General features: G+C 44.3%; 1 protein-coding gene across 1 annotated transcript; it reads right to left on the bottom strand.

Annotated features, from left to right (window-relative positions):
* Window positions 1-38,012: 38,012 nt before the first annotated feature.
* Window positions 38,013-44,419, bottom strand: LOC138514584 (olfactory receptor 5AP2-like). The gene is made up of 2 exons (XM_069630039.1): window positions 43,501-44,419; window positions 38,013-38,059 (listed from the first exon to the last, which is right to left on the bottom strand). The coding sequence occupies exons 1-2, from the start codon at window positions 44,417-44,419 to the stop codon at window positions 38,013-38,015; spliced, it is 966 nt and encodes a 321-aa protein (XP_069486140.1).
* Window positions 44,420-72,089: the final 27,670 nt, after the last annotated feature.

Here is a 72,089-nt window from a genome sequence, read left to right as displayed (position 1 = left end):
AAGAACAAAGCCAATATCTTCTTCTTGAAGGAAAAGGGTTCAGGGCCTTCAACTCTGGTCTCAAGGCTATCTCTAAAGCTGTCGAAGACATTGAGTAGTTCACCTGAACCGTCAAGGCATGTAATCAAGTTGAAGCCGTCGATGCATTCACTGACCGCATCTTTCGAAGTCGTCAAGGACCTCAATGCCACCAGGGCCTTCAGTGACTTTGAAGCCTGTAAAGACTTCTATGGATTCCTTTAGATCCATCGGGTCTATTATGAGGAGGAGGAGGAAGAGGAGTACCAAGCTCCATTTGGGTATTAATTTGGAATCCCCAATATACCAAAGGAGCATATTTCTCAAGAGCCAAGAATGCAGAATCTTGTTGAAACACGGAAAGAAACCAGCAGTTGGGAGACATCTCATAAACTGACTTTGGGAGCCCAGAGGTGGCTGGATGTTCAGATCCATCCTACAGGTCACCGATCAGTAAAGCCTCAGAATATCTTGGGTGGTCAAAATCAGCTGCAATTGTGGAAAAAGACAACCTTATTAATATACCGGACACCGGTCCATTTAATAAAGTGGTTTCACCATTTCAGACTGCTTTGAGAGTGAGGGTGATGGAGAATTGGCAAAAAGCTGCCAGATTCTGTCCCTCCAGTTAACACGGGGCTGACAAAGAAATATTGAACAGCTGATATAGATCCTCCTTTCCTCAATAGGAATACAACACCAGAAAGTTTAGTGGTTGAGGCTGCAACAGCATCTAATAAGGCATCAGCTATCCGTCTTCTCCTGCTGACAAGGACGATAGGACAGTTGATGCTATAGGGAAGAGAATGTTCAGCGCAGGCAGTATGGTGTTGAAATGTCAAATGGCAAATGCCACAAGTGCCCTAAAGAAGTACACACGCACCCTTTGAGAAGTAGCTTCCCTAGCAGCAGACCATATACGAGAAGGAGAGGAGAGAGAGGGGTTCCTAAACCTGATTCATGATGGAAAAGATGCCATAAGACAATCATTGCAATCAAGGCTGGATAAGTTTGACTCTGTGAGTGGGGCATTGGCTGCCAGTAAAGTATTAAGATTCCTGGCATGGCTCAGAAGATTAGGTTTTGCACCAGATGTCCAGGCACATTTGGTGGACATGCCCTTCGATGGTACTCATTTATTTGGTGAGAAAGCTGACAGCAGCTTAGAGAAACTGTAAGCTTTAAGAGCAACAGCTAAATCTCTAGGGGTAGCAATAAGGCAACCCGTACAACCTTCAGGACAAGGGTGGAGAGGACACCCTTTTTGTTTCTACTTGTCCATTTCAAAAGGATGAAGGTAATACTCTCAGAGGGGTCATAGAAGGGAACCTCCTGAGCCTGATGCAGAGGAGGTAGAACATTGTATGCAACACCCGCTGAATTGCCTTCAGCTGCAGACAAAGCACCAAAATCCCTTTGACTCTCTCATCCACAAGTCAGTGGTAGGACGCACACTGTCTCAACATCTCCAAAGTTGGCGAGGTATAATTTCAGATGCGTGGGTGCTACTGATGGTAGCCTACCATTATTGACTCTGTTTATAAGGAAGCCCCCGGATTGCCCCCTGAGAGCCTGATCTTATTTGGATCTGGTCTGCTTCTCCAACAGGTAATTCTAATCCTGTTGGAGAAAGGTGCAATAGAACAGGTACCTGCAGTGGAGAGAAACCAAGGTTGGTACTCTCCCTATTTCCTAATCCCCAAGAAGGAGGGAGGAGTGTATCCCATCTTGGACTTGAAATGCTTGAACAAGTTCCTCAGGAAGGACAAGTTCAAGATGGTAACTCTTTCGCAGATCCTTGAGGCCCTTCAACTGCAGGATTGGTTGGTGTTATTGGACATTCAGGATGCTTACTTTCATGTGCCCATCCATCTGAAGCACAGGAAAGTGCCTGAAGTTCGCAGTTAGAGGTTCTCATTGTCATTTTCGGGTTCAGCCATTCGGGCTTACCTCAGCCCCAAGGGTCTTCATCAAGCTTATGGCGATGGTGGGAGCGAGTCTAAGGAGGGAGGGGATTATAGTCTAGCCGTAACTAGAAAACTGGTTGATCAGTGCTTGTTTTTCCGGAACAGTCTCAGAGTCATCTCAGTGGCACCTGCCACTTCCTCCACAAGCTGGGCTTCTCCCTGAATTTCAAGAAGTCCCACTTGACATCCTCACAGGACATTCAATTTATTGGAGCAGTCCCGGATTCAGCTACAGGAAAAGCCTTGCCAATCGAGTTGAGGACACATCTTTCACAGATGGTCCAAAAATGTCAGAGTGGGCAACATCTCCCGGCATTAGACTTCGCAAGGGTGCTCAGCCTCATAGGATTCTGCATTTTACTGGTGCCAGAAGCTCATGTAACAATGAGATCCCTTCATTGGGCTCTCAGATCCCATTGGTCTCAATTCTCCAGCACAAAGGTCGCCCAGGATCTTCTGTGGAGGGCCTGCCAGGAGAATGTCATGAGAGAAGAACCTTTTTGACAACCATGGCTGGAGATGACAATCACGACAGACACCTCCCTCGCAGGATGGGGAGCACACAGGAAGGATTTTCAGTCAGCAGACACTGGTCTTAGTCAGAGTCCACACTCCATATCAACCTTTTGGTGCTGAGGGCAATCAGGCTGGTGCTGACGGACTTCTGGCACTCAATATGGGGAAAAGTGTCTTGATAGAGATGGACAACACAGTGGCTTTGCACTACCTCAACAAGAGAGAGGGCGTGGGGTCATTCCCCCTGTGCAGAGAGGCAATGCATGTTTGGTTCTGGGCACTAAGATAACAAATCTGTCTTCTGGCAGTTCATATAGCCGGAGAAGAAGACATGGCGGTGGATGGACTGAGCACGCAGTGCATGATCTCCCATGAGTAGGAGTTAGCTGAGGAAGTCCTTCTAGATATCTTCACCCTTTGGGGAAACAGTTCAGTGGATTTGTTCACTACCAGTGTTAACAGGAAGTGCGAGAAGTTCTGCTACAGGGATATCTCCCAAAACAGGAGCGCTAGAGGATGTGTCCATAGTGGACTGAGAGTTTGCACTTCTGTACGCGTTTCAACCCATCCATGTCATTCCTCATGTCATCAGCATCAGGAGGTTGAGGAAGTTTGGGAAAACCATAATCCTCATTGCTGCGGATTGGGTCAGGAGAACGTGCTACCCAGACGTTTTAGAGATGCTCAACTGCCTTCCAATTCGTCTTCCCCAAAGAAAGGACCTACTCTTCCTAGAGGGAGGTTGCATTCTTCATCCAGAGATCAAGACTCACAGTCTTCACGCCTGGTGTCTGAGAGGGTGCAAAACAAGGATAGGGACCTTCCGGTAGACGTGACAAAGTTGTTGCTTTCGGCTAGGAGACCAGCAACTAAATCCCTACACTGCTGCCATTGGAATTAATTTCACAGCTGGTGAAGGGAGGAGAAAGTTGACCCTCTCACGTGCAAACTTCCTACTGTTCTTTCTTTCTTCCTCCATTTAACCCATACAGGGTTGCATGTGGCCACATTCAAGGGCTACTTGGTGGCACTTTCAATCTTTAAGAGATCTCCTGATGAGGAATTGTACTTTAAGAAGCTGATAGTAATACAATTTCTTAAGGGACTAACAAATGTGTTCCCACCTACTCCTTTAATTGTACCAACATGGGATTTGAACTTACTATTGAAGTACCTCATGCAAACTCCTTTAAGCCTTTACGATTGGGTGCTTTGAGGATGCTTACACTCAAGACTGCCTTCCTATTAGCTATCACATCTGACCGCAGGTTAAGCGAACTGCAGGTCCTGTCTTCAAAATGACCTTTTACGTCCTTTTTAAAGGGCAAGGTACTGTTAAGAGTCTGTTCACCTTTTCTTCAAAAAGTAGTGTTGGAATTTCACCTAGCACACCAGATAGTTTTGCCGACATTTAATCCTCTGCCTCACACATCAAAAGAAGAGGAGAGGCTTCATCGTCTGGTCCCTAGAAGAGTGTTAAGATACTACATTTCACGGACAGCCAATGTTCATCAGGATGACCAGCTTTTCATAGTATATACCAGACAGATATTAGGTTAAACGGTCACAAAGCAAACCATTTCTTCGATGGATAGTTATGTGAATAACCAAATGCTACTCACTAACAGGGAAAGACTAGCCCAAAGACTAGATCGGCTACTGCTTCTTCAGCTTTGGAAAATGGAGTGCCAGTGCAGGACATCTGCAGAGCGGCAACATGCTAATTCCTTCATACTCTCAGTAGGTTTTACTGCATAGACTCAATGGGCCTCATCACGAGCCTGGCGGTAACCCTTAAATGCGGCGGAAGCGCTATTACCGCCACATTTAAGGGTCCGCCAGATCATGGCCTTGGCGGATTTCCCCCCAGCTAACAGCTGGGGGGAAATCCGCGGCAAAATTGCCAATTTTTGGCGCTATTACCGCCGGCAGTAATAGCGCAAATTTTCCCCATTGGGCCCAATGGGGAATGAGGAATTCCCGAATGAGCCCAATGGGGAATGGGCAATAACCCTTCCGCCCAACTCGTGATGAGGCCCTATGTCAGGAGAGGAGGCCAAATTTGGCAAAGCTGTCTTCCATAATATCAACAAATAGACATTCTTAGCAGCCACTTCCTGAAAAAGACTGCTTTGGGATTGTATCAAAGATGAGGAATACATGGGAGGACACAATCCATTCGAAAAACAAGCTACTTACCCATGGTAACGTTCTTTCAGATGGATTTTCCTCCCATGTAGTCCTCATTGCCCTCCCACCTGTCCCCATTTGCTTGCCAAGAACGTATGTGTTTTACACCTTCCTTTCTCGTAATTTCAAGTACGTCTCCATCTATTGCAAGGCATTCAGAATAGGGGGAAAACACTAAAACTGAAGTAACTGCCACTGCACATGCTTCACATACCAGCATTGATGTCACGGGCGAGGACACTACGCAGGCGGTCGAGGGCCATGAATCGATGCCGCATGACACGACAATTAGAAAATAAATTCTGAAGCAAGCTGCAAGCAGACTTGGATAAATCAAAGATGAGGTATGCATGGGAGGAACATTTAGTCGAAATAACATAATCCCTGGAAGTAACTTGTTCTTCTCAATTCTCAATAGCAGGATAAATTATTACTTTTGATCTATGTCTGCTGTCATGGTTTGCATTGCACAACTATTCTTCACCAGGCTGCAAGCAGATATAGGTAGATCCAGCCATATATAACACAGTTGAACAATTCTTATCTGAGATTAGGGCTTTGCAGAGCCCATATAAAGTAGCCGGAGAGGAGGAATGCTCATCCTGGCCCACAAGACATATTGGACAAGGAATCCTACACAGAGTGGCTGAATGTGTGTATCTCTATGACTGGCAATTGTAGGTCTTCCAAGAAGGTGGATTAGTCTCAGGGAGATGAGATCTCAAAAGAGCCCTCTGGCAGCAGAGTATATCGACAATCAAGAGAGTGAGGAATGATTTGTCTCATTGCTTTCTCTCCCTGAGATGGGTTAGGTATAATGTTTTGAAAGAACTTGCTCCTACAGACCTGACACAATGCAAGACAGACCTAGCATTGCTAGGACAATGTGGGATTAGAGACCCTTTTAGAGAGCTTATGTATTATACACCCTGTTAGGCAGAAACCTGTGCAGTTCCCTTGGGGAACACTGCAAAAGATTTAAGACTACAGGTATAGCAGTAAACCCACTTGGTAGCAGTCTGCACCACTCAGATTTACCTGGTAGCTGTGGCTGAGCAGTCAGACTTCCCTCAAGAAGAGTTAGGCAGTATGCAAAGTATACACAATATGTACTCAGACACAATAGCACAAGCAAACACTGACCAGAGCTTGGTTTCAAAAGTATATAGTTATTTATTTTTTTAAGAACACACAAATTGAAAACACTCTAGCAAAATATAGTAAAAAAACACTTCAAACACAGTTATAATGAAAGCAGTTTCAACCCTTACTCCTATCTAGACAACTCTAGGTTAACACCACATAATTCGAACAGAGGTGAGTGCTTAACGTTAGATGACACTCTAGTAGGTTCAAGAAAGGGATAAAAGAAACAGAAATAGGTTAAACACACCACTCTCAGGTCCAGAACACTTGCAATAGGCTCAAAGAAGTACAAAGTCACAGGTGAGCAAAAGTCACTAGGCAGGGCCCACTCTTAGAGTAGCCGGAGCGAAAATGTGCCCAAGATCACACTGTTATTAGGGATTCAAAGTCTTGCAAAGAGTTAGAAAGAGTTTAGAGTGGTTTAGAAAGTTTCCCAAGTGTCCCAGGCAATCCCAGGATCGAAAGCCGAGGGCTAAAACTACCCCGTACAGTCGGTGGCAAGGGAAGCCAGGCGGAACACGGTACCTTAAGCGGAAAGGATCCTCCAGCGGTGGCAGTAGTTCCAGGCAGTGGCAGCAAGGCTCGACGTCGGTCAGGGGAGAAGAAGTTCTCGCTGAAGAGCAGAAGAAGAAGGTCGTTGCACTGCCCGGGAAGAAACCAGCCGCGGAGTCCTCCGGTTAAAGGGTTGTACCGACTTTCGCGGTTAGGGGTAAAAGTGGTGGGGTTCCGGTTGCCGGGGTGCTTGGCACTGGAAAGGCGGCCACGAGATACCTCGAGAAGCGAAAAGAAGGCGAAAACTGGTTGTCCCCACCAGTCAAGGGAAGGAGCCACTCCGTTAAGAGTTCTCCTCGGTCGTCGGGAAAAGTGGTGAGACGGTTCAGCAGGGCTCCACCGGGTGGTGTCGTCGAAGCAGGTCGGCTCAGCTCTTCCCTCGTCGGATTCTTGGTCCTGTGGCGACTTCTGAAGTTCCAGTCCCCAAAGCCCTGCTTTTATGCAGCAAACCCCCATTCACCCAGCCTAGCTGTCACTCAAACATGCTAAGTGGTGAGCCGGCCGGCTCACCACTTGGGCCAATCAGGACGGAGTGCGACTTGAGTTACCAAGGTAACTCAGTCCAGGGTGCCTAAATCCCCCTCCACCCCTCCTAAGTACCCCAGACAGAGTGGCACCACTTTGGAGGGCTTCTGTGGAGAAGCCCGCCAAAAGTGGAACAAAGGGCTCCACTTTGGGTCAGAGTTACAGAGGCGAACGCCAACGCCATTTTAGAATCAAGTTTTGGCAAAAAGTCCCAACCGGAGTTATAATAATAAATATATAAACCGGCGGTATGTTTAAGGCTACCGTAAATAAATAATTAAATGTGTTAGCCTAAAACAATGGGAAATCCCATAGGGAAATATTCGCGGTCGAATATAAAAAGTAGTTTCCACTGCCACCAGCCAAAACTCGATCAGGGGGGACGGAGACGTGCCCCCTCGACTAACAGACCCTGGGGCAATCGAATTGCCCCAGCCAGTACGTCCACAATATGATGGTTTGTACTGGTTCTGTTCAGGATTCAAGACTAGCAAAGTCTTTGGTGACTTTACATGCCCTGGGAGACAGTAGTCAGTCCCAGGGTATGGAGTCTATGTTGGGGAGTCCCTAGGACACCCCTGGGTCACGGCACAGAGGGTGCTGTGTGACCCACATCACAAAAATACATGAGGCCCTATGGAGTAAAAGACCCCATAGCCCATTCAACACAAGGTTTAACCAAGAAAACACACTTCAACATGTCCAAGAGTGAGGGTAAAAGAGTCTCACTCTTGGCAGGAGAAAAAAAGAAACCCCAGAAATCCAGCAAAGCTGCTGGGGGACTCACTAGGTAGGGAAATTCAGCCTAAACAGAGAATTCTCCCTAACACTCGCCCCCCCCAGACTAAGGGACAGGAGGATTTAATCCACTCCTGGATGAACCTCATACCTCTAGTCGATGATATACATCCTAGAGAGTCCATCAGCATTTTGATGGTGACACCCTGACCTGTGCTCAATGGTGAAATCAAACCCTTGCAGGCAGATTGACCATCTCAATAGTTTTGGATTTTCCCCTTTCATTTGCATTAACCATCTCAAGGGTTGGTGGTCAGTCTGAATAACAAAAGTAGAACCATACAAGTATGGCCTAAACTTCTTCAGTGCCCACACAATAGCAAAGCATTCTCTTTCGATAGTTGCCCACCTTGTCTCAGGATCCTTCAGTTTCCTACTGATGAAGCAAATGGGGTGCTCCCTACCCTTCTCATCCAGTTGGCTTAAAACTGCACCTATACCTACATTGGAAGCATCAGTTTGTACAATGAAAGGTTGGTGGTAGTCAGGAGCTCTCAATACTGGAGCTTGGCAAAGAGCTCTCTTCAGTTTTTCAAAGGCCTGATTGCACTCCTCATTCCATTTGACCTTTTTAGGGAATTTGGGAGAGGAGATTACATTCAGTGGAGAAGCTATGGTCCCATAGTTCTCAATGAAATTCCTGTAATATCCAGTGAGGCCTAGAAAAGCTCTCACTTGGGTTTGAGTAGTTGGTGTTGTCCAATTTTGCACAGCTTCAATCTTGCTGGGCAAAGGCCTTATTTCTCCACCTCCTACCTCATGTCCAAGGTAGACCACTTTACTTTGACCAATCTGGCACTTACTGGCTTTGATTGTCAAATGGGCCTGTTCCAGAGCCTGCAACACATGTCCTAGGTGGTTCACATGTTCTTCCCAGGAGTGGCTGAAGACTGCAATGTCATCCAAGTATGCCATGCAGAAATCTTCCATCCCAGCCAGAACCTGGTTCACCATCCTTTGGAATGTGGCAGGTGCATTTTTTAGTCCAAAAGGCATGACCTTAAACTGGTACAAGCCAACTGGGGTTGAAAATGCAGTTTTCTCATTGGCATGGTCTGTCAGGGCTATTTGCCAATAGCCTGACGTCAGGTCAAATGTGCTGAGGTACTTGGCTGCACCAAGTTTATCCACCAACTCATCTGTCCTGGGCAAAGGGTGGGCATCAGTCTTGGTGACTGCATTTAGAGCTCTATAGTCCACACAGAATCTCAAATCTTTGGATCCTGCCTTTGGTACTAACACAACTGGGCTAGACCATGGACTAGTAGAGGGCTCTATTACCCCGAGATCAAGCATCTTCTTGACCTCTCCTTTGATGTGGGCTCTGATATGTTCTGACATTCTGTATCCTCTGCTTTTGACTGGCAGACAGTCACCAGTGAGTATCTCATGCTGGCCCCAAGGGGTCAAGCCTGGTGACAGTGAGAACAGGGAGGCAAACTGATTTAACATAGATTTGCACTCCTCTTGTTGCTCAGGTGTCAGGTCTGAAGAGAGGTTGACTCCTTCAAACCCCCTGTCAGAGATTACCTCCTTAGGAAACCCAACCCTGGTAAAAATACCAAGGAGGGCCTTAGCCACAGCCGGAGCTGTAACAGTCCTCATAGGAATTGCCTCAGGGTACCTAGTAGCATGGTCTACTACAACAAGTATAAACCTGTTGCCTGAGGAGGTTGGAGGATCAAGGGGACCAACAATGTCAATCCCTACCCTCTCAAATGGGACTCCCACAACTGGGAGAGGCACTAAAGGTGCCACATTCTTGGAACCAACCTTACCAGAAGTCTGGCAGGTATGGCAGCTCTTACAATATCTATCTACTTCAGCCCCCATCTTTGGCCAATAAAAGTAGAGTGAGAGCCTTTCCTTGGTCTTCTTGAAACTCAAGTGACCAGCCAAAGGTATCTCATGGGCTAGTTGTAAGAACTGTTGTCTGTTCTCTTGTGGGACTACAAGGCGTTTGTAGTCCCCAGGTTCAGACTCAGTGGGTTCACTGTAGAAGAGGCCATCTTCCCAGTGCAACCTATACTTCCCAGGCTCTTGCCCATCAGCTTGAGAAGCTGCCTGGTGGCGGAGACCTTCCAGAGTTGGACATTCTCTTTGCCCCTTACGAAAAGCCGCCCTGCTAGGCCCACCTTCTGCCAGTAAAGACTGCAGCTCAGGATGGTCCTCAGGGTCCAAATCTCCAATAAGGTTGGGGCCTCCTTCCAGCTCTTCCTCAGAGTCTAGCTCAACCACACAGGGTTGTACCTCCCTCTCAGCCTCAGCTGGAGGTGGAGTTACAGGTGTAACTTTGGACAACCTAGGGGAAGTCCTGGTTGGAAGCACTGGAATGCTTGCTGCTGGCTTTTTCCTAGGAGTCTTGGGTTGCCCCTTTGCTCCGGATCTGGTAGTTACTGCAGTAAGTTGCTCCAGTGGGAGAGGAGTGATTTCTGTCATCATCTCCTGAGATAACCCTCTCAGGGTTTTCTCTCTTGCAGGTTTTGTGAGTTCCTGTAACCTTTTGCTAGGGGGTCTGGGGGTATGAGATACAACTCCAAGAGCTTTGAGGTCATTACCCAACAGAACCCTACCTGGCACTTCACATTGTACACTGACAGGTATTTTTACAGCCATATCATTACATTGGATGAGAACTGGTAACTGGGGACACATCTGCACAGGCCCACCAGCTAACTTGGTGAGGCATTTGGGTGCCTTAGCAACATCCTCTGCCTTGAAAAATGATTCATCCACCACAGTTATGCTGGCTCCAGTGTCCCTAATGGCAGGAGTCTCCTGACCATTCACCTGGACACTGTCCTTATAATACCCTTTAGTATTATCTGGGATAGAGTTATAGACATCTAAATTCTGTTGTTCCCACAACCCCAGAGAGACTAAAGAAACACTAGCTGAGACTCCAGTGGGTTCATCAGCTAGTAATAGAAAGTTTCCACTTGCCATATGTACTTCCTCTTCTGGAGCGAAGGCTAAGGAGGCAAGCTGGACCCCTGAAGGTTTGCCCTTACATCTGGGATCTCCTTTCACATGGTCAGTAGCCTTACAAACAAAGCATGAGCCAAAGGCTCGCTGGAATGGAGGCTTGTTCTGACCTCCTTCTGGTCTGGGACCAGAAGGTACACTAGCCTGATTTGGTTTCCCTTGTGGCTTACCCTTATAGTTTTGTTTGGGGCCCTCTTTGGAATTTGTAGTATTAGAATTCTCTTTGGAGTCCTTTTTAGACTGTTTCTCCCCATCCTTCTTCTGAGTTACCCCAGAATCCTTGTGAGTGGCCCTGTTGGCAACCCACAAGTCAGCAGCCTTAGCTAGTTTCCGGGAATCCAATTCCCTGGAATCAGCCAAGTGTTGTCTGAGCTCAGGAGAGCAGGCATCATAAATAGTCTCCAACATAAACAAATTCTTCATACCTTCATAAGTGTTCACCTTGTAACCCTAAATCCATCCCTCTAAGTTTTTCAAACATTCACTCACCCAGGTAGCCCAAGGGGTACCATCATGCTTTTTGAGGTTCCTAAACCTCTTAAGATACTGGGAAGGGGTCTTCCCAAACCTAGCTATCAAAGCTAGTTTCACACATTCATAGTCCTTCCTATCCTCCTCCCCCATCTCCATTACCACATCAGTTGCAACAGGGGGAAGCCTAGAGAACAACCAGGTGAGTAAGTCATTTCCTGTGATGTTCTGGAGCCCATGGTTATATTCAAACAGAGACAACCAATCCAACACATCCAACTTTGGCTCATACATACCAATCAATTCTTTAGGCATCCGGGGTCTTTTAGGACTGGAACTTCTAGAGGAGCCAGAGAGAGAAACATTCTCAACAGATAATTTCTTCATTTCTAAGTCATACTTGAGCTCCATTTCCCTTAGCCTTAGTTCTTTGTCAGTTTGAGCATTAAGTTTCTTATACTCCAATTCTAGCTTCATTTTCTCCAGTTCAAAGTACTGAGGACTAAATGTGGGACCTGGTAAAGGTCCAGTAGGTACAGCAGGTAGAGCAGGCAGAGGCCTAGGGGGGACAGTTACAACAGCCTCACCCTCCTCTTCTGACTCTTCCTCAGAATCATCAACATTTTGCTCCATGTTAACTTCAATACTGTCATCTACAGTTGCTGGAGTGGTAGGTTCCTCTGAACCATCACCCAGACTTTGGTTAGCCAACAATCTTTCAATCAGCTCCATTTTCTTGCCCTTAGTCAGGAGATCCTTATGTTTACAGAGCACTCTTAAACAATCAGCAGTTTTGGCTGCAAGGGACTCTTGACTATAGCTTTCCATAACTGACATGTTAGAGGATTACTTTTACAGTGCTAAGCTTTGTGGTTAGTTGCACTAAGGTATCTAAAGTACAATAAAATGTATACTCAATACAAATCCCACCGCTGTACACCAGTGTTAGGCAGAAACCTGTGCAGTTCCCTTGGGGAACACTGCAAAAGATTTAAGACTACAGGTATAGCAGTAAACCCACTTGGTAGCAGTCTGCACCACTCAGATTTACCTGGTAGCTGTGGCTGAGCAGTCAGACTTCCCTCAAGAAGAGTTAGGCAGTATGCAAAGTATACACAATATGTACTCAGACACAATAGCACAAGCAAACACTGACCAGAGCTTGGTTTCAAAAGTATATAGTTATTTATTTTTTTAAGAACACACAAATTGAAAACACTCTAGCAAAATATAGTAAAAAAACACTTCAAACACAGTTATAATGAAAGCAGTTTCAACCCTTACTCCTATCTAGACAACTCTAGGTTAACACCACATAATTCGAACAGAGGTGAGTGCTTAACGTTAGATGACACTCTAGTAGGTTCAAGAAAGGGATAAAAGAAACAGAAATAAGTTAAACACACCACTCTCAGGTCCAGAACACGTGCAATAGGCTCAAAGAAGTACAAAGTCACAGGTGAGCAAAAGTCACTAGGCAGGGCCCACTCTTAGAGTAGCCGGAGCGAAAATGTGCCCAAGATCACACTGTTATTAGGGATTCAAAGTCTTGCAAAGAGTTAGAAAGAGTTTAGAGTGGTTTAGAAAGTTTCCCAAGTGTCCCAGGCAATCCCAGGATCGAAAGCCGAGGGCTAAAACTACCCCGTACAGTCGGTGGCAAGGGAAGCCAGGCGGAACACGGTACCTTAAGCGGAAAGGATCCTCCAGCGGTGGCAGTAGTTCCAGGCAGTGGCAGCAAGGCTCGACGTCGGTCAGGGGAGAAGAAGTTCTCGCTGAAGAGCAGAAGAAGAAGGTCGTTGCACTGCCCGGGAAGAAACCAGCCGCGGAGTCCTCCGGTTAAAGGGTTGTACCGACTTTCGCGGTTAGGGGTAAAAGTGGTGGGGTTCCGGTTGCCGGGGTGCTTGGCACTGGCAAGGCGGCCACGAGATACCTCGAGAAGCGAAAAGAAGGCGAAAACTGGTTGTCCCCACCAGTCAAGGGAAGGAGCCACTCCGTTAAGAGTTCTCCTCGGTCGTCGGGAAAAGTGGTGAGACGGTTCAGCAGGGCTCCACCGGGTGGTGTCGTCGAAGCAGGTCGGCTCAGCTCTTCCCTCGTCGGATTCTTGGTCCTGTGGCGACTTCTGAAGTTCCAGTCCCCAAAGCCCTGCTTTTATGCAGCAAACCCCCATTCACCCAGCCTAGCTGTCACTCAAACATGCTAAGTGGTGAGCCGGCCGGCTCACCACTTGGGCCAATCAGGACGGAGTGCAACTTGAGTTACCAAGGTAACTCAGTCCAGGGTGCCTAAATCCCCCTCCACCCCTCCTAAGTACCCCAGACAGAGTGGCACCACTTTGGAGGGCTTCTGTGGAGAAGCCCGCCAAAAGTGGAACAAAGGGCTCCACTTTGGGTCAGAGTTACAGAGGCGAACGCCAACGCCATTTTAGAATCAAGTTTTGGCAAAAAGTCCCAACCGGAGTTATAATAATAAATATATAAACCGGCGGTATGTTTAAGGCTACCGTAAATAAATAATTAAATGTGTTAGCCTAAAACAATGGGAAATCCCATAGGGAAATATTCGCGGTCGAATATAAAAAGTAGTTTCCACTGCCACCAGCCAAAACTCGATCAGGGGGGACGGAGACGTGCCCCCTCGACTAACAGACCCTGGGGCAATCGAATTGCCCCAGCCAGTACGTCCACAATATGATGGTTTGTACTGGTTCTGTTCAGGATTCAAGACTAGCAAAGTCTTTGGTGACTTTACATGCCCTGGGAGACAGTAGTCAGTCCCAGGGTATGGAGTCTATGTTGGGGAGTCCCTAGGACACCCCTGGGTCACGGCACAGAGGGTGCTGTGTGACCCACATCACAAAAATACATGAGGCCCTATGGAGTAAAAGACCCCATAGCCCATTCAACACAAGGTTTAACCAAGAAAACACACTTCAACATGTCCAAGAGTGAGGGTAAAAGAGTCTCACTCTTGGCAGGAGAAAAAAAGAAACCCCAGAAATCCAGCAAAGCTGCTGGGGGACTCACTAGGTAGGGAAATTCAGCCTAAACAGAGAATTCTCCCTAACACACCCTCCAAGCAATTAGTTAGCCCTTCTCACATTGCCTTTATGTGCTGGCAGATATTATTGTTAGGATGGATGTCAATGCCAGTAATATACCAGTACCATAAAAAACAAAAATACAAAAAGCCAAGGTTTAATTGAGATCTGACCCTTTCACATGAGCAACAGATCTTAAAAATGAAGGTATATTTCCAAATTTGGCAGATTTCCCAGGAAAGTATTGGAAAAAGCTGGGAACATATGTTAAGATTGAGAATTACTCAGAGTAGGCCCCTTAATGAAGATCCTGTTATAAGATGAGGCTGCAAGATAGGAGAGTGAGCTAATTTACCCAGATATCTTGGGCAAGTGGGTCCAGAGAGCAATGTGATTTCTACTCAATGCCAATTCAACCATTTTCTCAATGAGAAGCAAGAGAATACTGCCTAAATGTAATGCCACATTTGCTAATACAAATCCTTCCAATGCAGCAGAGTTTCAATTTTGGAGATTGAGAAGTTAAGGACATCAGAAAATGTATTCCACCCTTTAATCTCTGAATAAAGCACAAGATACTATGAAACATAGTTTTAAGAAGACGAGAAACACGATAGGCTTTTTAGCTATGAAAGCACAGAAACAATCATGTTTAGTAGGGGGTGCCCAGTGAGCCATTGAGGGTAGCCCACCTATCATTTTTTCCACACATGTGACAGTCATTCTGGGGATGCTTCCCTAAGAGAAGGAGAGGGGAATGTTTCAATAATGAGTATGGATGCACATTGTTCGTCAAAAGACTATTTGGGTGGCAAATACAATTTACTGAAACAACTGTGAACATATTTCATAGAATTGTATGGGTACTACAGACAGTACAGGGGTTTCAGATAGATTTCATTCAGGCATATGCACCAGATAGATTTTGTTCTTCAAGACAGGGCACATTTCCAAACAATTAAAAAGGAATTTGTAGCCATCTGTTTTTGATTCAAAATATAGACAAAAGCTTCTGCCCTGTGGTAAGCCTCACACGTGTGACTATGCTGGTAGTATATCATCACTTATAAAAGAAGACTATTGCACTTCAAGGATGTCCTTCCACTGGGTGGTGAGAAAAGAGCAGAAGGACTTCTGATGATTTCTTAATCAAGTTAAGATTTGGGGCATACCCTTTTTGCATGTGCATGCCTACCAGTCAGCCTTCTAGGAGCCCACTGCTACACTGAAAAGCATGGAAATAAGACTTCTGATATATCTGAACTACATTTTGAAAGTTTTTCAACCCAAGAATGAATGCCTAAAACAAATGATTGAGGTGATGAATGTCCTATAGCAGTTTGGGTTTATCATAAGCCAAAATAAGTTAGAAACAGATCCATTTGAAGATGGAATGCATGTGGTTCTATGTCGGTTCTCAACAGGGATTGCTATTCCTTCCAATGGGAAATCAAAAAGCAGAGAACTGAAGAATCTCCTACTATCTCTCTCCAAAATATGTCACACAATATTTCTCAGACCACTTTTTGCAGGGCCAAACAGATACTCAAAATAAGATATCTGACAGGGGTAACATTTTACTTCAATGTGATTCTCTTGACAGATTATACACAAAAGGAGATCAGACTGTGGCCGGGGCACATGGAGGCCTGGAAAAGAGCTATGTTTGCTTCTTCCCCATATCTACTAATAGAGACCAATGCAAGTACTGTAGGCTGGCTAGCAAGATGTGGAGGTACCTTAACTCAAGGTACATGGTCACCATGGAAGCAAAGGGGTTTGTCATCTTTTTAGAGATTTGTGTAGGCCCCCTTTGCTAGAAAGACATTTTAAAAAATGGTGACTCTGTGCCCCCCAAACTTTTACGCATGGACAATGTTTGAAAGTCCAATACATAAACCAGTTTGGGGGCACCTGTCAAAAACATTCAAGACATGACAAAAACAGTTGGTTTTGTCTCCCGAGAGTGATTTCAAAAGGATTGCTGTTTCTTCCAGGGATATTGAATATAGTGGCAGATACCTATTCCAGGGAACTCAGGGATGCTTATGACCAGCAACATGTTTAGTATGGTAACTTGGTTCCATTAGCATCCCATGTCAATGGATTTTTCTTCTCAGGACTAAACTAGGAATATTTTTCAGCTGGAAGTCAGGTTGAACTTCTGTGGTATCATTTGCCTTGTTTCATGAGTGCAGCAAAGGCTATGAGTACACTTTCAATCAGGACAACTTGCAATTAATGGACTGAAAGGTTTATGGTTATCCATGGAATGCCATGGCATTGTGAATGTGTCTGTAGACTTCTGACATTAATTCTGGGCCCCGAATATCAGGGAATCATGCAGTTCCACTTGGAAGTTCTAGACATGGTGGTTTCTTTCAAAGGATCTGGATCACCTATTGGCACATGCAGTCCTGGAGGCCAATTTCCTAACGGACAATTTCTGGGTGGTACCATATCTAGCTTTTAATGAGTATCTGAAAGTGTGTACTGTAGGAGGCCTTAAGAATTGGGAGGATTGCAATAAGCACCTAACAGGATCCCCTCTTTGCACATGTTTATTTTCTTTCAACGCTCTCGTAGGCCAGATTATTCCTCCACATTGGCTACAAGGGTTCAGTGGAAAATATCCTTGGATGTCTTGATATTCAGGGCTCATTCAGCCAGCGGGAACTATGGAATCAAAAGCATTTTAGCAAGAGCCCATCTGGGTGATATCCAGATGTGTGGAGTTTGGTCTACATCTTTGGAACAAGTGACTGTAATCCAATAACTCATGCATGAGTGGTGGTTCTGTTCCTACCTACAATGACATAACGTAAAGCCATTGTGCCCAATACAAAATAGTGATTCAGCTAGTTATACAACATAAAGTCAGGATTGTATTAAAGCAAACAGGCAAGACATCATTTTCATTGGATTTGAATTCACTCTTATGCCCTCCACAATATGATTTCAGCCTCAGGGGGTAGTGGTGCTGGGTTGAGAGGCGTGATCCTTAGCCTTGGCTTTTGGACTGTTAGATTTGATTGAGCACTAGCGGTGTACCACTGGAGCTTGGCGGATGATATGGTAGACGGAAGAGGTTTAGTGCCCCATAACTATTGCAGTGGTAGCTAAAGGATGTATGAAATATAATGGGATTCATTACGAGTGTGCTAGTCCAGCAAAAATGCCAGAAAAAATGCTGGTAATACTAGCTTTGACATTTTCACTGGACCGGCACACTGCGAGTTTGCCAGTAGGAGCTCTGATCCACTGACAAGCCTGACCTGCCGGTAGTCCAAGCCCCTAACAGCAAATTGCTGCAATTATCAGAATCACAAGTCCTATGGGATTCCATGGAATGGGAACTCACCGCCGTTGCCAGCAACCGTAATATCCAGGTAATACCAGGATATCAGTGCCGGTAAAACAGGTTTTCTTGTAACCCACCGGAATTACCGACAGGTTACCGGCAAGCCCGCTATGAGCCCCATACTCTTGTGAAGAATTGTCCAACATGTGGACACATATTCAGTCTGCTGTGTGAAAAGAAAACAAATGGACAGCATACTCCTTGCGTTTGTTGCTTAAAAAGATCCCAACTTCAAATTGTTTGACTTCAAACATCACTATTGCACATCTGATTTTACAAGGTGATTAGACGCAGACAAGTGAAAGGGGTGATCTAACCATCCCATAGCATATTTCTTTTGAAGCTAGCAACAAGAAAAGACAGATAAAAGTGGGTATGATAGTTGTATGTAACATTTAAAGAGGAGAAAGAATAATTCAATTGTTTTTGAAGGTAATGTAAATGAATAAAAGGTGTGTTTGTTTAAATGCATTAAAAAACATTTTTGTCAGATATTAGGGAATTGGTTCTAACCATCAGACACAGCTTAATACATATATAAGTGTTAATTTTACTTGAACATAGTAGACATCTTTACCAGTTAGAATTACTACGGAAATTGATTACCGTAAGCCAAGATTGAAGTCGATTGCTCCCTCAAAAACTCACCGTTTTCACTGTGTTTATGTTGCTTGAAGGGAATTGCACTCAGATGTGACATGTTCTTCATCTTTCGCCAATGACTTCTCGAATGTACACATACAGATTGTTTGGTGAAATGGGCTTTATAAACGGTGTATTTGAACTCTCGCAGGACAGAGTCCCACCTGGAAAACTGCAAGCAATTAATATAAACCCACAGAGCCTAGAGACATGGCTCCAAGTGGAATTAGTGTAGTCCTGATTGAGACCTGAACATATCCCAAAGTTGTCATTACATAAGAAATCGTACACAATAAGTTGCATATCACTTAAAGAGGAATGTCACACTTTCGGTGTCACTTAATATACTTTGATTATACTTATTACATTTCCTTTACCATTATCTTGGATGAAAGCATCGTACGCTTCATAATAAAGGTTGCCTATACAAAGAACTACATATTCTTGCCCACATACTTATGATGGCTTAATGAGGTAATGAACTCAACATGTATGCACTTTAAAGTGTTATTTTTCTCTACATAGGCACCGGGACGGTCTTTTGTCCATAACCAGTGGACCCAGAGTTTGTCGGCTGTAATAAACACTGCCTTCCCCCCAACCCCCTATGTACCAAACGAAACATTGGGTGAGTGCTGGCAATAAAAGGCTATGGGTTTTTATTGCACATCGTTACGTTAGCATGAAAAAACAATCATAATCATAATAATCATAAAACATAATGTGTACTTTTGGGCACAAGGTCCTGGGGTTGTGCCATCTGGCCCGTGCCACGTTCCTTGTCCCACGACAGTGTGGGTCCCGTACGGTGCCCTGCTTTCTTCTCCTTCTTCTCTGGCCTTTTCTTGGGTGGGAGGGTTTTGGGAAAATAAAAGTACTCTGCGTGCACAATGTACTTTTTGTTTGTGTCCCAGTGCAGGTTCCCAATCTGAAGTGTACTTTGTTGCTGCAGAGCAGCTCCACTCCTTATATCGGTCCCAGGGGCTGGCCCTGGGCTTTTTTATGCCTGAGTGGGGGCTGTGGTGTCCTGCCGCCGGCTGGCTGGCGCCGAGGGCATGCTGTACCCGGAGGTGCTTCTTTTGTTTGTAGGCAGCTTGCTACCTTCCTGCCCTGCCCTAGGTGTTTAGCACCTACTTGTTGTGAAGGGCAAGGTGTTGTTCCCGCTTTGCCCTTCCTCCTGCCTGGCTACCCGGGGCACCTTATGGAAAGAGCGTGAATGGAGTGGGAGAGGGGGGTTGCAAACAGCAGACCTGACTTGCCGCCCCTCTCCCTGTCCTGTCAAAACTGGGGCACAGGTTACTGGCCCGCGCCCTGTAGCTGCGGGTTCCCCTGCGTGGCGCTGGCTATTCTGTGTCCATTTAATGTCTGTTGCCAGCTATTTTGATTCATGTGATTTTGTCCAACTTGTGTGATTGAACTGAAGGAATTTCGATGTTTTATAGATTTGAGACCAATTGCATATTAGGATTTGACATTTTAGAGGTCGTGGAGATTTTCAGCTGATCATTTAACATGATAATTGAAATTTTATATCAGATGATGGATATATTTGTAATGTTTGCAGTATTGAGACTCCTTTTATTCTCGTATTGTATTTAGATCCACCGTAATGGGATGTGCAGGATTTTATGTATTATTGTAGATTGAAATCAGATAGTTTAAATGTGTGCAAAGTTTGTAATGAAACTATAACACAGCAAATAAAATAAATAAAATAAAAAGGCATGTTAAGTATGAACATGTGAAACTAAGGCAGATTGTTTAAAATGGTTTCGTATGATTTATTCTAACTTGCCTGTAGAATGGCATAGATTTAGGCAGCTAACTGGTACTTGGTGAGTTTTTCCGATCTAAAAACACCAATTTTCTGCTCTTAACAAGGAAATGTGAAATATTGTCCAAACAAATGATCTCTTAAACGAGCAATCGCTTATAGATCGCCCTCGCCTTAAGGCTCTGCTGTAAGAAAGATCAGTAGTAGGGATACCGCCTGGGGCATCACAGCGGGTTAGGAGCTGACAATGTGGCTTTAGTAAGGCAAACAGAAGGACGACCCTCGCACATGGAAGCAGCACAGCCCCTCATATAATGTGGTATTCTCAGCCAGAAAGCTGGTTATTGGGGGAGCGGGAGGGGCTCAGAAAGCTCACTCACTGTTCATCCCTTGGGACGATGTCACGAAACCCGGACAGCACTTGAGTACAATTTTACTATAAACACTCGCCCATATTTTTAGAGAAAAGGGCACTCAATCCCTGCTGCATCACCTTCAATGCAGCCCAACCTTGCAGTATTAATACAAATGTTCTGCAGGTGTGCGGCCAACTATGGGGCTGATTCATGGAATAAATGTGCGCCGGAATTTGTGGCGCAAGCTGGCGCAAGCGTGGAAAAGCTAGCGTATGCGATTCATGGAAGGCCTTGCGTGTGTTTTTCCCGGGATGTGCGGCAAATTCGCACGTGGCGCACACGGGCACACACATCACTGCGACATCCCGAACACTGTTCGGGACGCGCACAGCGAAAGCGCGCAACGTGTACCGCACGCACCAAAAAGGGGGCGGAACACGAGGCGGAACACGTGGAATGGGGAACGACGCGTGAAAATGAGGGCGTAACTGGGGAAGTACCGCTGGGAAACACACGCAACGCCCACACACTAGTGAACAACACGTATTCATGGAATCGAATAGGGAAAATCTGCGCAAGTCAAAACACAAGCACATGCACAAATACGTCCGCCACACGAAAGCAGGCGGAAGCGCCCCTGTGCAGCAAAAAAAGTGCATGCAAACAACAAACAAGCATATACAGCTACGATGAATGTCACATTCCTCGCAGCAGTGATCGTGGGACACCGCAGGAGGAGGAGAATAGCCAGGCCCTGCATTTATTTTACCAGAACCAGCCTTTTTGGGATGCTTGATGACCAGGTCTATAGCAGGTATAGGAATCCACCTCATATCATCCTAGACCTGGACACTGAGTGGGAGAATGAACTCACATCACCCACCCTGTGCTCCCAAGCATTGCGCCCCTTGGAGAATGTGCTCAATTTACTGCATTTTTTGGCCACTGGGTCATTACAGTGGACAACTGCCATAGTGGGGGGCGTCTGACAGCCCACGCAGTCACGTTGCCTACACCAGGTTTTGGCAATCATCACTGCGCGCCCCTCAGTCCGCAGGCACATATACATGCCCAGAACACCAGCCGAAAGGCAGGCCGTGGTCCTGGACTTCTACAGGGTGGCACATATTCCCAAAGTGCTTGGTGCCATAGATTGCACCCATGTGGCCCTACGTCCACCTAGGGCCGCTGAAAACATCTGCTGCAACCGCAAGCACTGGCATTCCATGAACGTGCAGGTTGTATGCGATGCCAAGGGAATCATCACCTCTGTCCATGCCAACTATCCAGGGTCCACCCATGACAGTTTCATATACAGAATGTCTGCCCTGATCCGGGCCCTGGAAGCTGGGAAGCATGGCGACACATGGCTCATAGGTTAGTACAATGTCTGTGCACATGCATGCATGTCACACACAGACAAATACAAAAACCCAACTGACAACCATCATCACCTCCCCAGGGGCCAGTTCCTACCCTCTGAGCACCCAAATGATGACACCAATACGGAACCACGCCACCCCCCCCCAGGTAAGAAACTACGCAGCCCATATTGCAACCAGGGCCATAGTGGAGTGCACATTCAGAGTGCTCATGTCATGCCTACGCTCCCTTGACCACTCTGATGGCCAGCTACTATATGCACCCCCAGTAGTGTGCAGGATCATTGTGGCAGCATGTGCCCTGCACAATGTCGCAACATGGCGGGGCGTACCGGTGGACATGGTGGTGTCCCCACATCCCCGACTACATGCACAGGCACTGCTCATGGGAGGGGAAAGGGTACGTGGAGAGACAGCCCAGACCCAGCATGTGGCCACATTTTACACCTGAACTCACACCCCTGCGGAGTGCACACAGGCCTGGCACATACCAGGTGACAATCGATGATGACAAAGAGACAGTCAACTGTCACAACCTTAACACCCTGAGAATGTTTGCATGGAAGCGCTACATTGTGTGCATCCGTAGCTACTTAAACATAACCAACAGGAACACATGCAAGGTGAATATCCCACCACTCCCCTGCAAAACAGGCCATGTAAATCACTGGTATGTCATCCAAACCCACCCAACACCCATGACCCTTGTCCTCCATGCCATGCCATGGCATGCAACAGCTGAACAGGAAACCAAATGCACAACACATGACACAATTGTCATTAAGTGCAAGTTGAGAAATGTAAACAGGCATGAGACATTCACACCTGACATGGGACCTGATGAACTCACTTGGCAAAAATCTACCACACACACAAAGGGGGTCATTATGAGTATGGCGGTCACTGGCACCGTCCATACCATACCACCATATTACAAGTAACTCTGGCAGGTGGAGGGCTGTGTGGTGGTCGCCACAGCTGCACCTGCAGCTACCACTATCGTTGGGCCTGTGTCAGCCCATGTTACTTACTGTCGGGTTGCAAGGGTGCCAGGGTCGGATGCAACAGCAGCATCACCTGGAGCCGCAGGGGGTGGTGGCATGGCTGCACCATCATGTAGCTGGACATCCTGCCCCTGTGGTGCACCCCTGCCTCTTCCCGCTCAACGGCCTCCCTGGCCATCCTGGACTCCACGTACTCCCTGGTCACCCCGGCCACAGGCCCGACCACTCCCAAGACTGGCAGGACACCCAGCTGAGCCCCCCATAACCTTTGGTGCCCTCCAACCATGGCACAGATGTACTAATGCCAATGGGAGGTGCACTGAACAATTGTCCTGGGCAATTGGGATGAAGGGGGTAGGGTACGTGATGGTAGAAGCACCCCTGTGCTCCTGCAAGGCTGCCTGTAGACCCTGGGGATAAATGACGTTCACGCAATGCTCAGGCACCCCAAAAATACAAGAAAAACATATACGCATCCCCTGTAGCCCATGTGCATGTAAAAAAACGTCACGCAGCATGCTGTGGCACCCAGGAACACAAAAAGCGTACACGATTAACACGCGGGCTACTATGACGTCAATAAATGGGGTATGCGACAAATAGGGGCACCCGCAGTTGTAAAAATATTGTGCAATAATGTGTGCGACTCACCGTCTGCGTGGAAAAGAAATCCACGTAGGGATTGTAATCGCTGTGACGTAATCACGTGTGAACCCCAAAGTAGGAAAAACACACACGTGGGTGTCCACTGAAAGCACGTACAGCGCACTGCAGACCCGCGTGGACCATTAACACGTGCAGAAGTAAACGCCTGCTTGCGTTACGTCACTTACACGCTTACACGCTAAGGCCCTTTCCTCGAATTACACGCTGACGTGCTGTTTTTTCACGTGCCAATTCACTCTGCATCAAGCTGGCCACGAAACAACAGACAGAAGACCACACTCCTGCCCAGAAGGCCATTTTCCTGCCCCCCACGGCCCCGGGGAGTCTCCTACAAGCCATCTGCTGCTGCCTGCCTGCCTGCTGTCAACAGTGCCCTGCCATTTGGTGCCTGCACATCAGCCATATGCAGGGGTCCAGTTGCTGTGACCAACCCTGCTGGAACAGAAGTCTCCCGACTGGTATACCATCGCTCCACAGCCCAGCCGCAGGCCCATTTGTGATGTCATCTTTGATGTCCTGGGTGTTAGTCTTAGCAGTGCACGGTGGTGGCAGAAGTTATGGCTGCTTAGTTTACCATGACTGGGAATTTCTGAGGTTTTACCTGTAACTATAACATCCCTGTTTCATTGAATTTCATAGGTTTTATTAGTGCAACTTCACCATAACATCCCCTTGATTAAGTTTTTTCATTGAATTTCATAGGCTTTTATTAGTACAACTGAACCATAGCGTTCCCTTAACAAAGTTTTTTCATTGAATTTCATAGGTTTTTATTAGTACAACTTAACCATAATGTCCTTTTAACAAAGTTTTTTCATTGAATTTCATAGGTTTTTAGTAGTGCTACTTAACCATAATGTCCGTTTAACAAAGTTTTTTCAGTGAATTTCATGGGTTTTTACCAGTGCATGCTATTTTCCTACAACTTACTAATATCATACTTAGCCAATAAGCAATATTTGTGTCCAATTTACAAAGTTTCACCTTAATACTCTGCCATTTCCCACCTTGTAGCATAATTTTGAACACGTCTATACACTTTTTGCAACTTTTTAAAATAATTTTGCTTCTGTAGACGTCCGGGAACGTCTGACTTCATCGCAGACCTTCTGGACAGTTCCACATGACGGTACGCTTGGGCGCGGCATGGTGACGTGTTCGCGAAGGCGTCTGCACTTCGTGATTGGATCCGTGCTTCGAACACACTTCAGAACTGCATTTTCTACTGATCTAGGAACTTTCAACTTCAAACTTTCCCTTGCACACCTTCTACACCTTTTCGTACTCATTTTCCATTACCAATCTAGTACACAGTACATACTTGGAATTTATCAAAACTGCTATTTATCTTAAAAATGGCATCAGTTATTGCCATCCCTGCTCCCCAAGAGCCACCACCAGCTGGAGGACCTTCACAACAAAAAAAGCACAGTACTTTTAAAGACAATGAAGGGGACCAAGAAGATGAGGTAAAGGAAGTGCCTACTTCTAGCACCAAGATCGAATCATGGATGTTCCAGTTCTTTGCTACTGTTGGGAGTGTACCAAAGGCTAAAGCAACCAAAGTGAAATGCACTGAGTGCAATTTTGTAGTCAGTCACAGACTACCTGGACAGTACTCCTACGGGACCACCTCCATGCGCCGCCACACCAAATCCAATGGCCACAATGCTCTCAGAAATGTTGTTCCTTTCTCAGCAAGTAGTAAGATATCTTCCTTCACCTCATCTTCCTAAACAAATGCTGTAACCACAGAGCCTGATGTCTGCGGGCTTTGGTGCGTTATAAATAAATAAATAAATAACTAAATATGGAGGGCTACGGACCATTATCGTCTATTGTAGCCCCTGAAATGGGGGATAAAGGCCATTAGCACCCCTGGTTCCCAAAGCGGGATCCCAGAGTGCTAAAACATAAGATTTTTCTTCCTATAGCGGGACGCCTGCCGCGCCCCGCTGTAAGCAGGAAGGAAAATCCTTTTCCAAGACAGCTAACATGGAAAAAGAAGGTGGGGTTCCATACACAGCCCCTCTTCCCTTGCCATGGCAGCCTGCAAAAACCTATGAACATATTACCACAAGCAGTTTTTTTCCCTTTCAAAACTATCCTACCTTCGAATAACTTTACCATACCACATAGCCGGTCCAAGGTAGACATAGCCACTTTAACACCATTTTCTGTCCCTAGCAGTCATACCAGTAGCCAGATTGTCCACGTCATTACCTTATGCCATGACCCAGACAATCTGGCTACTGGCCACGGCCACAGGCTATACCTCAGTCACCAAAGGGATATGACTATTTTTTGTACCTACATTATGACACTTATCAAAAAATAAAACACAGTCACATTTGCAAAACCATGCTTTAATGTCCTTGCCAATGCTCCTCGCGAGTTTGCTCGAAATCTGCCCATGTTTTTTTTTTTTAAATTGTCACAATGTATGTGCATACAATAGTCATATAACTTAGCCCCCACTTGACAAATTCCATTCAGTCTTTACACAAACATTGAAGGTTGGGTCTATAATCTTTCTCAAAACTTTTGTCTACATTCGTCAAATAGCAACAAAGTTATAAACCATCTAAAAATGTTGAGACCCCCCCATCTAATTACGCTCCCTCTTGAGAAAATCCCACCAAACTTTAGCAATATGCCTTTACAATATTTTGGGACCCCCCCCTCAAATTTTGCTCCTTCTTGACAGAATCCCACAAGACCCTTCAGGATTAGTTCTAGGTCTAGAATAAAATTGCAAAATTACATGCTGTTTCATTGAGTGGCACAAAAATGATAAGTCATCCAAAAACTGCTTTTCCCCAACCCTGTAATGTAGAAATAGGTACAGATGTCCTAGGACATCTGAAGTGTCTGTGAACACCACAGGACTGCCCCAGGACATCTGGAGTGTTCATGGACTGTTGGGGGTGAAACAACCCGTTTTTTGGCTTCTTATGGCCATATCCCATCCACATACCCCCCACATCCCCAGAGATTGTTTGTTGAGTTTGTCAAGTGCAATGTTGCTTTTTTTTAATGTTTTCACTGCGCTGTCTGCGGACCCCAAAAATGTCTGTGAATCCAAGATGGCGGACGGTTCGTGAAAACCAATGCATTTCACGTTTTCTCAACACCCAATCAGCGGTGTTGGCCAATCAGATGCCAGTCCGCGGGCTGAACAGGGAAGTGAGTAGATATCGCACATTTTTTGCCTTATGTTTTGGTCGTTTAGAAATAAAACTACTGGATGGAGGAACTTTTTTTTTTATTTGTTTTGGCTACACAGTGACCTTTACAAAATATGGAAATCAGATAAAAACAGATCATAAAATTACATATTGCATAAAATGTCATTACATACAATCGAATACATACAATATAACATAATTTTAACAAAAAAGAAAAAGATAACTTATACCAAAACTAAGCCACAAGCGACAAAGCAATGCTGAATATAAACTAAAGTTAGAAAACCATTATTTCTATCCAGGCTACCTCCCTATAGTTCGCATTTGACTTTTAAATAGCGAAGTACCGCCAATTGTAGTTTAATCCTCGAACCGTGCAACATATCTTTCCAGAGAGCTTCCAAGTCCACACACTCTGGGTTGGGCACGTACTTAATAAAATATTCAATCCGTGCAGGTGTTAATCCTAAACTTTGTGTCAGCAAATGTTGGAGAGTTACTTCCCTGATGTCTAATTCGCAAAATAAACATTTCATAGTGGTATTGGACAAACATTGCCTTATGCTCATAATTTGGCCCGTTGCAAGGACATTAAAGCGAAAACGCATGAATTCCTCTCTTTGCCCTTTGCTGGTAAATTTTATGAGGTAGGGTTCTGTTGTAGCAATTTTTTTAATATTACCAACCAGATGTGCATATAGTTTTTTGCTTTGTATTAAGTTAACAGTCAGATTCCAGTCTGCATATTGCAGAAGTATCTTCATCTTGGTTGGATTGCTAATGAACAGTTCTTTGGAGACCCCTACTAATGCCAAAACTTCAAGAACCTCCTTTTCCAGATCCTGTAGTACAACAGAGGATTCCTTACCAGCGACCAGGCACCGTCCCAGGATTCCATACAAGGTGGATTTCTTACCTACAAGCAGTTTCCTAAACAGCGATACTCTACACCAAAGGATTACACTGGAGAGAGAGTATAGCCCAAGTTAGAAGCGTATTGCAGCAAGTGGAACACACTTTGGGAGATACCAGATCAGGGACCTTAGCAAACGTGCCTCATATTTATGAAATTCATTCCTGGACCAAGACGGGACCAATTCCATCCCGTAGCAAAACTGGGCAATGGTTTTGCTACGGTACATTTTTAAACATGGTAACATAGAGAATTACCCATATTTGTTATCAATGTTTAATAGTTGCGAAATCAGTGGAGTTATTTTTTTATCAAGATAGTTGCATAGATTGGCCCTGGTTACAATCTCAAAAATAGGATAGCCTAAGTACCTGAAAGCATGACTTATAGTAAGTTTATCATGATACAGGAACCATGTGAATTTGGGTAGCCTCTTCCTATAGCTCAATTGCATAATAAAAGTTTTTGTTTGATTTATGACCAGAGCATTTTCCACCGTGTATTTCTTGAAGGAAGACAAAACTCGTTGCAGGCCCAAACTTGTTAGGTCAAATAATAGTACGTCATCTGCATATGCAGTCCACACAATCCTTGTACCCTCGACCTTTGGAGCAGCAAAGGATGCCTCTTCCAGGTACGGAACAACATCTGCCAAGTACAGATTAATGACAGTAGGCACTAATATGCACCCCTGTCTAAGTCCGTTTCCTGTAGCGATTTCCTCTGAAAGAGTTCCTTCAATATTAAGACGTACCTTTATCTTAGATTCTGCATGGAGATAATATAGGATAGCTAGGAGCTGTGAAGGCATATCCATGGCAAGCATTTTACTCCACAGCGTGGATCGATCAACTAAATCAAAAGCTGAACAAAGGTCAATTGACACCAAATATATAGGCTGGCTACCTCTTTGTCTGGTCTGTTGCTGCATTATAGTTAATAAAAGACCCCCTGCATCCGTTCCCAGCGCTTTCCTGAAACCGAATTGCTGGGGTGACAATACTGCCTCTTCCTCCATCCAAACATGGATATGTTCGAGGACCAAAGACACAAAGATCTTAGAGTCTGCGTCAAGAATGGCGATAGGTATATAACTAGTTGGTGAGGATCTTTCACCATTTTTATAAATTGGAACAACATAAGATATTATGCCAGGTAGTTGGGAAGACCCTAGTTAAGGCAATGTTCTTAAACAGTAGAAACACATTTTTGGCCCACAAATTCATATTACCTCTAAAGACCACATTGGCAAGCATATTTGGACCAGGTGCACGTGAAGACGAGCATCTAGAGATCAGTCTTTGGATATCCTGTAAGGAGAACGGGAAGTTCCACTGGCATGATGAAATCACGTCCTGAACCACCCAGTTAAAAACCGATGGTTTATATAGATTACCAAAATGCCCCTCCAAGACAGCCGAGGATATGCACACTCCTTGTTCTCTTACATGCGCATCGCCTCTTGTGTTTACGAGGGACCAAAAGTGTCTTGTGTTGGATTTTGACAAAGCCTCCAGTATATTTTCTGCATCCCTCTGCACAATGTTTGCTTTCAATGCATGTACCCTGGATCTCCATTTATGTTTTACTTTTCTGATCGTTTCTCCCGAAGGCGGAGTGTGCGGGAGCTTCAGTAGTCTCTGAATCTCACAGTTTCTTTCCCTTTTAAGGTGATGTAAAGCCGTATCGAAAACATGAGTGTGGATAGTACCCATTTTCTTTGGTCTCCCAATCCGTTTTGGCCCAAGGATAACATCCTTAATATAGCCATTAAATTCCCTGTGTGCATACATCAAGATCTTTTTGTTACAGCCATATTTGTTATAATCCTCAAGAAAGACCTTGTTCACTTTCTCAACATTGTCCCCGTGCCAATTAATTCTATTCCCAGCGCAATTAGTCTCCATCATCAGGTGAAATACATCAGGGGTCACAAGGGTGGACTGAACCTGTATGGTCAATTTAAGGATACTATGATCACTGACCAATGATGGAATTATTCTAAAATCAAGTAAAAACTTGCTTACAAAAATAAAATCTATGGTGGAGATTCAGTTCCATTAGTCCAAGTATAATCAGTCATGTCCTTACTCAGGAAATAATTTACGCAGATTAGGCCCCAAATCCTCAGAAAAACATTCCACTGATGGCCCTGTACTTGTTTCCTTGACGAGCCAATGTTATTAGAACATGCGCCTGCGTCTGCATCGAAATCGCCCATGACCATTATATTAAAAGTTTGACATACTAATTGACATTCCTGTATAATTTCATCCACCATCCTAATAAATTCCTTCAAGTCTAATTCGGGACTCCAATAAACATTCACAATCAACAAGTATCTGAGAGTAAAGGGCAAAATAAAGTGTAATAACATAGCAATGCAGCCTTTATGAGGAGAAAATACCCTGAGGCACTTGAAGGACAAGGTGTTGCATACCACAATAAGCAAACCCCCCGAGGGCCTTCCCCTTAACTTTTTTGTGGCTGCAATTTGGTGGAGGCTGTACCCATCCAACACCAGCGGAGAGAGTGCCCAAGTTTCCTTGAGACAGAAAATACTGGCCTCCAAAAGGAAGCATAAGCAGTCGGACTCTCCGTCCTCAGAGTTTTGTTGCCTTGCGAATTCCAAGATATCACTGAAAATGATAGCTCAGTCTATAGTTTCTCATTCAGCGCTTGAATCTTAGCTAATGAATCGCTCAGTGTTTGAGCCAACCATTTTAGGTCAGTCTCAGGGGTTTGTTTCTGTCTGATTACACTCTTCTCCCCCACAAAATGCGAGTTAGGGTTAACATCCACCTGGTGCGTTGCCTCTACCTCAACCCCTCGGTTAATAAGCTTATTATTAAATGGTTCTAAATCAAAGCCAAATGGGTGGATAGAATCTATTTCTGAGGTGACTAGATCCATGATAGCCTGGGAAAAAAATACCAGTCTAACACAGTCAAGTCTCAGGGATGGATAAAATCAACCAGTTTAATATCACCAGAGGGGATCATGGAAAGCCTTGGGATTTTGCTAAATAAAGTTAGGATTCTATGGCGATTCAGTGAGATAGGACCCTCTTGCGGGAACATGGAGTAAAGCATAATGCTAGGGCAATCAGTAAAGGCAGGAGGTCTCCAATCCATTCTATTAGGCCACCGGTCATTTACCGCTTTTTTGATGGATTTGTGGGAATTGTTTTTTTCCTCCCCTAGCAAGTATTCATAGCTGGTTTTATTCTCCACCTTTTTCAGCGGTTCATTACCGGGTACCCGTACCTCTGTCCACTGCGTCTTACTGTTTCCCCCCTCATAATAATGTGCAGCTTGTACCAAATTCATCCATGCTTTAGGTGCCTGATCATACATATTTCTTTCAGAACTGTGTCTCAATTCCGACTGCTCACACCTCTCGCTTTGCTGCACTTTAGTGAATTCCTGGCAGGGTGGGCTTACAAATGCATGGTGAGAAGGTGGAGCCTTCCCCTCCTCGCCATGCCCTATAAAACCTCCCGAGTTCTGAGTCAGAATGTTTTTTATCACGACCCAGCCCTGTATCAGTTGGTGGATTAGATATATGTGTGTCTTTGGTATCACTATCATACGTAGGTCCACATGCAATAATGTCCCCCGTCACTCCTTCTGAGTTATCATTTTTTCCACTATTTTGGAGCCTTGCTTCCATCCAATTATGGGTACCTAAGGCTGTGGCACCTGCCCTCCTAGATTCTTCAAGCAGGTTCTGTAAGGCCTGTTTAACCAGAAGTTTAATATCCTCACTTGGAACCAGACTCGGTGTCAAAGACTGCAACGATTCCCCCACAGCAATCCTTCCCCTCGTAATTTCAGATGTATAAACTTCCCCTCCCAAAGTTTTCCCCCCAGTATTAGCGGAGTGCCCCACTCCCCTAAGCACTTCCCTGGTTACATTCTCTGCATCTTCTCTTGCACTACAGGGGGAGGATTTACTTGTTTTAAAGGAGTGGTTTTGGGAGCTGGAGAGGAGCTCTTAGTCTCCTCACTGTTAAAGGAGCCATTTTTAATTTTCGGGGTGAAAAAAAGCTTAATATCCATCTTATCATTTGCAACCATTGCTTTTTTGTTACAGTTTGTTTTCTTTGTGGGATTTTTTGTGGCGGACAACATATTATGGCCATTTGTAGTGCCTTGGACAAATTTCTCAGTTGGTTTCTTACCCAGGGCTTGTTCATTTTTATTTACTTCTTCTTCTTCCTTTCTTTTTTTTTATAGGTTGTTTACGAACCTGAGCCTTTCCCTTATAGCATCATTCAGAGTGTCAGAAGCTTCCCCATAATAGCCTTCTACATTTCTGATGACCTTGGAGGACTCTAAGTTTGAGGGTCAGGCTCTCCCTTATTGGCTTTTTTGGGGTCCCCAGTTCTTTCAATTCCAGGGCTTTTTTGCTTTCATCATCAAGTTGAGACAGGTCAATACAGCCTTCAACAGCCAAACCGCATATGTCTTTCAAGTTGGCGTTGGTGTGGTGTATTTTTAGTGCCGGTAGATTCTTATTTTTATTTTGCAATTTTTTACACCGCAGTTTGTCCTAGCTGCCCTACGCCTGATGGCCCTGGCCCTCATTCTTTTCTCTCTTCGAGATAGATGTGGGTTACTGGCAGCTGGACATTCTAAGGAGGAATCCCTATCTCTGGCACACTCCTCCTCACCGCCAGACTCTCCACCATCCTTTAGAGCCTTTAATAATGCAGATGGACTATCCATTTCGGGAACATTCAACTTAACCTCTGAGTTGCTTACACTAGTTGTTAGCTTCTCATCCAATCTTGTGAGGTTTGAGTGAACCAGTTCAATCTTCTCCCTAAGATTCATAATCTGAGTACCATTAGTGGACAGCATAACTTTAAGTTCTGCCAGACCACTCAACAGGGCAGCCACAGAGTCCTTGTTTCCTTGGGTGAGGGCTTCTGCATAGGATTTAGGACATATCTCCATCTCACAATCTGTCTGCACTATCTGATCGTGGGAGACTATACTGACTTGAGGTTTAGCTTGCCTCCCTATCAGAGCGCATCTTTCCATTGCCAAGAGGAAGCCCTCTACTTTACAGATCTTTTCTGTATTAACCAGTAATATTGATCTGAGTTCCTGGATATCTAGGTGGGTTCGTTCGTGGCCCTTGTCCAGAAGATTCAGAATCCTGGTCAATACAGGAAAAGTGGCATATGCCGTGGCAGTGTCCTCTTGATTGATGCCATCAAATAGCGGTCCCATAAGGGGATCATTGGTTCCAAAAGACTGATTCAATATGGGGGTCGTATGGGAAGTTGGACTGGACGATTTTATCTGGTTGGCCGCAGGACCAACCTGTATCCCATAATCCTCCATTTGTAGCTCTTTCTCCCTAACCCCCAGACCACTGTCAACATTTTTTTTACCCAACGTTCAGAGAGACGGGGGGGGGAGAATAGAGCCTCCTCAGTGGGTTCTTGTAGATGGACATTATCAAAACCCCCCGCGCTGGGTCTAATAGGTGTAGATGGCTCTTTTGACAGCCTAACCCGCCTGTCAAGTTCTGCCTGAACCACCGGCGCCAGAAGGGATGTGTCAGCCCCTCTTTTAGGTTTTGTTCCTTCTTCTATTTGCCCCAGAGAGTATCTATGGGGACTCTCATGTGTATTTGATAAGCTTTTCTGTGGGGGAGCAGCTATGGGGCCTGTATTAGAGTACTTGTCTCCCAAAATCCCTTCCACCCGAGATGAAAAAGCGCTACCCGTACAGTTAGTCATATTTTCTTCCTCCTGAGATGAGGCCATAGCACCCATACATGTCACCATGCCCTTTAGAGGGGGCAGTTCTACATTTGGTGCACTATCACCATTAGAGCAATTTTTAAAGGAATGATCAGACAATGGACCTTCCGCCAGAAGGCTATCCATTTTAAACTCAAAAACCGCTTTTGCCAGGCTATATGTTTTTTTAGTTACTTGAATAGGTCTTACCAGTTTTCCGTTGCGGAGTGTACCAACCATAATCCAGCATAAAAGCAGTGGAGCTGGTCTTACTCAATTAAAGACAATGGCGGGACAATCCCCAGGGAGCCGAAAACCTATCTACATGCATCAACTTTAATTGACCCCCACAGAATCAAAAAATCTTCTTTTACTCCGTCCATTTCACGGAAGAGAGAGTATATCCAGCACTTTCCAGTATCTATTATGTGCACAGATTACCCACCTCAATTGAAATACACATTCAGAGTATAGAGCAGACAGAGAAGCAAAAAGGCAGGAAGTGAATCAAATATGCCCCATTATGCACACAAAATGACACTGTGCACTCACCAAACAAAAGCTTTTCTCTTCTAGGTTGGGACGAACTCCAAAAAAAACTATCCCCAAAGCCTCTCACTAAGGGCTTGCCCTATACAAGTATTACCCTGGAAATTTCCACCGTGAAGGGGGCCCCAGCGACCCGTGCCATGCACTGTGAACAGTAAACGGTACTTTTTAGTACTTCTGGGTGCGCGCGCCGGTGCGCTGGCTTCCGGGTATTTGAGTCGCCCAGTGGTGGGGTGGGCACCCAAGGGGGCGGAGACAACAGTCCGAGTCCTTTGGGAGAAAAAAAACAAAAATTATTTTATTTTTCTTTTCCTTTCTTTTTTTCTTTTTTCTTTCAATGGGCGTTCACAAAGGGATGTGTTGACTGGGGGAACACAACGTACACAGTGAGCACAACGTGCGCAACAGTCACCTTTTTCGGTTTCAGAAGATCAGGCAGGCAGGTGTTGCATGTTAAGACGTCCTCCTGATGGGCGTTCGTTCAGGCAGCAATGAGGCTCGCAGCTCCAGGCTCACAGCAGCATGGAAGGAAAATCCACTGAAGTTCCCACAACGCGACGCCACAGTAAACAGTACTGGACGGATTAACACCAAATTAACAAAAGCCCGCTTTCGGGACCAAGCCGCAAATTTGGTGAAAATCCATCCAGCGGTTTGGGCTGTAGGCGTGATGGAATTTTTTTCTCCATTCAGTCTATGGGAAAAAAAGAAATTTTGGGACCCGCCCCTATAACTTTGCCCCCCCCCAGACCAAACCTCACTAAACTTTGCAAAAAGATTCAGAATGGGCCATATACTATATTTGCAAAGTTTTGTGAGGATTCGTCCAGGGAGAGCGAAGTTATAAGATACCCAAAAAGTGCTCTTCCTATGGGTTCAGCCACTTAACCATAACTACATGGCCGCTCGCTACCGCAGGCCATGTAATATATATATGTATAGACATTTACTTTATCTTGAAATGTTATGCTATACTGTTTGGGTCATTGCTGAATCACACTCATACCCCTCTTTAGTGTATATAGCCTTTCATAAGCCCACATTACAACAAAAGGTGAAGGAGGTGTATCTCTTAACTATGCCTCTTTTAACTTTATGATTGGGATCACACTTGGTTTGTAGCGGCTTGAGTGATGAGTAGGCACTTTAGCCACTACTCACCTTGTAGTGCTGCAGAGCAGAAGACATTTTGTCCCTGTGTGTGTGCGTGTGTGAGTATGTACCAAATTCCAGTGACATGCAACTGCAACTATTCTTAAATAGGCCTTACTTGGCCCACAGGCTTTGCAATCCCAGAATTAATATTCTGCATTTTTCCATCGGGTAACATTTACATTCATTTCAGGGCAAATAAGCCGCCAAACCTCAAAGGATTCCCCGAGCATATTGCAAGAACCTCATGCATCCAAAGATTACATTGTTAATGATTTCCTATTCTCCAAATCAGCCGCAAAAAACACAGGAGGGAACTTCCCACAATCTGTGACAGAACATCCTCAGTGGCTTGCCTGAATTTGACTAGTTTCCGTATGGACCATACCCTAATTCAAAGAAACACAGGACTAGATGTACATATTAACTTGTCATATTCATCTCTAAAAAGACTGGCATACTTGGGGGAAAAATATGGTATTCCCAGAATGCTCTTAAACTTATTTTCTAGGACTGTGAGTTTACTGCAGTTGTTATCACCCCAAAGCTCAGCCCCATATGTGGCAACCTGTCTGGCCTGGAGTTTGTAAGCTTCCATTATGACCCTACACACCCGCACCCCTGAGTTCCTAGAAAACCTCTGCAGGGCACCGCTGTATTGTGTCAAAATGATGCCTGCCTTTTCAATCTGGACATTCCACTTGCAATCAACCGTGATCCTTAGACAAAGGTAGTCATAGCTGTTGACTTGCTCTATGGCCTTGCTATCCAATAGTACTCCAGCCCCATGCTGTTTTTTGCGATTGAGCCCCTGAACACCATTATCTAGGTTTTTTTGGATATTGATTGATAGGCCATTAGCCCCACAAAACTGTTCAAATTTGTTAAACTGCTTCTTTTGTCCAATCGGCATAAGGGCTAGAAAAATTCCATCATCTGCTAAAAGAGTAATTGGGTAACTGGCTCTTGCTAGCTTTGGGGCATCTCTGGGAGTATTACTCAAATCATGCATGACCCCAGAACTATTTTGTCTTGGGGCCAGTATGCACCCTTGCCGAACACCCAGCTGGATGTCTATATGCCTATTGATAGAGCTGTCTGTGTCCCATCAGATCATTGACTTAGTCATATCATAAAGCATTTTAAAGCCCCCTAATAGTGCCACTGGGATTTTAAGATTCTTTAGCACCCTCCACAGTCTAGTCCTAAGGACACTATCGAAAGCTGTGTGCATGCCGATAAATGCAGCAATAAACATACTTTTTTCTGGAAGCCTGTCTGAAGATGATGGATGATATTATTTAATTCTATCCAGGCTTCCAGATGACCCAGTACACATCTAGCAAAGATTTTCCAGCCTGCATCGAGCAGTGAGATAGGGCGGATATTGCCCGGGACATCTCTTGAGCCCTTTTTGTGCATAGGCGCAATCTCTGCACTGGTCCATAATGAAGGGACCTTATTCAATCTCAACAATACTTTGAACACTTTCCCCAAAAACGGGAGGCATATCACAGGTTTTGCCAAGAAGTAGTCCACCGGTACTCTGTCAGGACAAAAGGCTTTACCTGCTCTATGGCCTAGCAATGCACACTTTATTTCTGTTTCGGTGAACAACAGAGGAGGTGCACCCTCAACACAGCTGGCCCGACCACTCTCAGTCACCTCAGTCATAAATCCCCAGTTTCCTGATATAAATTATTAAAATTGTCATGTCATACAGTCTCCGGAATGCATCCCTCTAGTGGGCCTTGCTCTGCTGGTCTACCCCTAGCAAATCCCCAAAACTCATTGAATCTTTCTGCCTGATGGCTGAAAGCATTTTCCCCCACAATTCTTGTACATAAGCCTCATTTATTCCCTTGAACATATTTTTATATTCAATCCCGAAATCTGATATAGGTACAGTAACTCTGGTTTGAACATTCCCCTTGGCCCTTCAACACTCCCCATTATACCAAGAAGGGGCTCTATAGAGCTGTTTCTTGACCGTTGGGCTCGGTACAGAGAAGTACTCTGCATTGCTCTTAATGATATCCTCAAAAACCTGCATCATTTCATAGGATTCACATACCGGTAAGATCGGGAGAGCCTTCAGTGTTGGAGTTATTTGACTCAAAATGAAGAAGGAGTCAACATCCAACATCCAACTTTGATCATTTAATAACCCTCCTTGCATAACCAGCTGCATGTATAGGTAGCTAGCCTGCCTAAGCAACATCTGATTTGCTCCACAAAAAGCCCCATCAATGCTTAGACAAAGTGGGCAATGATCACTCTCCATGCTTGTCATGACTAGGAACTCCCTAACCACACTCAAGGCTTCCACATTGACATCACATAATTAATGAAACTAGAGCGGTGTCCAGACTGGAACACATCCTTTGCATGTCCTCATGCTTATGGACAGGAGCATGTTGACAACTTCATCTGCTAATCTGTTTTTCCTCTTAGGTTTTAGTATGTTTAGTTCCCCCATAACCCATACAATATTGTCTTCCTCGCTCAACCTTGCCATTGTTTCCAGTGGCTCTATCTTCAAGTTAAAATCCCCCACCACCAGTGTCTTTGGGTTCCACTGGTATCTTTCACTCTAGAAGTAAACCCTTACCTTAAGCAAGTTAAAAAAAAAGCCTTACAAACCAGTTTGGGAGAGGGGGGGCTATTGTATTCTAAGCCCTGCAACATTCCATCATTTTTTAAAACATTATTTTATTTTTTTATTTTTATTTAAAATGATATGTTTGGTAAAACAACATTTTCATCATAACATTTCGTTAGTAAAAAGAAAAAAACAAATGGAATAATGTAATACTTGTGTTTACAACTCATGCAAATGAATGTCCTTGTGAATTGCAGTCCACAATTTAATTACTGTTAGGATCAAATGTTTATCATGACTATTTACAAGGTGGTCCCATCGCTCTTGAGTGGTCATTTGTTTCATAGAGACTCTGAAAAAATCTTTATACAGGTTTCTTTTTTCCATCAGGGTATTCCATAATAAGACATTGTGAGAAACCAGAGGGTGTCTCACCCGCTGGTCCCTGGGGATCTCTCTCTCAGTTGGCCAGGGCACGGCCATCGCCTTTGGATCCAGACCCTGGGCGTGGACCAGTGTGGGAGGATCACCTGGGTGAGATAGCTGATGGTGAGACACAGTATTCCCCACTTTTTTGTTCACCTAACCTTAACCCATCCTATTTTTTAGGATTCTCTGAGATCCCAACCCCCCACCCTTTACACAAACACTGAGCCGAGGAAGAGGGTGACTGAGAGTGACAAGACTAACTTTCATAAATCGTACTGGACATGTCCTGTTAATCGGGTGAGGCAAAATCAGGAACTTTACTTTAAGTGCATACACCTGATACCAATTTGCTCTCTTCACATGGATAAAAGGCAGAACCTAGAGACACACTCTGAGCAAGACAGAACACAAGTACGAGCAGCACTTCCAGGATGAAGGCAAACCTACTGGAGCAGAGCGACGGACCAAGGGACGAGAGCAGTGGCTTGAAACCCCCAAGAGTTCCCTACCGGAGGTTGTTGTCTCCAATAGGCTGCAAAAGACACACGGAGAAGGCCAGATGCTACATCAGAAGGTTGCATTGTGTTTCAAGGATACCAGGGACTCTACTGGATGAACGGCCGAGTTTGGGCGGCAAGGTCAAGCCTGTAGTACTAACTTTGAATCGTGAATAGGACATCGGAAAAGCAAGAAAGAAACACAAACACCCAGTGAGTTGACAAGTGACCTGAGAGACCAGTGTGTGTTAAAGAAATTTGAAGTGCCAATGCCAATGCTTCATGTCTGATCATGAATAGCATTTGGCAAGTCTGTGTCAAACAATGACTATAAGCAGGTGAACATTGTGCATGTTTTATGAAGTTGAACTTACTTAAATCTTCAAAATACAATATTAAAACCAGGATGAAGTTTATATGGTGACATCAATGAGAACTCTGGTAATGGAAGACTTTAATTTATTAAATGAATACAATAAAGCTACAATCATGCTCTTGTTGCATAACATGTTTCCGTAAGGATTTGTTTGAAACAAGTATGGTTATGTTGCTTTACCATGAGATCTAAGTACTTTCCAAACCTGGCCTACAAAATAAGGTATTATTTTAATTCTTAATAGTTAAACATTCACAAGTAGTTTCACATTTCTCTATAACAGGAACTAGCAAACAGTGTCTTTAAGTGATGGAATTGTACAATGGACTTACAACCAAACTTCACCACTTAACCAACGTGCGTGATCTTGGCAAACTCATTCAGATCAATATTACATGCATATTTAATTTGTGCAAGTACAATTAGCACATGGACAAAAATGCCCAAGTGCAATAAAAGTATATTTTTGTTGGATTTTTACACCCAGTCAAATGACAAGAACTATGGCACACCGTGCCCTTGTGTAAACATGCACTGAAATATGATGTTGTTTGCCATAGTGATAACTGCACATGTGAAAAGTTTCTGCAATAAAGCTAAGCGCCTAACGTGGCAGCATTTCAAGTGTCAAAAGGTTTTCCGAATTCTCGAACCCTAATAGAGATTCTGTTCCCTTGGCATGTTCTGCCAAACTCCCCCTCCGCCCCCCAGTGTGCACTATCCTCTTGGCTACTAATGGCTCCCAATCACTGTCCTAGATCCTCTCTAGGGACATGCGTCTGCCTCGTGACATCTAAACTCATATCTCATAAGTCAAAACATATGGTCTCATATAAAGGCCTTCCTTTTCTTTTAGCTGTGTTCTACATATATGTTGGTGTACATTGTTCATAATATTAATGACTTAGCTCGCTTATGCAATTTGGGAAATTAAAATAACTTTAATCATGAAAAGAAAATAGAACTAATACCTAACAGTAGCATGTCACTGTCAAGGTGCAGAGCTGTCAATATTCGATATAGATAGATATCAGACCATTGTAAATCCTCCCCCTATTTTTTTCCACTAAAATTCATCTTTTAAGACAGCCTATCCATAAATAGGCCATACGTGGCCCTCGGGCTTTGCACTCCCAGAATTAATATTCTGTATTTTGCCCTCATGTAAAATTTAAATTCATAAAACGGCAAATAAGCAATCAAACCTCAAAGGTTTCCCCGAGCACATATCAAGAACTTCATGCATCCAAACATTACATTGCTAATAATTTCATATTTTTAAAAAAATGCTTTAGGACATACCCATCTAGGATCCACTTAACAGGACTGACACCTACCCACATGATCACAAAGCATTCCTTGCCTCAGTGCATCTCTTCCATCTTGCTGTCTCTGTCACATATTCCCTCTTTCAGATCCTTGTTTCATATCGATGCTTCTTTTCCTTTTGCAGACTTTGGTCTGAATACCTTTGGCAGGGGCACAGTGCAACCATTTAAGGATAATCCTAGGTGTTCCGTGACTACTACAGCGGTGACTTCACACAGTATAAAAGCCTCATAACACATGCTGATCTATGCCCTGCATCTTGACTACAGCTGCTATAAAGATGAATGTTAAAAAAGAAGTGCCCTTACCAAGAACTTGGAATGTTCGTCTTAAAATACCAATAGTTCATTATTCTGTTTCCAGCACAGTTGAAGGGGGCATGAGTCTTCAAGGGAGTGCTCAGGTTTACTTTGATCATGCCAATGCTACATATAACAGTCTGAGTTGTCACAGGGACAAAGGACAAATGGCAAACATAGAGTTTTGTTGAATTTGTTAATTTCTTAGTTTTGGTGAACCACATGTGTTTTTGCTCCAGGTCCTCACTCCTCAGAAAATTCCTATGCAAGGCTGAACCATACACATCTTAAGTGGAGCCTGCTAGTAGAGGGTGGGCAGCCAAAGTATTTATTGTCAGAGACACGTTTATTTCCGGAGACAGGACATGGGCGGAGCAAAGGCAGCCAGAGTGCGATGACGCAGGAAGACTCAACCTTAACACCTCGTATATGTTTCTACAAACGTTGCTTTGACCTTAAGTGATGTCCTGGAGACGCAGGCCCCTGGCACTGCATTATAAGAGTAGAAGAAGCTGTTACTACTGGATGCTAATGGTGGGACTAAGGATGCACCATTGCTCTGCTAGGAGATAGCCATTGATGACAGGCCGTCCACTACTCCAATGATTCTTTTTGACTATGTTCAGCGGACAACGTCCCCTTTCTTAAAATCAAAGGCATGCACCCAAGCAGTGAGCAACAGCCTTCCTCCAAAGGTCTCTGAGGGTCAGCGCTGTGAGCTTCAGGGTCAGCGCTTCAGAGCTGTGAATCCTGCTTGCATTTAAGGAATATTTGACCAGGATCCCCAACTACCCTGAGGAGGATAGTGTTCCTGTAGATAACTTTACATCATTATCTGGCTTGGGAAGAGCAGGAGATAGCCCAGGTCTTTTAGGGTTTTTGTAATGCACTCCTCCATCACCTTTTACAGGAAGCCCAATGGAAGTACTCCTGCCATTGCCATTGGTCAGAAAATTATCTATTTATATTTAAGCCACCCTTGATGATGAACTATCATGCACTGAATTTCAAAAGCTGATGCCTTAAGCATCTGCCTGCCTCCTGCGCACTGAGCTGAGGGTCCAGATTATCAAGCTGCCTAGACTTCCATGGATGGGCAGGTTTGGTCCATCTCTATCCCTCCCTTGGTATTCAAGCCCCGGCCATTGACTTGTCAGATCATGTAGGACTCTGCACTTCCCCTATATTTGAATGCAAACATTAATTCTCTGGATAGGCTCAGTATTTATCAGTTAGTGGTGGAATTGACTACCAGTTTAATGAGTGTACAAGTGCAACGGCAGTGTGGATGGTGGTTAACTGGCACAAGTTAAATTAAGAAAAGTGTGAAGTCTTCCTTACTTTGCCACTGCCATTAACATGAAATATTGGGTTCTGTCTTGACAGGAACCTCCCCCTAGCTCCCCAAATTGAAAAAGTTTGTGTTTCCAAAATAATCAGTGTCAGAATCTTCCTTTAGAGGCAGAGAAACTTGGAGCCTCTGCCATTTCAGTGACACTCATATCTTATATGAGCTAAGGCAAGTCATTGAATCTTGGTCTTCTGTTAAACATTGAAATGACTACAGCTATTATGGAATATGACTGCCCATACTGTACACAATGAACCATAGAGATCTCAGATCTCCCTCTACTATTCAGTCTGCACAAGTTGCCCATAGGACAGAGTTTCATATTCAAGCTACTCCGTGAAGAGCACCATGTAGTCTCTAGAATGTATCACTCTTATCTCAAGTTAACTCTTTCCGTGCTTGTCTCCGGCAGTGTATTCATTTTCCACTGGTTGTCAAGTTGAAGTCTAAACATACCATTCTGTCAGCCTGCAAATAACTCTGTCTTCCACCACTGATTAGTTAGGATCTTCAAGTCAGCGAGTGTGTTTTAGCACTAAGACCTTTGAAAGTGTCTGTGTGCTTCCAAAACTATGCCCACACCAATAATGCTGGCAGTTTAAAACCTAAGTCCAACCACTCTACCAACAGGAGAGGCAAGGGCGTCATTGAATCTTGGATCAATGGCTGAGAATATTGCTGATGACATTGGCAGTAATCCAAGAGTGAGTATAGACCCTCTGTGTTTACTTTATTGTCTTCCATGATGGGGTCGTGACTTATTCGCTCAGGTTTTAGGGGAATAATGGAATTCCCCTGAATAATACATTACATTAGGAAAGAACAATCAACATCTTTATAACTAAGTGAATACAGAAGTACGGTTTTCAAATTGTACTGAAAAGTCAATCGTTCAAAGGGATGAACATCAATAGTGCCTGTTGCAGTTGGTGAGTTAGTACAGCCGTCTCCATGTCCTGCTGGCCCTTCCAGGACCAAAGAAAATCTGCTATGGCTAGGAGCTTGTGAGTGGGCAAAGCTCATATGCCTGCAATTATGGATAAGAACTTAAGAAGGTTTGTCAACGACAAAAAAAGTTCATTATTACAGATGTAGAGAAACTGGCAAGGTACGAACCAAGGGAGGACCTTTTGAATAACATGTTAAGATGGCTACACCAGAGGACTGGGCCCAGGGTTCTAAGAGCTTCTGACCTGAAGGTTCTCCGGAGGATTGAGATAGACAAGTGGTGTGCACAGGATAACAGAGACTGTGTACTCGTGGGTTGTGGGGGCAGCGACCTTCCACTTTTTTGAGCATTTGGAAAGACTTTCCTATGCGTAGGATTTATTGAATTTTATTGAATCTTTATTTTTACTGTATTTTGTGCTTAGTTGTTTTCTGGTTGATTTGATGTGAATCTATAGTTACGTAGGTTTCATTTTATTTGAGTTCATTATTGCTGGATATTTTTCTTTTGTGTTCATGTTTGTGTGTTATTTGCGTTGTTTTGAATCATTTATTCTTGTTTGCTTTGTTTTGTTTGTTAGTGCCCTGGTGCCTACTGGCTAGTTTGGCACTATAGAATAATACAACTAAAACTAAACTATGATTCCCTTTCTTAGGTCAAGTAATATCTCAATAGCATATCCAATTCTCACAACAAAACAATGTACATTATCTATTATAATGTATCACTTTTCTCAAGGCCTCCTTCACCTCCCTATTTCTTAAGCTGTAAATGATGGGGTTAAGCATGGGTATCACAACAGTGTAAAAAACAGAAACCACTTTATTCTGTGTTTCGGAGTAACTGGAAGGAGGCCTCAGATAGATGAAAAGCACAGTAACATAGAACAACGCCACCACTGTAAGATGGGAAGCACATGTGGAGAAAGCCTTCCGCCTCCCTTGAGCAGAGCGGATCTTGAGAATCGTGCAGATGATATAAATGTACGACATCAGTGTCACAGAAAGAGAGCTTGTGCCGAGCAAGACAGCAAGAGCAAAAATAACTGCCTTGCTCTGGTATGCATTTACACAGGCAAGGCTCAGCACTGGAGGCACATCACAGTAGAAATGGTTAATCACATTTGACCCACAGAAGGTGAGTCTCAGAGTAAATACTGTATGAATCAAAGCAGTCGAATATCCACATATGTACACCAGGATCACCAGTTGCAAACAAAACCTGTTTCTCATAATGGTTGAATAAAGTAGCGGGTGGCATATTGCCACATACCGGTCATAAGCCATCACCGCCAACAGGAGATTCTCAATAGTTGCTAATGAGGCGAAGAAGTACATCTGTGCAGCACAACCCATGAGTGAAATGGATTTCTTCTCCCGAAGGAAATTGACTAGCATGTTGGGGGTGATGGCTGAAGAGTAACAAACATCGGTGAAGGACAAATAGCTGAGAAAGAAGTACATAGGTGTATGAAGCAGAGGAGAGATCCTGATCACCAGCACGATGCCCACATTGCCAAGTAGGGTGATCATATACACTATGAGGAAGAGCACAAAGAGTAGCACTTGGAGTGCAGGATCATCCGTCAGTCCTACGAGGATGAACTCAGTAACCAGGGTTTGATTCGTGATCTTCATTTTGTCTGGAGAAGAGATTCTGGGAAGAGAGAAGTGATTGTCAAGTCAGTGCTGGTGTTTAAAAGTAGATAATACATGTCATAAATCCCTGAAACATGCATTTAATTAATTTCACTTTTAAGAAAGCATTGTAAACCATAATTGAAAGCTGATTTGAACATAACTTATCACTTACAAATTCAAACATAAATCTGTCTAATAAAAAACCTGTTTCATTAGTAAAAGTTAATCTCTTGCTTGACAATGTTGTATTTATTGAAACAACTCTGTACTAAGACTAAAGAAGATTGGTAGAGGAATAAAACACACAGGCTCAGTAGAGGAGGACGTCTATGCTACCTTAGCTTTGCTTGAGCATATGAATGATGCTGCACATTCCCATCATACAATGTTCATTTTCTATATTCGTAGTTAAGATGCTTTGATGAGCCAAGAAACTTTAAAGACTTCCCCTCAGCCCTAAATTACATTGATCCTAAATCTGTGGGTGGTTGTTTGACTCAAAAGCACGGCAAGCTGCTACATCCCTTCACAGGATGCCCAAAGCAGAGGAACCGTGGTTTGAAACAGCTGAGAATGATTGTCTACAATCCAACAAAGAAGTTATCCACTGTACTTCTCGAACCTCCGGATTCCCATCAAATCACCCTCCTTTCTAGCTGCACACTTCACTGATCTTAATGTATGAAGGAGTCTATTTTTTCTTGCTATGGAGGTATTGTTTGAGTAATTGTCGTATTGTTAGGAGATAATGACATTAGCTTAAACCTGCAAATGCATAGTAATTGAATGACAAGTGGCGAAATGCTTACTGTTTTAATCATAACATTGAAAATGTGTAATCATAACATTGAAATAAAAGATTGAGATTACAATGCCCCATGGCTATACATCTCTTTCATTTGAGCATGCTGTCACTTGGCCCTTTGTAAGTAAGCTCTGTTCTAACTATTAATTATAGTGAACAGTGAGAGATGATTTTAGGGCACTTCTTCCACCCACACACCACTTTCATGTATACAGAGCGTTTAGTTACTTAGAAATACCAAACTGAAAATGGAACTAATAAGCTAGCAAATTCAATTCACTTTTTATTTGGCCTAAACGTTCCATTTTTAAATTCACAATAAATAAACCAAATATTAATATTTTCCACTCCTTCGCCCTAATTGACAAGGCATTTAACCTTGCTACTTGTGCCCCCTTCAACCACCATTGATCAATACCCACCTCTAGGCACAGCACCTCTATGTGGGGTGGCTATACACTTTAAGTAATTCTCTCTTTACATTCCTTCTCTTAGTCAACATATCCATCCATGGATTACCTCAACCCTACCTGGCTTACTCCATCACTCACTGCTTACTCCCTTGCACATTAGACTGGTAAACTCTCCCAAGCTCTCTGTTCCCCGTCCTTCCTGTGCAGGCCTGGCATTTGCACAACTGCAATTGAATAAACCTTATTGCCAGAGGAGTGCAAAGACATGTGCACAAGTGCTGATGTAATTGTTCATGTGCAAGTGTGCAGTAATATGGCATCTGGAATGAATATTTTAAATTACGTGCAATCTGTGTTTGTGTTCAGCCTAAGTGCATGCTCGTGGCCCTTACTTCATTGGACATAGGTTTTCTCCCTGAGTGCCTGCTCATAAGCCTGCATAGTCAATATATGCTGGTCACATCACAGGGCCCAAGCGAAGATGTGAGAAGAGAGATGCAAATCACAATTAACCCACAGAGGTATGTAGTGTATTGTGAATTGCAGAGAGGTGCCACCGTGAATTGAAACACTTCTGAGGTCACATGCCTTGGCCTAATCCAATATTAAAAACTAAGTACCTGCACCACATGACCCATATTTGCTATACTAATATTCCGTTTTCAGAGATATTTTTAAGGGTTTATAGATTCACATTCTTCACAGAACCATCTCGTAAAATTCCTCTGCCCCATAGCTCATGTGATTTTTTCCATTCGTAATACTGGACCACAGTGAAGCATATTGCACAGACAGTACCGCCAAGCACATCAAACACGTGCAATCCATGTTATGTACACACCAAATAACATTTGCCAAAAATTAAACAATGTATATAGAAGGACAACATTCATTCCACCTTTTATTAAAAAAATACAATTACATTATTTATTTTTAAATATCCCCAAGAAAACACATAAAAGTTGTGAAAAATGTTTCACATTCAAAACATTATCACTGCAGTAGTTCTGAAACAGAGAACACTAGCAATTATGGCTAATCGTATATATCTTCCCCCTGTCTACTGTGGTGAGGGTCCCTGTGTCTGTTATGAGTGATACATGTTGTAATATTCTGACTGTTCCTTTGAGGAGAATTTTGCATAAGAACATGTATGTCCTAATGTAGGCAGACCGAGTTTGTCTTGCGTTGTTAGTTCATGATTGTATTGTACTACCAGTGGTTGACTTTCTACTGGAGTAATGGCAACAAATCCTTCTAGTGGAGTGTGGAATAACATTTCATGGTGCAGTCGGTGTGGCAAGTGTTTTTGCTTTTAGGGTGTATGTGGTGGCTCCTGATGCTCTTGGCTTTCTAGTGTAGTGACACTTGGTAATTCGTGTTTTCCAAGGTAGGAGGGTCATGTAATGGGACAGTTTGATTCCTGACTTATAAGTTGACGGATGGATTTGAGCCATGTTTCCATGCTCATTTGGGGCATTCTCAGGGATTGTGTTCTCTGATATTCAATGTATTATTTACGTGTTTTGTGCACTGCTGTGTGTGGTTCATTGAACAATGGATATCTACACTAGAAGTGCTGCTCTGAGTTTACCAAGCAACCCAGCTTTTAGATACTTAACATAAGTGTTAATTGGTCCCAGTCAATCCGAATACAGATAAACAGTAGCAGGATGTTTAAATGAAGGGGGTGCTGAGTGTCCTGGTTAGTACCTTGTCTTCTAATGTATTCATTTTATAGTTTTAGTGGATTTGTAAAGTGTTTCATGACAGCTGATTGGTGTCCCAGCACTCTTGAGTCGGGATAACCCTATGGTTCTATAGTTAGAACATTATACTGTGGATTGTGAATTTGTTGCTTTACAGGTCAAAACTACAATCTCCTGGTGAAGACACATCTTCCAAAGTATGGGCAAAATCTAAGGTTGAAAATTAACAAGGATACTTCCTTAGCTGTTGGCTGCAGATCCAGGACTCTGATGGAGTTCGTCCTAGGTGTCTGATTAGGTATATGTAGAGGTGGGGTTGCTGAGAAGAACAATACAACTAGGGTGCGCAACTGGAGATCCCTTGACCTAGACTGAATCGTCACAGGTAATGGATAGCAAAAGATAATTTGAAAAAGTGATAAGAGTTTGCATTTTCCTTTGTACTTCATCTAAACGACTTGGTGGAGAAGTTCCAAGTGAAATAAGGCAGGTGGGGCTGTCACTGCTGGACATGTGTGTTCACTGCTGGTGCAAAGGAGAGGGAGGAGTCAAGGATGCCATAAAATATGTGATGGAAATTATTGGTAAGGTATTGTTGTGGCATGATTGGCTACATAGGTGATGATGGTAGAAATGAAGTCAGTAGAGTGCACTGGTTGTAGATATAATAGGTACTGGAATAGAGAATGTGGAGAAAGATGAAGTAGTGGGAGAAATTGCGAAGTTGATATTGGGTGCATAGTTAAATGATACAAAGCATTCTTTCACAGATGGCTACAGACAAAATATGTCCTTTATGTGTATCTTAGAGATGATAAGATCTGTGATTGGATAATACAATGTATATTACCTAATCCAAGTATGTGTGCTTTTCAATATAACCAACCAACTCTACACTTTCCTTGAACGCACATATTGCATATAAGACACAGACAGCCTGGCACCAGACCTCCCTCCTCCACAGAGCCAGGATTTTCATACTTGCCTTGGTCATGGTTGGTAGCACTGTATTCTTTGAAGGTGAAATGGATGGAACTATTTCTTGCTCAAAGCTGTCCAGCAGTGTGTGTCATCAGAGGTCAGAAGACATTTTACAACCACACGCCAGTAGTGTCACTGGTTACCCTGTAAAATTCAACATAGACTGCATCACTTACAAAACTCTGATGAATAAGACATTGTCACAACAAATCTCCCTCTCGTAGGAGGACAATGCAACACCAGGAGCCAAAACCAATCCCTACTGGAATTCAAAAAAAGCAAGAAGGTGGAGAAAAGAAAGTAAGCATTTTCCTTCTATGCTGCCACTCTCTGGAACAGAATACCCACAGACATCAAGTTTGCTCCCTGCTTTTTGGAATTCAGGAAGGGTCTGAAGATACTGCTATTCAAGGAGCACTGCAACAATGATAACACTACACTGAGGAAAACGCTGCCTACCTCGTACATACCCCTAACTGCGATCTAAGAAGTGTTGATAAACTTGCTCCCTCCTGATGTAAAAACAAAAAATGGACAGTTCATATATAATTCCTATACATTTGACAATATCTGATGGTGGCCTGCGATCATGCTCCCTTCTAGATGCATGTTCTGCTGTCTCGCATTCTATCAGTATTGATATTTGATTTTTAAGGAAAAAATGGCTAACTCATGTCTGTGGTCCTGCAATGCAATCTCATCCCTCACGCCTCCTGGTAAGTTTTTAATCCATTTAGATCAATCTGCATTTGGAGAAGTCACTTTTATTGATAAACACCACTTTCCAATTTGGGGGTCCACCTGTGCTTAATTATCCACAGATCTCCTGTTTCTTAAATGTTTCATAACACTCAATGTCTCATATTTTTTGTCTTACTTTAATACCTCCTGATTCAAGTAAGGGAGATTTTATTGCCCAGTCGAATCGAGCTCTGATCTCATTTTCCATACCTAGCTGTATGGTTCCAGCAATTTTAACAACAAGGTGTTCATATTACTGGAGTGATGCATCGGTTTGATTCAACTGGCCTTACATATCTCAAAACCAGTTAACACATGAAAATGGGCAAGTTGCTGATTGTGTGCTTACCAAAAATCTTAGGATTCAATAATACTCTACTATCAAATCAGATGGAACTGACAATCTAGCTATTACTTTCTAGATTAACCTTCTGTTTTCCTCTAGAATTTCTTTTATATGATCCCACCATAAAAATCATACATCAAATGTGGGGTGGGGTGTGCTGATCTCACAAAATAAAACACAGGAGGGACAAACGTGTGTCCCCATGCCCTGGTAACAGTAGTTAACCCAGGTCAAATAAGTACGTAAGAGAATTAATGTAGAACAATTTTCCCACTCACTCAGGAGAATCATATAAAAAGATAGAGTCCAGCAAAAAGTACTCAGGGACTCACAGATGGATAGAATGCCCCTTAGGCAGCATGCCTCACTGACATTTACCACTGGATGATGAATTCCCATCTCCTTCTGCACCCTGTGAAAATGGAGATCATGGTATGCAGCAAAACCGCTCTATTTACCCAACTGACTCTCTGGCTACCTTCACTCGATCCCGGTCCACCACAACTGTCAAAAAACTATGCTGCACAATGGCCTCAGACCTAACTCTGTCTCACCACGTCAATAATGCATCCAAATCCTGTAATTTCCACCTTAGACGTCTGAAGCACATCTTCCCGTACCTCACCTTCCCCAACAGACTGGCTGCAATTATGTCCATTGTCATGTCCAGACTTGATCATACGAACACCCTCTACCTGGGTGCAAAGTCCTACCAATTAAACAAAATCCAAAGATTACAAAACTCAGCTACCAAAGTGCTTCTCGCACTGGACTGAAGGGACCGCATCTCACCTGCTCTCTGCACCCTCCACTGGCTCCCAATTGAACATAGGGCCACCTTCAAAATCTTGTGTATTTCTCACTGAGCAGTGCACAAAGTAGTCCCCAAATACCTACAAGAAAAGATCACACCTTACAATCTAACCTGCACCCTAAATTCAAGCACAGTCCTCCTCCTAGTGTTTCCCACTTCTAATTCACCCAGGATCGGAGGTCCTGCCTACTCAACCGTTGTGCTATCTTTGTGGAACTCACAGCCAAGACTACATGGCTTCCCGGAAGGCACACAAAACCGGTCTCTTCCTGTAAAATCGCATAAGGGACACCCCTGACCACTTGACTTACTACCACGTCCAAGAAATGGCTTTGTAGCCCCTTCAATAGGCTCTCAGGCCACAAGATATCTACCTCCAACCATCTGGAGCCATTTCTCTAGACTCGAAACCCAAATCATAGTAGCACTTATGTACCTATGCCATGATGGAGTGAATCACTGCTCTCCTCGTAAGACTGGTAACCCCTTCACTAGTAGCACTTATGTACCGACAACATTACTACGCTCGGTTATCCCCCCAGATATGCACTACACTGTCAGTCCAAGAGATGACCATCGTGCTTTCTTACTCATTTGGAAATCTTTGAGCAGATCTACATACTGAGGGCCTACTAGCATTTATATCTTTCTTAATCCATCCTATCTGGGAATGTACTTATTTTTTCGGCCCAGCTGCACACATACTTATACACCTCCATGATCCCCCAACAGTCTTTAGAATGCAGCTATACCCCATGAGAATCGGCCTAGATGCCAAAATAATACCCCTCACAAACTCCACCACCACCAGAATGCAGCTACTCGAGTCCAATTAGCCTTGCTGCACACATTCTGCTGTTCTCACCCAACCACCAAACCACGCCTAGCACTATAATGCAGCTACACACCACCTAATCCGCCCTGGCTGCACAAATACCGAGTGCACCCAAGCACTATTTACTACACTACTCTCTCCACTGACATCGACTATGGTCCATGAGGGTGTTCAACCCTCAGCATTCTGGAATCATACCAAAGATAAAAGGCACTATACAAATGCCCAATCTCATAACATAGCATGCTGCACTACCTGCAGTCAAAGGAGAAGACCAGGTAGAGACAGTATGTGCCCACCCTCAAACAAACCTACAATTGTACAAAGAATGATGACACTGAATTTATGAATATATGCCCTACTATTTGGTGTTCTGAAGAGATGCCCAGATGCCCAAAGACCTGTGTTTCGTAGTGTCCACAGATGGAACAGACAGGAAGAACTACATCACCTATGTTAAATTGCCCCAATCCCAGCTAAAACAAGCTCATCATCTCATCCAGGCTGCTACAGATAGGAAAGCAGAGAAAAACAAATGTAACCGCAATACCAAGGTCAGGTTCCTTGCTCATCAGCCAGGCTATCAGATGCTCATCTGTAGCCTGGGGAGTAGAGGAATCAATAAGCTATGTGACAAGATTGAGTCTTAACAGTGCATCATAAAGCATCATCTATGTGAACTCCCCATCTTCCGACTCAGTGAGGAAAGTCAGCAAGGAACATCAAGAATTTAATATAAAATCATCTACTACCCATCAGAGATGAGGTCATGTTACTGCAAACACAGGCCCAGAGAATCTCTGCCCTCTTGGTTTGTGACCAGACAGTAGCGACTCCATGATAAAGACTGAAGAGACACTGCGTTATCTCTATCCCATACATGTCTCAACCTCCTGTGATACTGAGACCTCTGGAAGGCCATCAAGATGCACACAACACTGGCCCAGATGTGGAAAGCAATCCATTTGGTGTTGGTAGCGATGATTACAGTGACATGTTGCAAGTGTGAATTCACACACCCTTGTGTCCAGACAATGCCACTGGAGAAAATGAATCTACCATTGTTCTTCCTGAGACCTGTCACAAGGCTTTTCCTAAACCCAGTACTATTGCCTCTGCTATGGTGATGGAGTAGAAGCAAGCTTGCCCATATTGCCACAGGAATATTGGGACCTTTACCTTACAGAGAGTTTCTGGCTTTTTCTAGAGGAGACCTTTGAGAATGCCCCGCTGCTCTCTCTAATTCTACCCAGGAGAGCAGACCCATCATAAAATTCACCTGTGATTTCCCAAGAGTACAGCATGATGTCCCTACTGCCTGTTTCTCCAAGCCATGCAACCATCGAATGCTTGGACAGGTTCTTAGGACTTCAGGGCTACTTTGGGAGGGGTCTGCAATCAGTTTCTCAGGTGAAGGATATCCTAAGGGGCAAGGATAGTTCAAAGGGGGGGGTGGGTGTAACTCCTCTCACCAGAAATTAGGGTTATTAAAGCACATGTGCATACTAATTATGATTATAATCAAGTAGGCATGCTTTGTCTACACGTTACAGCCCAAGATCATCTGGGCTGTACAGATGTAGATTAGACCCACAGCACATGTGATGCATGGGTGGCTTTTAAACAATCTGAGTGCTCCACAGAGTGCTCTGGAATTCAGTGCTGTTACAGCAGTTGAACCTGTACCTTCGGCCTTGAGAGTCCAGGCCACCTTTAGCAGGCCTCATTCTTCAGCTCTCTTTTTAAATGGTGGATTCTTCAGGTTTTGATGTACCCCATTGCAGCTCTTCCTGAGCCCAAAGGAGCACGGTACCAGTCACTGCTGCAGCCCAGTTGCTCCCCTTCACTGAGTGGTGATTCCTGGGTCAGCAGGAGCAAAACTGCTTGCCGTCACCATTGACCTGGTGCAGTACTTCACCCAGGTGAGATGCCACACAAAGCCCAACACTTTCTCTTCACCCAGCCCTTTAAATCATGGTCTGGGATTTGGATTTGGCTGGTTCTTACCTTAGGATGGGCCACTACACAAGCATGCCTTGGGCATTGATTATCATCCAGGCCACTCATCACAGTGCGGCTCAAACAAAAGATCTTCCGTTGCTACCCCATGCAGGACTTCCCAGCTGGTCCCTCTAACCAATCAGGGGCTGGCCCATTTTGCCTTCTCTCAGCACCACATTTGACTCCACTACCAACAATCATTATCAACATTTAAAGAGGCAGAAGGCATAGGACACTGCCTGGTGATGCTGCATGCAAAGAAAGAACAATTTTCTTTTTTTCAAAGAAAATAACTTTTTTTTTTTTATTAAAGTGAGCACTTTTGATATATTTTCTAATTGCAGCCCATATCTATATAGTTAACTTGGTAGAACTTCTTAAACGTGTGCATTAAACCCCTTGTATACAAAACTTTAAAAAAACAACCTGGTGTAATGAGAGAGACTTTGCCCATTACCCATCCATGTCAAATTTGGGAACCATATACCAAAAAAACAAAATAACAACTAAAGAATCAGTATAGCATATTCAAAGTGGTCCATGTGTTATTTGCTGTGCTTTCTGTGTACATTGTCAGAGATGCAGAGTACACACAATCATTTTCGTGTAGTAGCAAAAACAGAGACATCTTTGTCTTGCGAGACTATATAGAATCCTACATTTTCTTTGTACCAGATCAATCCTGCAAGGTGCCCCACCAACCAAATCTCCGCCTTTATAGGTTATGATTTTGTGCATCCTAAAGAAGACCCTTATGCGCACCAGTCTACTGTCCCCTGCCAGGGAGGCGGCCTCCCACCTCTGCACCAGATCTTTCTAGAACAATGGGGAAATGAAATCGAAACAGGTGTCTCCACTGTGCTCATCACCTGAACTGGATCCTTTTTTTGGAAGGCTTTCACCCGAACTCCAACCAGTATCATCATTTTCCTCCTTATGCATGGCTGTAACTTTCCATTGCTACTCGCTCAACCGTCAGTTCATATGGTACATGGTGATGTACTTAGTGCAATTATGGACCTTTAGAATGAAGCACATAACACACATAAAAGGCCTGATTCACATATATTTTTTCAATGGGATTGCACCATTATAAAAGGCTTCTATGAATCAGGCCTTTAATAATAAAGCAATCGTTATATTAAATTCCACTCTTATTAGGTACAGATAAAAACGAAACTTTAGAGAACCTGTTCTAAACATTAATACCAGAGGAAGACAAAAAAATGACACAATGAGATCACATGATCTATAAAGAATACTTACGAAATAATACATCTGCATCTACATTATATTGAGATCTGTTTAAAGTGTGTTAATATATATGTTTTGTTTTAATTTAGGTCCGTTGATACCCTTTTCCTCCTGTAATTCCCCTTTCCGCCTGATCTCCTGCACAATCCCTTCTATGCACATGGTGAAATGCCTGGGAATACCTCAATGTAAGGACCAGGACAGATAAGAAGAGGTGGACAGGGATGATAAGTGTGTATAGAGGAGCTGGCTAAGTGTACTTACTTGACCACCTATGCAGAGGCGTGACCAGGGAGTGGCCTGGGGTGGCAGGTGCTACCCCTGGAATCTGATTGGCCACACCAGGTCCCACCCCAATTATTCTAAACTATGATCATTATCTGTGTGTGTGCTCATACTTCATGCCACCCCTCTATAAGTCAATGCCCCACTTGGGCCACCCCAGTGAGTCTGGACACGCCACTGCACTTATGCCTGTCTCGGGCTCATGTTAGAATATGCTGACAAATGTATGAATACCGAGTTGCAGAATCAGGCACTGTTATTATTTTGTAAGGAAATACGTACACTGTGGAGTTTTAAACAATACTAGAGCTATGAAGAGGACAATGCACGTGCAGCACAGAAGCATATAATCGCTAAGCAATAAATAATTATCCCACTTGCCTAAAATAGGATAATACATCATATCGGTGACTATCAGGGACTGAAGAAGGGGTTTTGTATGATATTTGTTCTTATTTTTTTTAATCTAACAGTTCTGCTGGCCAGACTTTAAATCGAGGATATAATATGATATGGCATTTGTAACGTGCCTATACACAGGTGTTTCAAGGCACGACAAGGCAAGGGAGGGGGAACAGAGGGAGGACAGACAACGATCCTACTAGGCCAGGTGTCATTCAGATCATGCAAGTGCATTGTATAGCTGTATGAAATTGGGTATGTGTCCCCCCAAAAAATAATTTGTTTGAAAGGCGCATTGCTCTTGTCTGGGGCAGATTAATGAACACAGACATACTTTTCAGGTGGCAATAATTGGGGTGTGTCCACAACTTATTTTACATTCTTTGCTAGGCCAGTTTCCTGTATGAAAACTCCACAACATGCACCAATGGAAAGTTCAGATTGGGCCAGCATCTCAATGTAAAGGTACACTTGTTACAATTGTAATCAATTGAGGGATATACAGGGATCAGTAGCTGGAATGGAAATACGAAAGACACAGATCAAAACAGATCTTGTATGTTGAAAATGAAGTGTGAATTTGTCCAGCAATTTCACCTGCTTGCAATCACAGTCATAATTACGGTAGTGGAATAATCCATGCAGACAACCGGTTAGCAGGTTGACTATTGCTGTGCATCGCTCTATGTACTCACAGACAATTGAGGATAGACATGGTGGGAACTGATTCAATATATATTTTAGCAGTTCACAAAGACCCATGTGAACAAAAGATACATGTATGATAGATGGACATCTTACCTTAAATCAGGTGTAGACCCTCAAGTTGGTGATAACACTGCTAGACATGCACACCTACACAGGCATGCATGCTCATGGTTCTCTAGAAGTACTTTTGTTATCCATCTTTTATGTGGGGGAGAGCATTATATGGATGAATGAGGAGAAAGCAGTGTCTTAGTCATATAGCCATGTCATACAATGTGTACAGACATCAGGCCCCAAAAGGTCACACTGCAAAGAAATCAACTGGAGGATGTTGCCTCTCTGCTGGCAGTGACAGCCAAGCCACAAAGGTCTAGAACATGAAGAATGTGCTGAGAAGCTTTGAAGGATTAAAACACTGTGTACTTGTCAGTGCTGACTGGCTAATCCCACCAAACAGCTTTGTGCCCAGGATGAACACTTGCCAATGTTCAGACCCATGAAAGATATCTGGGCTGCCCTTAAGACCAGTGACAAGGTCACAAAAACCAAAGAGGCAGCTAGGAGAGTACTCAAACATCTTTTTTTTAGTATTGTGATTTTGGTTGTTTATACCCAACCTTACACAAAATACAAAATAAATGAACTATTACAATTCTGATCAACAATTGCAATCCTGAGTGATTAAAACAATCATAACCTTCAATTACATAAAGAAAGGAAAAAAGAAAAAGAAAAGAAAGGAGGATTCAGTAAAACTGCTTTTAAAACATCTTTAATAATTTGCAATTATTTCATTTTAAATCCGTACCAGTGCAGGCGCTTGACCACAGTGATGCTTACCACGGTTTCTACCCCTAGAGATTCAACTAAAAAAGTCCCCCACTACTAAATAATCCAGATTATGGGCTAGTTGGCCTAACCACAGTGTTGGCTGAGTCTGCAGTGTTGGACAAACCACCAAAATGTGTTCCGTAGTCTGAACCACCTCATTGTTGTTACACGAGTGACTACATGTGTAACATCCACCTATTTCCCCATTGAAAGATGACCTGATTGAGGGGATTTCGCCAGTGAGAAGCAGATTTAATCTATATTTTAGGAAATGTTGGCACCAATAACCGTCAGGGACCTTTAGATATCTTGGAATGTCCCCCAAAGGCTTTTAAAGAGGACCCAGGCTCTTATATAATTTTGTGTGATCTCATTTTAGAAATAGCGAAGAGCATCAAATCCGAGGTAAACAAACATTTTTTAACAAACGTTGGTTTCAAAATAAGGTCATCCACCGATAGATCACAGCTGTCCAAAACCTGATCCTCTCATTTCTTAATGTTCATCAACAGGCCAGATGTTGAGCACCTCATGACCTCGGCAAGATAAAAATATAACGACCCTCTTTGAGACACCAACAGCTTCCTGTATAGCATCAACATCCTCCACTCCAATTGTGAACCCAAAGATGTTAGACCCAACTTGAAGTGAAGGACTACGATCGACACACATTTAGGGAGATTCCAGGCTCGCTTCCACACCCCAGCCTCTACTCTATCGTAATTCAAAGTCCTAGTTTTGACAACAAGCTCCATACGATATAGAGGTTTTAGTATGACTTTCATTTTATAGTAGTCCAACAAAGGGGCGTGGCTTGGACAGCCATGGAATAGGCTGTGAGCCCCATGTGCTCCGTGATCCGACATCCTGATCCGTTCAACAAATGCATGTATTCCACTTGAATCGGGAAGCAAAACACACATAAGCATGTGGGAAGGTGCTGGGGAGAGCGTGAGCGTGTAAGCGGCTCACGGGAGACTGGAGAACTGCTGAACGGACACATTGTATCCTGGGGAGCGGGGGCGGACGAAAACACCAAAATGGCGGCACCGCCAGAGAACAAAGGGACCTAGCAGGACGCGGCGACTAAACGAAACTGCCGGCCCCCTGATGCAGTTACTGTATCGGGCAACGGCCACGGATTAAAGGAAAGACATTTGCGCCGCATCGGAGGAGTTTGTCGGGTGCGTGTGCCCGACCTTGTGTTCCAAAATAGAAGGGCAGCGACCGCTTTGCGCAGGGCCCGAGGCGGACAGTAGAAGCAGCGAATGCCTCAGCACGGCAATGGGAAGCCGCTGCTTTAAGAATCCCTGAGGTGCACCTGGATGGATCACGCTCCAAAGTGCAACGAAGCATCCCATACATACGCACGGGGCCAGGGCATAGTGTTGTGTGCTGTGCAGGGAGCTGGTAGGCCCACTGCCACGTTACATTTGGGCACCACAGCCCAGGGAGGTCCTGCACTGGGAAAGTACTACTACACATCCCCATACGAGTGATCCTGCTGGTTGCTGGGGATTGGAGCAACGCTGTACCTCCAGAAGAGAAAAACTGATGGCAATGTGCATGAACTGGTGGCTGAGACATGTGAGTGTGTAACACACTATTACCAGGACATACCCCAGTCTGGCAAAACCTACATGTGACTTGGCCATTGCAAAGGAGGTGAGAAGCTGTTGTGTTCTGTGTGGCGCCTCGAAGCACGTTGATGGTGCATGGATAATTGTGTGCAGCAGGAATACATGGGAGAAGACAGCCCATTTGAACACATTGCCGCGCTCCATAGCACAACGCAACCCGCCGTAACTAGCGCCCTAGCATTTGGAAGACCTGAGCATGACACAACGGCATCGCAGTGTGGGGACCGATATGATAGGGAATCGTGAGATGTCTGTGAAGGGACTAAGAGCCAAATCCAAACAATCCACAATGGAGGTCTTTGCGAAAACGCAGCGGACCCCCACGACAGCGGCGCAAAGCACAGGCGCGGCCTCCGCAGATGGTGCCGCAGAAGGAGATAACCGTCAGGTCCTGGCGGCCATAACGGATTTGAGCACCAAATGGGGCACAGCGATGGCGGACTTGCGGACGGCCCTGGAGAATAAAATTGACGCTGTGGAAATCGAAGTTACCCTGCTGCGTCAAGATGTCCGTGCGTTGGCAGAGAGAACAAGTGGCCTGGAAAGCGCAGTGAAAGTTAACACGGAGGTCAGCACGAGCAATGCAAAGGAGGTCCACGTGCTAAAACAGCAGGTCGCCAACCATGAAAATCGAGTGGAGGAGGCGGAGGGAAGAGCGAGGAGGAACAACATACGTGTGGTCGGCCTGCCCGAGGGGGAGGAAGGCCATGACCCCATGGACTATGTAGAGAACATGATCCCTCAGGGGATAGGAGCAGAAAAACTCTCACAGGGGTTTACTGTTGAGCGTGCACATCGGGCCTTGATGAGGAAGCCATGACCTGGTGCTCCGCTGAGGCCAATAATCGCAAGGATCCTGAATTACAAAGACAGGGAGAAGATCCTGTAGTATTTCCGTAAGGGTGGGACAATTGAGAGAGCATCCACCAATATCACGTACCTGGATTATATGATGCTGGTGCAGAGGCAAAGGTATAGTTACGTGGCCGTCAAGAGGAGGCTACGTGCAGCGGGCATCAAATATATGCTTCTGTACCCGGCGAGGCTAAATGTGCTGCATAAGAACAAGGCGCTTTTTTTTACACTCCGGAGGAGGCGGCGTTGTGGCTGGACCTGCAGGGCTGCCCGGAACAGGAGGCTGACCAAGATCGCCTCGAGCGTGACAAGTGAGGAGTCGGTGTCATGGACATTAAGGGGATAAGTGGGAAGGTGGACTTGTTTCAGGAACATGGGAGATTTGAGTGAATTTTTGTAGCCTTTGGACCTTGTGCTCTGGCTGGACTTGAATATAGATTATCAACTGCATGCTGGAGCTGAATAGCATTAACATCATGCGTGATAGTATGGGTAATAGGAGCAATGGGATGGTAGCAACCTACCCCCGAGAATTGGTAGTTAAGTAGCCATTAGGGCGACTTTACCCTGCTGAGCCCTGAGTATAGACTTGCTAGGCAGGGCTAGATGTGGGGGTGCCTGAGATCGCGGGATGGAGCTGGGCAATGGTTGGGGAGGGTGTTGTTGGGTGTGGGTGGGTGGGGACGTGGGTGGGGGGGAGGAGGGGAAGTTTGTGGTGTACATAGTTTTGGGGAGTTTACTTTTAGTTTGTGTATGAGCCTACATGGAAATGTTGAACAAATCAATGGCATCGGGTAATCTCAGAATTGTGACCTGGAATGTACAGGGCCTTAATATATATTTCAAACGTAACAAGGTGATGATGTACCTAAAGAGGATGCGGATTGACATAGCTCTGCTACAGGACACCCACCTAACCAAGGAGAAGTTGGAGGTGATTAGGAGAAAATGGAGGGGTACTGTCATAGGGGCCACATACTGTGAATATGCAAGAGGGGTGATTATGTGGGTGGCACCGCATGTGCCATTTCAGCTGCTTAGCTCGACAATAGACCCAGAAGGCAGAATGGTGGTGGTGGTGGGACTCCTGGAGAACAGAAAAGTGAATATCATACATTTGTATGCCCCTAACCATGATACAGCGGTATATATTAGGTCTTTATATAGTAAAATTAGCCCCCTGGCGGTTGGCGCGATGGTGTGGGGAGGGGACTTTAATTGCACTCTGAACCCCAGGATAGATAGGTCAGATGACAAATCAGAAAAGCCAGCGCCAGCAGATAAAACGCTGAGGACACTGTTGATGGACCTCGGCCTAGAGGATGTGTGGAGAAGGCTACACCCAATGCATAGGCAATACTCGCATTATGCAGCGCCACATGACCTGCACACAAGGCTGGATTACGTTTTTGCATCTGCCGGGATAGTGGGAGAAATGGTGGGGGCAGAATACAAGGCCCGGGTAATCTCCGACCATTCGCCTTTGGTCATAGAGTGGCGACATCAACCCCCCAGAGCACGGATCCCGATGTGGAGGCTCAGAACTGAGGCTCTACAGGATGCAGGCTTTTGAGAGGATCTGAGGGAGGCCATCGAGGAATACTTTGAAATTAATACGGGCAGTGTACGTTCTGTGGGGACAGTATGGGAGGCATTCAAGGTGGCGGTGCGGGAGTAGCAATATCTAAATCCAAAGGGCTCCAAGGGGGTATTGAGCGGGAACTGCAAGAGACAGAAAGAGAGCTAGAGGGCCTGGTACGAAATGAGGGGACCACCCGTGCGAACAGGGTTAAAATAAGTGACTTACAGTTAGCTTGTAGTGAACTTTGGGACAGATTATGCAAACTAAACTATAAGAAATACAAAGAGAGGCTGCATGGAGGGGGGGATAAGCCGGGTAGGTTATTGGCTTGGTTATACAAGAATGAGACCCCCCGCTCGGTGATCAGACGCGGAAGGTCAAGTCCATAATACCCAGGAGAGGGTAAATGAGGAGTTCCTCAAGTATTACAGACGATTATACGAGGACACAGGAGAGGACATGAGTCAAGAAATACTAGATACGATAGAGGATATAGGGCTGCCCACCTTCGATGACCTAGAACGAGCAGACCTAGACGCCCCCATCACCGTGGACGAACTGGAGGCGGTGATCCAACACCTGTCCACATGTTAAGCGCCCGGGTCGGATGGGTTACCCAGCGAGTTTTATAAAACGTATAAGCAGGAGCTACTCCAGCCTCTGCTGGCCATGTTTAATGAAGCATATGAGCGGGGGGAACTGCCAGCGTCCGAGGCGGTGATCATCCCGCTCCTGAAACCAGGCAAACTGGATGCCGAATGCAGATCCTATAGGCCCTTGTCTATGCTCAATCAGGATAGCAAGATACTCACGGCAGTGCTGGCCAATAGGTTAAAGAGGGTAATTGGCAAGTTGATACACCCAGACCAAACGGGTTATGTCCCGGTAGAAATATCACAGACAACCACAGGAGGCTACACCATATCATTGATCAAACTGAGGGAGACTCGAGCGAGCTGGCTATCGTGTCGCTGGACGCGGTGAAAGCTTTTGATTCAGTGCGGTGGCCGTGGTTGAAAGCGAATCTGAAAGGATACGGGATGGGACCAGGATATATTAGATGGGTCCAGATGCTATATAGTACCTCAATGGCGAGAGTTAAAACCAGAACCACAATCTCAGATAAATGGCAATTTAGCAGGGGGACCAGACAGGGATGCCCCTGGTCACCCATGTTATACATCCTGGCATTAGAGCCGCTGGCAATATGCCTGCGGCAACAATAAGGGGAGGTGAGGATCCGCACGACAGGGGGCACACACCTGATATCATTGTATGCAGATGATGTGCTCCTCTACTTGCGCTACCCGGAGGAGAACCTGCAATATGTGTTGGAGGTGATGGGTCGTTACGCCACCCTCTCTGGCATATCGGTGAACCCCGGGAAGTCTAGTTTGTTCCCCCTGGGAAGGTATAAGAGTACCCCATTGGAGAGGCTGCCCATCTTGCAGATACCCTGGCAGACCGTGACATTCAGGTATCTGGGCGTAAATGTTTACCACAAAATAGAGACAGAGCACAAACATAACACAGTGAAAGCGATGGAGGGAGTTAAGAATAGCATGGTGTTCTGGTCTAGATTACCCCTAGCCATGATGGGGAGAGCAGCTCTACTCAAAATGGTGGTCTTGCCCAGACTCTTGCACTTTTTTGTGAATGTCCCGTACTTGATCCCCAGACGCTTTTTTGTGAAACTTCATGGCATGTCCAGGGGCTTCATATGGGGCAACTTCAGGAATAGGGTGGCCCTGTGGAAACTACAGGACATATGTGATAAGGGGGGCATAAACCTACCGAATTTCGAGCTGTATTACCTAGCGGGACAGCTGTTGTATGTGACTAGGTGGTTGTCTGTGGAAGACTCGGCAGAAGCTAGGCTTTTGCAAGGTGAATCAGCTCCTTACTTTCTGAGGGAGACAGTATGGCTGAATAAAACTAAAATAGCGAGGATGGGGAGACTATTGAAGCTGGCCTGGGAAGTATGGCGCAGGACATGGAGAACGGTGGGTGACCCAGATCCGCTTTCCCAGCAGGCCCCGCTGGTCGGTGCTATGCGGGGACGACTCCCAATTGCTTGAAGCGGTCCGTAGATACTGGGAACCAGTGGGATTGGCCACCCTTGGAGACATATGGCAGGAAGGGGAGGCGTTGGGATTCCAGAGGCTGCAGGAGGAGACAGGGGTGCATAGAGGCCAATTTATTACTTATACCAGGCTCATGAAACGGGTGAGAGAGAGGTGGCCTGAGACTGTGCTAGAGGAAGAACCCGATGCCTCCCTAGAAACGATGTATGATGTCTTGGAGGGTGGGCACGAAATATCTAGGATATATGAGCTCCTGAGGGTGAAGGCGGGGAAGGAGCTGCTCCAATTGAGGCATGACTGGGAAGAGGAGGTGGGGGAACCCATGACAGAGGGACAGTGGGATAGAGCCCAAAGGTACCATGAAAAGGTGTCCCGGAATGCGAGACTCCAGCAGATTCAGTTGTATGTCACCCATAGAGCTTACCTGACTCCCAGTAGAATAGCTAGGTTTAGAGGCTCGGCTGTACAAAAATGCCCCAGGTGCGGGGAGGAGGAGGCAGGACTACTGCACATGTTCTGGGCCTGCCCTGAGGTGCACAGATTCTGGGAGGAAATAAAGTTGAAAATGGCTGGTGGGGGAGTGGTACTGGATGTAGGGTCTGCTTGGGCTTGCATGCTTGGGAATTTTCCCAGGCCACGTCATTCAAAGCATATCAGTAAAATGAAGGACCTGGCCTATATTTTGGCTAAACGCAGAATCGCAATGTGTTGGAAAGCGGCCCACAGACTCAGAGTGGAGATGTTGTGGGCGGACCCCTTGAGATGGGCGGAAGCAGAAACTGTGGTATGGTTTGAAGCTGTCACCAAGGGGGGGGAGAGGAGGAAGCGGGCCCCCTGATAGCCTGGAGGCAGCTGGTGACCTCAATGGCAAGCCCCCACCAGGTCAATCATGATACAGAAGACTCAGATGAGTCAACAAACACAGAGATTCCTGAAAATGCTCATGTAGATGATGTGGCTGAGATGGCTCAAGTTTGTGGGCAGGGAGGGGGGAGGACGGAAAACGACACTCTATAATGTGATGTTTTTATATTGATTATGTATGTCCTAAAAAGTTACCATGGTTGATGTGTTTGTTATAAAATAATAAAAATTGTTTAAAAAAAAAATATAGTAGTCCAACAAAACACATAACTTAGTGTTGATTTTCTTCATTTGGGTGGCTAGTTGTGTTTCCTTGGCCATGATGCGTGATGTTGAGATATCAGCATTATAAATTGTGTCTAAACTGAAACCCAAATAGATAAAGCCTCGACATGGGTCTATTTTTGAGTCCCCAATAAACCAACTATAACCCATTTATTTGTTGGCATCTCAATAAAAACGCATGATACTAGTTTTCTTCTCATTAACGCTAACTTCATTTTTAAGAGAGTAATCTAATAAAATCACGCTGTTTCTGCAAGACCACCGGGGCTCTATCCAACAGAATCACATGATCAGTGTAGGTAAGATAGGGTACAGTCAGCGTAAACATCCTTGGTGGTACGAAAAAGGATCTTGACAAAAATTCACCCAAGTCTGACAGATAGAGATTGAACAGGCAGGGAGCCAAAACACAGCCCTGGCGGAGGCCCCTTTATATGGAATACACTCTGTCAGAGCTCACTGGCCATCCAGTCGCACCTGTAAGCGAGTGGAATCATGCATGTGAACTAGAATAGAAAGAAGAGCAGGAGGATTGTGCCAATCTCTGAAGCTTTGCCACAGTAGGTAATGGTTTATGAGGTAAAACGCCTAGGAGAAATTGAGTGCTGTAATGCTGTAATTGATTGCTGTAATGCATTCCGCAAACTGCAAACCCTCATTAAGTCCTCCTTCAAACAATTACCCACAAAACCATTCAGGTGTGTCCCAGTCCCTCTCCGAAAGCCAGTTTGGTATTATTGCAGATGGCCGCAGAAGATGGCCAAATGTCTGGTTTGCCGAATACCAAACCTGCAAAGATCTTGCTTTCACAATCAGGAAGGGAGATAGGACGATAGTTCAGAGGGTTATTTCTATCTCCATTTTTGTATATGGGTACAATCACTGCAAGGCTCCAAGATGGTGCTGTTGCCCCGGTTGATCTATTTTCTGTGAAAAGAATAGATAGAATCATTGCCCACAAAAGGGGATCTTCCTTTAACAGAACATTGGACAACCCATTAGGGGTTGGTGCCCGTGAGTTAGAATCCTTCTTGATTAGACCCTCAATTAGTTCCACTGATAGTGTGAGAGACCAAGGGGTTGCCTGATTGTCAAAAGGAACAAAGTTAGCAGACTCCCTATAAAGATGCAGAAAATGTTTCACCCAGATATCTTTGGGAATGGAGTTACCTAAAACATGCTCTTGCCGAATATTCATCTTATTGACCACCTCCCAGAAGTTACGAGAGTTCTTCTTAGTTAGTATTTCCATCATTTTCTCCCCCTCCTTCTAGAGTAAGACAAAGTTGTATCCTTTAACCCCATTTTTATATCTCTGCCTCAGTAGTCTGGCACCTTGCAGTGTTCCCTTCGCCAACCACAGTACACTTCATGTTAGCTGTCACCATTTCATGGTCACTTAGGGGAGTATCACTAATGCTCAACTTTACGGAAAGGTCAAATAAACCCAAAGACATTATCATGTAGTCCAAAAAATATGATTTCTCTCCCATTGACCATGTGAAATGTTGCAGAACATCTCCACTAATGGCACTTTGCACCATCTTTAAATTCCAGGTATCAAAGTAATTTACTGATTGCTTGCCTTCCATTCTTGTTCATCTTTTTATATTGTGTTCATTAGTTATTGAGAGATTATTATGATTGAATTGGGCAATGCAATCAGCGTTAAAATCGCTCATGATCATAATGTGGAGCCCATTTTCTTCCTCCCAAAAAGCTGCTAAAAGGTCAGTCAGATTAACAAAAAAGCCATTCATGCTGCTACACCAGGGATTTTGGTAAACGTTCACAAGGAGGAAAGGTTTTATCGCAATTATATCATTTAAAGTAATTCTAAGTGCCAACAGGCTGTACGTGCTGTCAGATACAATCTCCAAACATACCAAAATAGTTTTACTGCTACAATGAGCCCCCACCCCCCCCCCCGATGCACGCTCTCCCACTCGTTTGACTGTCATCTGCTGGGCAAGGAAGTAACCATCTATTATGATCGGGTCAGTCAGCCACACCACTTCCAATGAAACTATATCAAATGCATGTAACATTTTGATCTTTCTTCTGTACCCAAAAAGCAATTGAACCCTCTTGAGTTCCAGCTCAAAATCGCCAAGCACCTAGAAAATGTTGGGGTTGCTACAGCCCCATGCCAACGTCACCTAGATTCCTGAATAGCTTAGCAAGTGACTCTGACAACCAGTTCCATTCGCGATGGCCACTGCCAACAGGCAGCTGCTCTGGCCATTTAAATTCCACCACCCTTCTGTTCTGGGGCCCGGTGGTTCATTTTACTTTCATAGACAGACGAGGACTCTCATCCATTGCTTTCATGTCGCTACAAGCATCGAACATAACATCATATCCCAACATTCTAGAGTAGTCAAGTTCAACCATGATTATTTGAACAATGATCTGTGATTTAAAGTCAGCTGCACATAATCAGATCTGCCAGTTCCGGGGAAATAGACTCTGGCAATTGTGATGCAATGTAATAAATGCAATGTAATAAATGGATCATGTTAGACCTATTTAATGCTATAGTGGTGCCATCCTTCTCAAGTCTCTCCAAGAAGAGACTTGTTTGTACTGTCCCCGGCAAATTCATGATTGAGCAACCAACGAAGGACCCCCCTCTTTAAAAGATAGTAGAGGCCAAGGAGTATGAAAAATTGGATGGCATAGCCTCTGATTTTCATGCAGTCTTTGTGGATGCTAGTGGAGGGCCCAATGAATAGTTAGCCTGATATGAATCTGTCTTGCTATTCTTTGCGTTATCATCCTGAGGTTCACCACCCTGAGAAATGCGCTTCATGCCTTCTTCATAGACCAAACTCCTTTGGAGCTCCTTCCTTGATGCCTTCCCTATACCAGCAGATAGCGCTTGCTAGTGCTAGCCCTGATCTTTACACGTATCCTTGTGAGGGAAGCAGAGGGCCCACTGCAGAGCCACTAAGTAAGACTCCAATGAAGTGTTAGTCCTGCAAGAGACAGACGTAGGCCTTTCTGCATTGAAATCTTTAGGATCGTCACTTTGAACTCTACATGAAGTAGTGTCTTGGGCATTGAGGTGATATTGTGAGCGGCACATCCTTCTCTGTTCTTCCATGGCCTTGATCAATTGAGAACAGAGACTCTCCATGTCGAAAGCGGCTATTGAGGGTGTACATTCCTGCTCTATCAGTGTAGCTGGCCCCATGTTGCATTTAGAACCCATGTCCCTTCTTGATGTTGCCGAACCTCTTTCATTCACTACTTGCAAATGTTTGAACTTGTCACTACCTAGGGAGAACATAGGGTAAGATCGTGCTCCACAATTTGGTTGAGTGTCAACAGGTTTCTCACATTGAGAACCTGTGTCTCTAAGTTCCACCGCCTTGCTACCTACTGCTGGGATTTAGTTTACAGAGCCCTCATTCAAGGTAGCCATAAAAGTGGCTATGATATGCGGTCACAAGCACGCAGGTGGGGAATGGGCATTTAGTATTGCCTCATTAGAATATGGATCAACAGGATCTTCCTGTGCCAAACCAGTGTTAGCTGCCCTAGCCTCGGTTGCCTGCTCTGCGACTTCTTCCGTCGGATATAGATTACAGAGAAACATACTTATTTGCCTTCTTTCTAGCCCTAAGAGTTATCTTGTTGGCCAGGCCAGTATCTTCACATCTATCTGGGAATCTGCGGGACTATTAATTGTCGGTTGAACCGGGACTCCAGGTCTTATCCCTCAGGCCCCAAAAGCATCCGAGAGGTCAGTTACAGAGTTGTGGATCATTTCCAAATTGATTTTCACGTTGCTAAATTGGAGGGTGTGTGTTGCAAATCTGTATTTACATGTCATTTACTTTTTGTTCTATATGAGGGCTGCTTGTGCACTGACTGAATGCAACAATGGAATGGTGGAATAAAACAGACCTCCCCTGAAACGTACTTATCAGGTGTAGACTCCACACCAAAAATCAACTCCCCCATACAAAATAAGCCATACCAATAAACTGCCTGACCTAACTCTTCCCCTAGGCCCAACTGTCCTCTGATTCTAATGCCAATATTACTTAAGTTTTACATGGACATGTATTTAAAATCCATTTCATTGAAGAGATATTCTGGAAGCGCTGAGCAGGACATTGTTTACATCTTGACTAAACCCTTCATACAAAGGCTAGTTGGATCCTCTAGAAATGGGCACTTGACAACTGTGAAAATAAATTATGCCATGAACATCACTCAAAACGCACATTAACTACAGTGGCAACATCAAGTCTGTGCACTGCTGCAACATAAAGTGTATGCACTAAACACTAAGCGCCTGATTCATGGAATTATTTGTGTGAAAAATAGCATACTTGGGTACCAAACTTCACGTAAATCCACGTTTGTCGATTCATGGAACCAAAAGTGCTGTATTTTTCCTAACTTGCGTGGAGTTCGCGCAGGCTCGGCACATCTCTGCAAGCCGTCGAGGGCCTTGCGCGAGACTCCATGCAGCGCATGGGTGTGGCTTTCACAGAGGGCTGGGAAGGGGGCGGAGCACCAAAAATGGGGAAGAAATTCACTAAAAAGTGGGCATTCCAAGGGACAGATTGTAGGCAGTCCCTTGCATGCCTACAATTGCATGGCACAAGGCGAATTCATGGATTCGATCGTGCAGCTTCTCAGCTACGAAATGGCCACGGAAGTTCTTCATACTATCTGCCACCCGAAGGCAGGCGTAAGAACAATTGTGCATAGGAATCGCAGCATGGAGGTGGGTTTGAATGTTGGATTTCAGGTTGCGTGTACAAAACCGGGGTACCGATCCAACTTAGGGGTGCTCGTTTGCAGTGTAGCGGGGTGCAGGAACTGTTTACAGGGGTTCGCACACTGATTTTTCGAGATTTCAACTGAGTTACGATGTTTTATGTGCATGTTGTCGGGATGCCGGGTACAGTTACTGTGTATCCTGAGACGCAGGCCTGCTTGCAGGGTACTACACACACTGTTTCAAGGGTGCGTGTATTTGCGCACGGAGGAGCGTGCAAAGGTAGATGTTCTGACTGTTTTTGCTCTGCATGGGGGCATGTTGGTGGCATTCCGGCCATGACTTGCGAATATGGTTACTTGGTGCAGTAAATTCCATGAATACACGGGGTGCGCATTTTTTAATCGGTGTGCAGGCTCGCGCAGTGTCTTTTTTGGCGTGCGGCCCCTGAAGGATTTCTGTGCATATATCCATTAATCGGGTCCTAGATCCTTAGCCTCCCAAATATATTAAGTCCCTGAACAAAGGCTGCAGGGAAATGATTGGATGGGTGTCTGCATGACAAAATGGAATTTAGCAGTACAACCATAGGATGCAATGGGTATACCTTCTTGGGATCAGGCATTGACTTGACATGCGTCTAGTGAATATAAAATGTGTTCTGCATATTGCTTGATAGTTATTTGATCCAGATTCTGGTAGATCAATAATAAACAATGTAAACAAAAGTGCAATGGGACAAATATAACATTGGCAAGTAATCAAGATTACCAATGATGCTGTTAAATTCTAAATATGGAATCATGTATCGTAATACAACCATATATATGTTTGCATTAATTACCTTGGCTGTGGCTTGTCTGATTGAGCACAGCAGAGCCAATTCAAACAAAGACAAATGCTCAGGCCACTGTCTTCACAAAATTGACCAGTTCATTTCCTAGGCAAATTATGTGCTGCCTTGCTTATTTGCATTCATGAATCATAGGATGCCTGGAGTGCATTCACAATTGCTGGTCTCTAAAGGGCTTGTCGTCATGAAATGCACAAATAAGCGTTTTAATCCCTTTTTCAGGGCAAGCAATGCTAGTGGGACAACAAGGCCTCGGCCTGCTTCTGTCCAGCTTTAGAGAAAATACACAGATGGATCAAAAATGATTATTCTATGCATTGCACATCCCTTTGCACATGAATCAAGCAGCCACAAGGTGTGACTTTTCTTCAAACAAAAAAACACATCCTATTTGACCAGACCGATATCACAATTAGATGGGGATCTTGGTGGTAAACTTTTTCCGTCTAATTGGAAAGTTCAGGAAATAAGGCAGGCAAACAAGGAAACTAGGTAATAAGGATGAATCAATAGATGCACATATCTCCAGAGGTCGAATAGCTCCTAAAAAAGTGACAGAGACTCAGGCTGATTCACAAAGGAAATTTGACGACGAAATAGTGGAGTTTATTTCTCAGCCCTCAATGTCAGGATATATCATTGCTTTTGGTCTATATCTGACACCATGGTTTGCATTGCGCAAATATCCTTGAGCAGGATACCAGAAGATAAAGGAAGACCCAGACATCCCTAATGTATTTGAACAATTCCTACCTCAGATTAGGGCTTCACCCGGCCTAGATAATATAGCATAAGATGAATGATGCTCATTCTGGCCTACAACACATACAGAAAATGGAAACGCCTACAAAAAGTTGATGAATGTGGTGTGGTCACCTCTATGCCTTAATATAATAGGGCTTCCAAGATGGTGGCTAGGTCTCAGAGAGATCAGGCTCCACAAGGGCCCACTTGCATTGAGTATATATTGATGGCCAAGAGAGAAAGGAAGGATTAATCTCTATTATCATTGCCTGCTGACCCTGAGTTACATCAGGGATATTGCATGGTTCTTTGAAAGAACTCACTCATACAGACCTGGCACTTTGTAAGACAGACCTTGCATTGCCAAGACAAAGTGGGACTAAAGACCCTTCTGGAAAGCTAATGTGCAAACTCTCAGCATTTATACACCGTAACTCCAAGGAATGGGCTACCCCTCCACACATTGCACAGTATGTGCTGGCCCATACTAATGTTAGGATGGATACCAATGTTAATGACACACATAGGTCTCGGCCTAGTATGTAGCACACAACTGAGATGCCTTTCTCCTTATTTTATACAGATTCAATTTGAGATGGTACACAACTCATATCACACCCCCTTCTCAAATACCCCGGGTCACTATGGATCATGAACCAGGCTGGTTGGTAATATGCAATATTTATTTATTTATTTTAAAATTTAAAAGAAATCATACATTTTTTATTATGGGGCAGCAATCACCAATGGGGTGATAATTACAATGAGAATGTAAGCAATGCACTTTCCTTCTAGTGGAACATATACAAAACACCAGGGAATAGGAGCACTTTTTGATTTAGGAAAGATAGCACCCGAGTTAGGATTTACCCCTCCAATTTTCCCTCAACCCACAAATAATTGAATTCTGAATGAATAGAAAGACACAACAATTAATCGGGAATAAGATGCAGAAAACGGAATCCAAATCTGACCTTCCCTCACCAAATAAGAGTGGAAAACGTAATTTAAACCCCTTGCAGTGTAATGAAATGACACTCGGAAATGGACAAATAATTCATTAATGTGCGATTAAAACTCTAAGGTAAATACAATTTCTCACTAAAGCAACAATGCATAGATACTAACAATCTCCAGCAATGGATTACCAAGAGCATACAATTGAAAACTGAGTGAAAAGTTTAAAACATGTTGCAGCAAAATGACATGTGTAAAAGTTGCATTTCCCTTAAATTCCCGTGTAAATTCACCCAAACGGTTTTAAATAAAAATGAGTGTAATACTCTGATTTGGAGTGCAGTTCATGGGCTGGGGGATTGATATATATCACAGGTACAACATAGAGGTGAAAATAGGTCTCTAGCTGGTGAATTGAGAAAGATTTGGAAGGTAGAGTGAGGTTCGTTTTTTGGAAAATATAGCAGTGAAAAAGAGAAATCGGTTTTGAAAAGTGAAAGACAAATTTTACTTAAACTAGATTCAATGGCTAAGAAAAGAGGAATGTCACCCCGTGAATATCAAGGTTACGCTGCAGTTGTAACCCTTCACGCAGTGTACCCCTTTTCTTGAGGGAAAATTAATTAATTTAATCAAAATATCGCTAATGATTTATGATCTATGCAAGACAGGAATGAAGAGAAAAGTGGTGCTGATGCTTGGAGATCAAGGGCAATAACACAGAGAATTCTGACAGTTTCAACAAGTTACCAGGATAAGAATAGGATGGCTTAGAGAGTGGAAAAAGGACAAATGCAAGACATATGCATTTCTATGGGGTAGGGTTTATAATTACAGTCCACTTTTAGTTTTGGGATTTTGGACCGTCAATGGTTCTGGTCACTACACGGCAGCACGCCTGGCAAAGGACAGCTGGGCAAAAGACAGCTGGGCAGATCGG

This window comes from Ambystoma mexicanum, chromosome 12 (assembly GCF_040938575.1).
Source record: "Ambystoma mexicanum isolate Mex_15411 chromosome 12, UKY_AmexF1_1, whole genome shotgun sequence".
Lineage (NCBI taxonomy): Eukaryota > Metazoa > Chordata > Amphibia > Caudata > Ambystomatidae > Ambystoma > Ambystoma mexicanum.
Note: the sequence above shows the minus strand (reverse complement) of the source record. Positions and strands in the feature narration are given on the sequence as shown.

What these genes read in the sequence shown, in the direction of transcription:
- LOC138514584 (XM_069630039.1), bottom strand. Translation starts at nt 44,419, where the DNA reads ATGAAGATCACGAATCAAACCCTGGTTACTGAGTTCATCCTCGTAGGA. An exon ending in CTTGAGAAAAGTGATACATT is followed by an intron (nt 38,060 to 43,500) that starts ATAATAGATAAT and finishes ACACTGGTCCAC; the next exon opens with GCCCAGGGTCTGGATCCAAA.